This window comes from Rhinoraja longicauda, chromosome 36, assembly GCF_053455715.1.
Source record: "Rhinoraja longicauda isolate Sanriku21f chromosome 36, sRhiLon1.1, whole genome shotgun sequence".
NCBI classification, from domain to species: domain Eukaryota; kingdom Metazoa; phylum Chordata; class Chondrichthyes; order Rajiformes; family Arhynchobatidae; genus Rhinoraja; species Rhinoraja longicauda.
This window is the reverse complement of record NC_135988.1, coordinates 14804239-14876327: the sequence shown is the minus strand read 5'-3', so window position 1 is coordinate 14876327 and position 72089 is coordinate 14804239. Positions and strand designations below refer to the sequence as shown.

General features: G+C 48.2%; 2 protein-coding genes across 2 annotated transcripts in view; both read right to left on the bottom strand.

Moving 5' to 3' along the window:
• The window catches only part of LOC144610361 (deoxycytidine kinase 2-like), a 17845-nt gene extending 9518 nt beyond the window's left edge, over positions 1–8327 (bottom strand). Inside the window, exons 1-3 of the mRNA XM_078428985.1 lie at positions 7772–8327; positions 3629–3741; positions 1251–1441 (exon numbers count right to left, since the gene is read on the bottom strand). Coding sequence (XP_078285111.1) covers positions 1251–1441; positions 3629–3741; positions 7772–8081 — 614 coding nt within the window. The 5' untranslated portion in view covers positions 8082–8327. The remainder of the gene's footprint in view (positions 1–1250; positions 1442–3628; positions 3742–7771) is intronic.
• Positions 8328–15775: 7448 nt separating this feature from the next.
• Positions 15776–51890, bottom strand: LOC144610169 (AP-3 complex subunit mu-2). The gene is made up of 8 exons (XM_078428719.1): positions 51577–51890; positions 41059–41230; positions 38606–38743; positions 32334–32419; positions 30640–30773; positions 21382–21589; positions 19054–19198; positions 15776–16658 (listed from the first exon to the last, which is right to left on the bottom strand). The coding sequence occupies exons 1-8, from the start codon at positions 51847–51849 to the stop codon at positions 16558–16560; spliced, it is 1257 nt and encodes a 418-aa protein (XP_078284845.1). The 5' UTR covers positions 51850–51890; the 3' UTR covers positions 15776–16557.
• Positions 51891–72089: the final 20199 nt, after the last annotated feature.

Sequence of the window (72089 nt, the reverse complement as noted above, 5' to 3'; positions counted from 1 at the left end):
CTTACACCGTCGGGACCATTTCACAACTCACAGAAGCCAATTGACCTACAAACCTGCACGACTTTGGAGTGTGGGAGGAAACCGGAGATCCCGGAGAAATCTCACGCGGTCACGGGGAGAACGTACAAACTCCGTACTGACAGCACCCGCAGTCAGAATCGAACCCGGGTCACTGGCGCTGTGAGGCAGCAACTCTACCGTTGCGCCACCGTGCCGCCCTTATTAAACGAGGCAAGAAAATCAGGATCAAAATTGGTTTAGTTTAGTGTAGAGATACAGCGCGGAAACAGGCCCTTCGGCCCACCGGGTCCACGCCGACCAGTGATCCCCGCACATTAACACTATCCTACACACACTAGGGAAGATTTTTACATTTACCAAGCCATTTAACCTACATACCTGTACGTCTTTGGAGTGCGGGAGGAAACCGAAGATCTCGGAGTAAAACCCACGCAGGTCACGGGGAGAACGTACAAACTCCGTACAGACGGCGCCCGTAGTCGGGATCGAGGGAGTCCGCATCACAGAGGATCTGATGTGGGCAACGCACATTGCCGCACTGGTGGGTAAGGCAAAGCAGCGCCTTTACCACCTTAGACAGCTGAGGAAATTCAGAGTGTCTCTGAGGATCTTTCATTGCTTCTACTCTGGGGCTGTAGAGAGCATCCTGTCCGGCAACATTACAGTCTGGTTCGGGAACAGCTCTGCCCAGGACAGGATGGCCCTGCAGAGAGTAGTGCATTCGGCAGAACGCACCATGGGAACTACACTCGTCCCCCTGCAGGACCTATACATCAGGAGGTGCAGATCCAGAACAAGTAAGGATTATGAGGGACCCCTGCCACCCCAGTAACGGACTGTTCCAGCTGCTACGGTCAGGCAAACGCCTCCGCTGTCACGCTGTGAAAACGGAGAGGATGAGACGGAGTTTCTTCCCACAGGCCATCAGGATTGTTAACTTTTATAACTCCAGAGACAAAATTTTTGTCTTCTCTATATTAACTTTATTTATATGCTGTAACTGTAATTCTTTTTTTGTGCACAATCCGCAGGCGTAGCCACTTTCATTTCACTGCACATCGTGTATGTGCACGTGACAAATAAACTTGACTTGACTTGAACCCGGGTCTCCGGCGCTGCATTCGCTGTAAGGCAGCAATTCTACCGCTGTGCCACCGCAGTTGTGATTTACATTCCATCTTCTACCCTGGCGAATGCAGGAGGCATCAGCCACCAAGGCGGGACCTTACCTGTCACTATAGACTGATCGCTCGAATATCTGCACGGGCTCGTCAGCCTCCAGCAGCTTGGGTGACAGGGGAGCCAGGTGGGCCTTGATGCGGCTCATGCAGGAGTGAGACTGGAAGGTGTAGGACCAGCGGCGAGGATCCTCGTACAGCATCTGAAGCAGGTTGGCCATGCTCTGCTGTGTGGCCGGGTCCTGTGGGATAAGGAGCCGTGGTTATTATAGACAATAGACAACAGACAAAAGGTGCAGGAGGAGGCCATTCGGCCCTTCGACCCTGGTTCTGGACTCCCCCAACATTGGGAACATTTTTCCTGCATCTAGCTTGTCCAGTCCTTTTATCATTTTATACGTCTCGATAAGATTCCCTTCACATGTCACAGTGAAATTCTTTGTTTTGCGTTCCACACACAAAGTATGCAAAGAATTGGGCGCCATCAATCGGACGGATCGGCCATGATTAAATAGGTGTGACTCATCCTTGATTATGCTGCTGGCCTTGCCGAGGAAGTGTGGGGTATAAGTGGAGTCAATGGAAGGGAGGTTGGTTTGTGTGATGGTCTGGGCTATGTCCACAATTTGCTGCAATTTAGACAATAGACAATAGGTGCAGGAGGAGGCCATTCAGCCCTTCGAGCCAGCACCGCCATTCAATGTGATCATGGCTGATCATTCTCAATCAGTACCCCGTTCCTGCCTTCTCCCCCATACCCCCCTGACTCCGCTATCCTTAAGAGCTCTATCCAGCTCTCTCTTGAATGCATTCAGAGAATTGGCCTCCACTGCCTTCTGAGGCAGAGAATTCCACAGATTCACAACTCTCTGACTGAAAAAGTTTTTCCTCATCTCAGTTCTAAGTGGCCTGCCCCTTATTCTTAAACTGTGGCCCCTGGTTCTGGACTCCCCCAACATTGGGAACATGTTTCCTGCCTCTAACGTGTCCAACCCCTTAATAATCTTATACGTCTCGATAAGATCTCCTCTCATCCTTCTAAATTCCAGTGTATACAAGTCTAGTCGCTCCAGTCTTTCAACATATGACAGTCCCGCCATTCCGGGAATTAACCTAGTAAACCTACGCTGCATGCCCTCAATAGCAACAATATCCTTCCTCAAATTTGGAGACCAGAACTGCACATTGAAGTGGATCTACTGCACCCGTGGGGACTTGTTGCTCAGCTCGACAACTGCAGGCACGCAGCCTCTCCAGTGAAAGGCCGCCGACACTTTCTTAAGTTTAGAGATACACAGCGCGGAAACGGGCCCTTCGGCCCACTGAACCCGCGCCGACCAACGATGCCCGCACACTAATACTATCCCACACGCACCAGGGATAATTTGCATTTATACCAAGCCAACGTGCAACTCCGTACAGACAGAACCCATAGGCAGGATCGAACCCGGGTCTCTTGCGCTGTGACCCCCCCCCCCCCCACAACCCTTCCCCCCCAACACTCCCCCCCCAACACTCCCCCCCCAACACTCCTCCCCCCAACACTCCCCCCCCAACACTCCCCCCACAATCCAGCTTCTCCTGCTCCTAGTACAACCATTGGCACAGTGGCATAGCGGTAGAGTTTCTGCCTTGCAGCGCCAGAGACCTGGGTTCGATCCTGACTACGGGCGCTGTCTGTGCGGAGTTTGCACGTTCTCCCCATGACCTGCGTGGGTTTTCTCTGGGATCCCCGGTTTCCTCCCACACCACAAACACGTACAGGTTTGTAGGCTGATTAGCTCCGTATAATTGTAAATTGTCCCTAATGTGTGTCGGATGTCGTTAATGTGCGGGAAATGCTGGTCGACACGGACTCGGTGGGCCGAAGGGCCTGGTTCTGCACTGTATCTCCAAAACTAAAGAAATACAATCCCCAATTCTCAGGTCAATGCTTGTAACCGAAATGGCTCACCCCTGACTTCAGGTCTGCCCAGCACCCTCTCAAGGTCCCTCAAACGCTTAGATTTTGACCAATGCGCCCCGTGACATTTCTGTTATCAGGTCATAAGTGATAGGAGCAGAATTAGGCCATTCGGCCCAACAAGGCTACTCCGCCATTCAATCATGGCTGACCTATCTCTCCCTCCTAACCCCATTCTCCTGCCTTCTCCCCATAACCCCTGATACCTGCACTAATCAAAAATCTATTGAAATCTGCCTTAAAGATATCCACTGGCTTGGCCCCTGCAGCCTTCTATGGCAAAGAATTCCACACCCTCTGTCTAAAGAAGTTTCTCTTTGGCAAAGAATTCCACAGATTCACCACCCTCTGACTAAAGAAGTTTCTCCTCATCTCCTTCCTAAAAGAACGTCCTTTAATCCCGAGGCTGTGACCTCTAGTCCTAGACTCTCCCACGAGTTGAAGCATTGACTTTGATCAGACCCACCTTGCCGCTGCTCGTGGGGATAAAGCACCATTCGGCGATGGGTTCCGGAACCACCTCCCACTGACTGCCGCTCGGCTTCTGTAACAGCTTGGCAAAGGTGGATTTCCCAACTGCTAGATTGAGGCAGAAAACAGGATTCAAGTTTTTAAAGTCGCGCTCAAAATCACCTTAAGATTGACACGAAAAGCTGGAGTAGCTCAACAGTGGGTCAGGCAGCATCTCTGGAGAAAAGGAATGGGTGACAAGGAACCGGGTCATACAGTGTGGAAACAGGCCCTTCGGCCCAACTTGCCCGCACCGGCCAACATGTCCCGGCTACACCGGTCCCACCTGCCTCTGTTTGGGGTCGAGACCCTTCTTCAGACCGAGTCTGGAGAACCCATGCCAACCAACGATGCCCGCACACTAATACTATCCCACACGCACCAGGGACAATTTGCGTTCATACCAAGTTTAGAGATACACTAAGTGTGAGGGGAGAGGGAAACGAGAGATAGAGGCGGTGATATAGAGAGATATGGAACAAATGGAACAAATTAATGAAAGATACCTTTCTCCACACCAGCCAAGCAAGGTCGAACAACTTATTTAAGCTGAGTTTGTAGTTCCATATTGGGGGAAAGCACGCAAGACTTCCTCCAATCTCGACCCCAAACGTCACCCATTCCTTCTCTCCAGAGATGCTGCCCGTCCCGCTGAGTTACTCCAGCACTTTGTGTCTATCTTCGGTTGAAACCAGCACCTGCAGTTCCATCCTACAAACTGCCGTGATTGACACTAAGGACAAATCACTGGCTGTACAGTTGCACGTGTTACTATTTTGTTACCGTATATTCTCAATTTGTAACGAATCAGACTGAACAAACCGTGGAGTTTGAAGGACGATTAAACTCAGAGCGGGCCGATACAAAATGATAACAAAAATCGAAACATAAACACAGAGTGCTGGGAGATGTTTGAGGATGCCGCCAGAACCACAGGGCCTGAGCTATTTGTAGAGAGGGTGGGAAGGATAGGAACTTTACTCCTTGGACCAAGGCGTGAAGGAAAAAAAAATGCAGACGCTGGTTAAAATCGAAGGCAGACCACAAAAAGCTGGAGCAACTCAGGAGGTCAGGCAGCATCTTGGGAGAGAAGGAATGGGTGACGTTTTGGGTCGAGACCCTTCTTCAGACTGATCAACGTATGATCAGACAAAGGTGTGACCTTATAGAGGTGTATAAAAACCTGAAGGAAGTAAATTAAAGCAGACCAAAGCCAAATGACCTACAAACCTGTCGGTCTTTGGAGTGTGGGAGGAAACTGGAGCACCCGGAGAAAACCCACGCCGGTCACGGGGAGAACGTACAAACTCTCCCCATAACCCGACACCCATACTAATCAAGAACCAGTAAAATTCTCCGCCTTAAAAATATCCATTGACTTGGTCTCCACTGCCTTCTTTGGCAATGAATTCCACAGATTCAATAGACAATAGATGCAGGAGGGGGCCATTCGGCCCTTCGAGCCAGCACCGCCATTCAAAGTGATCATGGCTGATCATTCTCAATCAGTACCCCGTTCCTGCCTTCTCCCCATACCCCCTGACTCCGCTATCCTTAAGAGCTCTATCTAGCTCTCTCTTGAATGCATTCAGAGAATTGGCCTCCACTGCCTTCTGAGGCAGAGAATTCCACAGATTTACAACTCTCTGACTGAAAAAGTTTTTCCTCATCTCCGTTCTAAATGGCCTACCCCATATTCTTAAACTGTGGCCCCTGGTTCTGGACTGCCCCAACATTGGGAACGTGTTTCCTGCCTCTAACATGTCCAACCCCTTAATATCTTATGTTTCGATAAGATCCCCTCTCATCCTTCTAAATTCCAGCGTATACAAGCCTAGTCGATCCAGTCTTTCAACATATGACAGTCCCGCCATTCCAGGAATTAACCTAGTAAACCTACGCTGCATGCCCTCAATAGCAAGAATATCCTTCCTCAAATTTGGAGACCAAAACTGCACAGTACTCCAGGTGCGGTCTCACTAGGGCCCTGTACAAATGCAGAAGGACCTCTTTGCTCCTATACTCAACTCCTCTTGTTATGAAGGCCAACATTCCATTGGCTTTTTTCACTGCCTGCTGTACCTGCATGCTTCCTTTCAGTGACTGATGCACTAGGACACCAAGATCTCGTTGTATGTCCCCTTTTCCTAACTTGACACCATTCAAATAATAATCTGCCTTCCTATTCTTACCTCCAAAGTGGATAACCTCACACTTATCCACATTAAACTGCATCTGCCATGCATTCGCACAACCTATCCAAGTCACCCTACAACCTCATAGCATCTTCCTCACAGTTCACACTACCACCCAGCTTTGTATCATCTGCAAATTTGCTGATGGTACTTTTAATCCCTTCATCCAAGTCATTAATGTATATTGTAAATAGCTGCGGTCCCAGCACCGAGCCTTGCGGTACCCCACTAGTCACCGCCTGCCATTCTGAAAGGGACCCATTTATCCCCACTCTTTGCTTTCTTTTTTTTTTTATATATATATTTTTTGAAAAGCATATGTACAAATAGAAATAAAAAAAACACATTTGTTACAAAGTTCTTACATAGCTTCAATTTTTAAATTTTTGGAGAAAGTAAAAAAATTTAAAAAAACTATAAACTTGGGGAGAGAGAATAAGAGGGTTAAAAAAAGGATCTAACAATAAAAATTAAAGGGAGTAGATCCGGGAGACAATAACCACAGTTGTACATCCAACCCCTAACTCAAGTTTCAACTTTTAATTTAATTTTTTTATTTTAGTCCTGTGCCAAACCCATTTACTTTTCTAAAAATTCAATAAATGGAGACCATATTTTTAAAAATAACTCAGGTTTGTCGATTAAGGCAAACCTTATTTTTTCCAAATGCAGGGTCTCTGTCATTTCCGTAGTCCACATTTTAATTGTGGGGGTTATTGGTTTTTTCCAAAATTTAAGTATTAATTTTTTCGCAGTTATTAGACTCTTTGCTTTCTGTCTGCCAACCAATTTTCTATCCATGTCGAAGGTATTTATTCACAAAATGCTGGAGTAACTCAGCAGGTCAGGCAGCATCTCAGGAGGGAAGGAATGGGTGACGTTTCGGGTCGAGACCCTTCTTCAGACTGATATACATATCAGTACCCTACCCCCAATACCATGTGCTCTAATTTTGCCCACTAATCTCCTACGGAATTCACAAATCCTGAGCTCTAAGAATCTGCTCATGAAATTATCCACATTAAACAGCATCTGTGTACACAGATACACATCATGGAAACAGGCCTCTGGGACCAACCACCTTATTACTCCTCGAAGGTATTTATTCACAAAATGCTGGAGTAACTCAGCAGGTCAGGCAGCATCTCAGGATTTCCGATTTGTACCAGCATCTGCAGTTATTTTCTTATACTACTTAATTACCCCTGGCAATCACGTTGCAATTCTGCCCAGGCTGTGGAAGGAAGGAAATTAATGCAGAACGTAACTTATTTCCAACGCGCATTTCTCAAGGTGTGTGTCTTATTTGTGCCTGAAACCTCCCCACACACACACAACACACACACAAACACCCCAACACACACACACACACAAAACACACACGCACACAACACACGCACACAACACACACACACACAAACACACACACCACGCACACACACACACACCACACACACGCACACACAAACACCCCAACACACAACACACACACACACACACACACAAAACACACACACGCACACAACACACACACACACAAACACACACACCACGCACACACACCACGCACACACACACACACCACACAACACACACACGCACACAACCACAACACACACACACAAACACCCCAACACACACACACACACACAAAACACAGACGCACACAACACACAAACACGCACACACACACCACACACACGCACACAACACACACACACACACCACACACACGCACACAACACACACACACACACCACACACACGCACACAACACACACACACACACCACACACACGCACACAACACACACACAACACACACCTTCCCATTCATGGTCGCTCTCGTTAGTTATCGCTGCCGCTTGCCCGTGTTTGTTTGTTTGTTTGTTTGTTTGTTTGTACCGATATTTCCTTCCACGGAGATCCTGGTGACCTTCGGTCTGTGGGCGTCGGGCCCGGGCCTGGGCCTGGACCTCTTGGCTTCAGTGCCCATCATGGTGGTGGTGGTGGTGGTGGTGGTGGGTGTCTCGGTGTGGCGGCGCCGGCCTGGGACAGCAGCTGCTGGAGGGGAGCGGGACACCAGCGCCCCGGTACAAAGGGAGCGGCACAGGGACAGGGACAGACCACGCCAGCTACAGCCACGGGGCACAGTCACTGGGACAGGGGGCAGACACAGACACAGACACAGGCGAGCGGGCAGGGCTAAGGCCATGGGGGATTAGAGACTGTGCATGGCGCTCCGTCTCCCTATCTCTCTCTCTCTCTCTCTCTCTCCTCCCTCTCCCTCTCTCTCCCTTTCTCCCCCTCTCTTTCTCTCTCCTCCCTCTCCCTCTCTCTCTCTCCCTCTCACTCTCTTTTTCTCATCTATCTATCTATCTATCTATCTATCTATCTATCTATCTATCTATCTATCTATCTATCTACTCTCTCTCTCTCTCTCTCTCTCTCTCTATATATATATATATATATATATATATATATATCCCCCTCTCTCTCTCTCCCCCTTTCTCCCTCTCCCTCCCTCCCTCCTCTCTCTCTCTCTCTCTCTCTCTCTCTCTCTCTCTCTCTCTCTCTCTCTATATATATATATATATTATGTATATCCCCCTCTCTCTCTCTCCCCCTTTCTCCCTCTCCCTCCCTCCCTTCTCTCTCTCTCTCTCTCTCTCTCTCTCTCTCTCTCTCTCTCTATATATATATATATCCCCCTCTCTCTCCCCCTTTCTCTCTCTCCCTCTCTCTCCCTCCCTTCTCTCTCTGTCTCTCTCTCTCTCTCTGGCCCACTGCCCTATAGCACCGACGTGGTTCTTTCCAGCGAACCAGTTCCGGGTTGATTGCGTTCACATTCATGCAGCGACTCCATCATTTAAAGGTCCATTGCCCCCCCCCCCCCCCCCTCCCCCTTCCATCACTGAGAGTCAGGGCGAAGGGAACCGAGATACAGACACAGACGATGATGCACAACACAACACACGAACGAAAGATGTGCAAACACAATTAACGATGGCAAATGATGTGTAGGAAAGAACTGCAGATGCTGGTTTAAATCGAAGGTAGACACAAAGTGCTGGAGTAACTCAGCGGGTCAGGCAGCATCTGTGGAGAGAAGGAATGGGTGACGTTTTGGGTGGAGATCCTTCTTCAAACTGAAGATGATAAAGGAAAAAGGCCATTGTTCTCTGTGTGATTGCAGCTGACAACCCAGTGGTATGAATATTGATTTCTCCAACTTCAAGCAATTCTTGCATCACCCCCCTCTCTCTTCCCCTCTCTTCCCCTCTCTTCCCCTCTCTTCCCCTCTCTTCCTCTCTCTTCCCCTCTCTTCCCCTCTCTCTTCCTCTCTTTTCCCCTCTCTTCCTCTCTCTTCCTCTCTCTTCCTCCCTCTTCCTCTCTCTTCCCCTCTCTTCCCCTCTCTTCCTCCCTCTTCCCCTCTCTTCCCCTCTCTCTTCCTCTCTTTTCCCCTCTCTTCCTCTCTCTTCCTCTCTCTTCCTCTCTCTTCCCCTCTCTTCCTCTCTCTTCCTCTCTCTTCCTCTCTCTTCCTCCCTCTTCCTCTCTCTCTTCCTCTCTCTTCTCCCCTCCTTCCTCTCTCTCTCTCTCCATCCTTCCCCCACCCAAGTCGTACCAGCTTCAAATTCGTCTTGATGGGTCTCATTGCCTGCACTCGTTCTCATCCAAGCCCACAGCTAATTAACAAAGGCCTGTTTTCTTTTATCGTTGTTACTTTTTTTTGTTGCATATCTTTCATTCATTTGTTCTACATCTCTCTACATCAAAGTCTACATCTCTCCTTTCCCTTTCCCTTGACTCTCAGTTTGAAGAAGGGTCTCGACACGAAACGTCACCCATTCCTTCTCTCCAGAGATGCTGCCTGACCTGCTGAGTTACTCCAACGTTTTGTGTCTATATCCAGCATCTAGCAGTTCCTCCCTACAAAATAATCAAAGGATCGTTTACACCTCTTGGGGAGATGCAGACAAATTGCAGGGTTGTGGAGGTAGCGAAGTCCATTAAACACACACACCAGCCTCTCCCCGCCATCTCCACCTGATGCGGCCTTTGGAAAGCAGTCAACATAATCAAGGACCTCCCATTACCCCAGTTATTCTCCCCTCTCCCATGGGTCAGAAGATACAAAGGGTTGAAAGCACTTACCTCCACGGTCTTTTTCACACAGAGGGTGGTGGGTGTTTGGAAGTTGAGGCAGACAATAGACAATAGGTGCAGGAGGAGGCCATTCGGCCCTTCGAGCCAGCACCGCCATTCAATGTGATCATGGCTGATCATTCTCAATCAGTACCCCGTTCCTGCCTTCTCCCCGTACCCCCTGACTCCGCTATCCTTAAGAGCTCTATCTAACTCTCTCATGAATGCATTCAGAGAATTGGCCTCCACTGCCTTCTGAGGCAGAGAATTCCACAGATTCACAACTCTCTGACTGAAAAAGTTTTTCCTCATCTCTGTTCTAAATGGCCTACCCCTTATTCTTAAACTGTGGCCCCTGGTTCTGGACTCCCCCAACATTGGGAGCATGTTTCCTGCCTCTAACGTGTCCAACCCCTTAATAATCTTATACGTTTCGATAAGATCTCCTCTCATCCTTCTAAATTCCAGTGTATACAAGCCTAGTCGCTCCAGTCTTTCAACATATGACAGTCCCGCCATTCCGGGAAAGGCAGGTACTATAACGTTTAAAGGACTTTTTGGACAGGTGCGTGGGAGAGAAGGTTTAGAGGGATATGGGCCAAAGGCAAGGGGATGGGTTTGTGGAGGTGGGGTATCTTGGTCAGCAGGTACAAGTTGGGCAAAATGGCCTGATTCTGTGCCGTATGACTCTGCGAGACAGAAAAGCATCAGACTCGGGGACAGACTTCTTATAAACTAAGGGTGTTGTCTCAATCTCCCAACCCACCTCACTGTGGCCCTTGCACTTTTTAAAAATCTGCACTTTGTCCTCTGTCAATGTAACACCACAAGGCAGAGACACTACATTCTGAGCTCTGGTACATTCCTCTTTGCATGACTTGTTGTACTTTGATTGCAGTCAAAGTTGTTGTGAAGGCAGTAGCAGGAGAGAGACCAATTCTCGCTGAAGTAGAAAATATAACAATCGAGTTGGGTCAAAGACGAGGGCTGTGGGATCGTTCTACCATTTGATGGTTGATGGTGGGAAGCCATCCTTCGACATAAAGGTGTACAAGAAAATAACTGCAGATGCTGGTACAAATCGAAGGTATTTATTCACAAAATGCTGGAGTAACTCAGCAGGTCAGGCAGCATCTCGGGAGAGAAGGAATGGGTGACGTTTCGGGTCGGAACATAAAGGTAACCGTCTAGTTTAGTTCAGAGATACACGAGGAAACAGGCCCTTAAACCCAGAGTCCACGCCAACCAGCGATCCCCGCACACCAACACTATCACACACTCGGGACAATATACAATTTCACCAAGCCAATTAGCCTACAAACCTGTACGTCTTTGGAGTGTGGGAGGAAACCGGAGCACCCGGAGAAAACCCACGCAGGTCACGGGGAGAACGTACAAACTCCACACAGAGTGTCAGGATTGAACCCGGGTCTCTGGTGCTGTGAGGCAGCAGCTGTTGGCGGGGACCCAAGGCGCCACCCTGCAGCCTGTTCTCAGGCAGTGTTTCCTGTAGAAATCTTAGATGGTGGGGAGGTCAGTACCCATGATGAACCAGGCAATATCCACCATGCTCTGCAGCCTCCTTCAGTTTTGCATTTCCGAAGCAGGCAACGATGCACGAAGGATCCCGGCCCGAAATGTCACCCATCCTTTTTCTTCAGAGATGCTGCCTGACCACGCTGAGTTACTCCAGCACTTTGTGTCTATCTTAGGTATAAACCATCACCTGCAGTTCTGTTTCTGTACTTCACAATGCAACCAGCGGGTGTGTTTACCATGTATACCTGCTGATTCCTTTAACAAGAATGGTCCCAGGAATGATTGGATTAACATGTGAGCACTTGAAGACACTGGACCTGTACCTGCTGGAGTTTAGAAGGAGGGGGGACCTCATTGAAACTTCCCGAACAGTGAAAGGCTTAGAGTGGATGTGGAGAGGATGTTTCCACTTGTGGGAGAGTCTTGGACCAGAGGCCACAGCCTCAGAATAAAAGAGGAGATGAGGAGGAATTTCTTCAGTCAGAGGGTGGTGAATCTGTGGATTCATTGCCACAGACGGCTGTGGAGGCCAAGTCAATGGATATTTTTAAGGCAGAGTTTGACAGATTCTTGATTAGTATGGTTGTCAGGGGAAGGCAGGAGAATGGGGTTAGGTGGGAAAGATAGATCAGCCATGATTGAATGGAGAGAGTTGACTTGATGGGCCGAATGGCCTAATTCTGCTCCTATTCCTTATGAAGTTTGATCTGGAGTATTCACCGACATCCTTTTAAAGATTGCTCAAGCCAATACTCTCCCATTTCAGATTCTGATTTTACAGGAGCTGCTTATTCACAAAATGCTGGAGTAACTCAGCAGGTCAGGCAGCATCTCAGGAGAGAAGGAATGGGTGACGTTTCGGGTCGAGACCCTTCTTCAGACTGACCCTTCATCAGTCTGAAGGGTCTCGACCTGAAACGTCACCCATTCCTTCTCTCCTGAGATGCTGCCTGACCTGCTGAGTTACTCCAGCATTTTGTGAATAAATACCTTCGATTTGTACCAGCATCTGCAGTTATTTTCTTATATTACAGGAGCTGCTCTTTTACAAAACAGCCTAAAAACAAAATTAAAACCTGTGAACTTGTTCCTTTGGAAATAAAATAGTTCAGTTATGTCACAGCACCCTCTGGTGGAGTTTGATATTCTTATCATTTGGTAGGTTTGGGGGAACAGGGCAGTGATGAATTTGTGTAGGAAAATAACTGCAGATGCTGGTACAAATGGAAGGTATTTATTCACAAAATGCTGGAGTAACTCAGCAGGTCAGGCAGCATCTGTAGAGAGAAGGAATGGGTGACGTTTCGGGTCGAGACCCTTCTTCAGACTGATGTCGGGGGGCAGGACAAAGGAAGGATATAGGTGGAGACAGGAAGATAGAGGGAAGGAGGAGGGGAAGAGAGGGACTCTAGACCTGAAGAAGGGTCTCGACCCGAAACGCCACCCATTCCTTCTCTCCTGAGATGCTGCCTGACCCGCTGAGCATTACTCCAGCATTTTGTGATACCTTCAGTGATGAATTTGATCAGCACGGTTACGGGGAGAAGGCAGGAGATTGGGGCTGAGAAGGAAAGGTAGATCAGCCCAGCAGAGCGGACTCGATGGGCCGAATGGCCTAATTCGACTCTTACACATGGGAGGAACCGCTGAGAACAAAGAGGGACCGGGGGGGGGGGGGGGGGGGGATGAGACGCAAAGGCCAAAGAGGGGAGATTGGGGACCACATCGAACACCTTGTAACTTTGACAGCCCCCATCAGTGGCGACTCAGCATGCTTTGTGTACGGAATGCACAACCACAGAGTTTCACTGGGGCATGTCACATGTGATAATAAAGTATCTCTCAATGACTCCACAAGTTACAACAAAACACTGGGATTTTGTCATAACGTTTTATTTTATTTAATGCTAAACATTAATCGATGCACTTTCCAGGCCAACTTGCCTGCTTCACGATACGTTTGTACTCCATTAACTCTATCGAATAACAGTGCAAAGATATTCTTTTAAATACATCCAAAAAGATAATAATAAATTAAAACTCTGTACCATCTGCATGTATTGCACATACCAAAGAGTTCAGTTCCACCCCATTGTCGCCTTTTTAGGAAATCTAGGTGTTAAATTCAGGTTACCTCATGAATGCAATATCGTGGAGAAAAATCTGCTTTCTCTGGTCAGCGGTTTAAGATTGGGAGATATTTGCAGCTCTTCAGGTTCCTGTACTGTGCTGCCTAGAGTTGACCTCAGAATGCCAGACTTTGTAGAAACGTGGCACGTTATGTACCGGTTCCCAGGAGCAGATTCCAAAGCGTCATTCCTTTAGCGAAGCAACATGCAGAGAAAAACGAGCTCCTGCCTTTCTCTATGGTACAGTAAACAAATGGTTTTTTGGAGGGGGAAAGAGGTTGGATAATGAGATCAATACCGGATCTTTTGCATGATTGCAATCGAATCAGCGGTGCCCCATAATTATGATATTTGCCGCTTGGTCCATAAACGACACCTTAATTTCATGCCCTGGTTGAAGGTAAGAGTCTGAGCCTAAATAAGCACGTTCTTACATTATCCATGAGTAGCTTATTCAAAGAAAAGACTTGCAGTTTCAAGTTGAATTCCAAACTTCATTCATAAAGCCTTAATTGTGGTTTTTTTTGTTATCTCACATCAGTTTCTCCACACAGACACAGGTGGGCTATAGAATAACACATTATATTAGCATTAAATAAGAGTGTGTCTCAACGCAAACCTCCTACAACACCAAACCCGAACCAATGTAAGAGTTTCTGGGGAGTATAAGCAGTCAGGTTCCCATTACAGGTTTGTGTCAGAAGGAACTGCAGATGCTGGTTTATACCGAAGATTGACACAAAATGCTGGAGTAACTCAGCGGGTCAGGCAGCATCTCTGGAGAGAAGGAATAGATGACGTTTCGGGTCGAGACCCTTCTTCAGACTGAGAGTCGGGGGAAAGGGAAACGTGAGATATAGACAGTGATATACAGAACAAATGAATGAAAGATATCCAAAAAGTAACACTTTTCCTTGATTATTGTTACTTTTTGCATATCTTTCATTCATTGTTCTTTATCTCTCTACATCACCATCAATATCTCTCGTTTCCCTTTCTGCTGACTCTCAGTCTGAAGAAGGGTCTCGACCCAAAACGTCACCAATTCCTTTTTTCCTGAGATGCTGTCTGACCCGCTGAGTTACTCCAGCTTTTTGGTGTCCACCCCATTCGACGTCGGTCTGTTCCTCTGCTGACGTAATGGGGAGGGGAAAATTAGACTGGCCAAAGCAAAATTACATCTTGCTTCTGTGCAAGGAAAGAGGATCTTGATTTTTTGTTGTTTCCCCTCCCCCAGTGACAAGAGTTTGGCTGAAGGTTGGGGCTGATTGTGCATCAAAACAGACACACAGTTAGCGACACAAAGCTCTGCCACAGGTCTGGAAAGAGTTGGAAACCAAACAGAACGACATAATAACATAACCGCTTCATTCCAAAACAGACTGTGCCCGCATTCAGGAATGTACCAAGCAGTTGCTGACACTTCAATGTCAAAGCAGCATTGCCCGGAGAAGATTTGGAAGGTTGTGTCTGTCAGTTGAGCAACTCTGGCCGTTTGGCTTCACTGGGCAGTGAAACAATGATTATTGCCCCGTGAACAGCGTCTAGTCAGCAGCTGGGAAACCAGGACTTACACTGCAACACCAAACCCCCCCCCCCCCCCTAAAAATACCACAGATGCTGCACATTGTTATGAAAGCAGAAAAAGGCAGGAAATTCTCAGCAGGTAGGGCAGGGCGTGTGGAGAAACATCCAAGCTCAAGTTTCAGGCCCTTCAACAGAATGGAGGAAAACTCACTAGCCCCGAAACGTTGACTGTTCCTCTCCCCACCGGAGCTGCCTGACCCGCTGAGCATTTCCAGCATCGTCTGTTTCTATGTTAGTTACGCCGAAGAGGTCATGTGAAAATAGTGTCCCTGTGAGTGGCGGTAACCAGCATAAAACGGAACCAGCACCCGAGGAAAACAACCTTCTAACATATTGAACTAATGAAGGTATTTATTCACAAAATGCTGGAGTAACTCAGCAGGTCAGGCAGCATCTCGGGAGAGAAGGAATGGGCGACATTTCGGGTCGAGACCCTTCTTCAGTCTGAGAAGGAATGGGCGACATTTCGGGTCGAGACCCTTCTTCAGTCTGAAGAAGGGTCTCGACCCGAAACGTCGCCCATTCCTTCTCTCCCGAGATGCTGCCTGACCCGCTGAGTTACTCCAGCATTTTGTGAATAAATACCTTCGATTTGTACCAGCATCTGCAGTTATTTTCTTACTGAACTAATGACATTAAGTTACAGTGCCAATACTGAGCCCATACAGAAGGTGGGGGATAGGCCCGACAAAATGGGAGCCGGCTCCATAAATGCTTCTTTTGTATTCCTGTAATGTAATTGCGGTGCTGGTTCGAAGGGCCGAATGGCCTACTCCTGCACCCATTGTCTATTGTAATAATAGCACTACACAACACATTTTCAGCTCTTACATTACTTGCTCTAGACGCGACTGCTGTCTGCTAAGATTGTTGTGCGAGAGTGACTGACATTAAGTTTACCACAGGGCACACACATTTGGAAATTCCAGCCCCAGTCACCACGTTGTGTAGTTGTAGCTGCACACACACATACACACGCTACAGTTCAGGAATCCCACGAACGTCCACGGACCAGGTGCACAGGAGGGGAGAACGGCAGGTGCTGCAACGGAGAACGTTTGGTCACAGCAACCAGGGGTCAATAGCTCGGCCTTCAAGGCGAAACCGCTGGAGGTGCCGACCACAACGATGGTCAACTCCGTGCTGGAGTCTTCGTAAGTGCAGCGAAGATAAGGAAGACAAGAAGCGACAATAAAGAAAACGAGGGGGGGCGGGGGGGAGATTTCAAGCAGGAAGCTGGCTGGTGGAGGACGAATCTCGATCCGATGCTTGGAGCAAGTGCCTTCAGGGTTATGTGCGGACTTGAAACTTTCCAGCTTTCGTCATGTACTTGATGCCTTTGAATGGTTTGTATTTTTCTCCGTACATGTCCAGTCGGTTTACCTTCAGACCTGAGACAAGATGCAACACAGGATCAAGTCAGTAGGGCTTACCTCAGTTCAGATCACTCGGCCTCACACATTCAACAGTGATAGGAGCAGAATTAGGCCATTTGGCCCATCACGTCTACTCCGTCATTCAATCTTTCCCTTTCAACCACATTCTGTCTCATCTCCATATCCCCCGACATCCTTACAAATCAAGAATCTATCAATCTCCACCTTAAAAATATCCATTGAGGTCCTCCACAGCCGTCTGTGGCAATGAATTCCACAGATTCACCAGCTTCTGACTAAAGAAGTCCCTCCTCATCTCTGTTCTAAAGCTCCTTTTATTCTGAGGCTGTGTTCTCGGGTCCTAGACACTCTCACTGGTGGAAATATTCTCTCCGCATCCACTCGACCCAAGCCTTTCACTATTCGGTGAGTTTCAACGAGGTCCCATCTCATCCTTATAAAAACAATATATTGCAGGACACGGAAATGGAATCGTATTTTATGGACATGTACATATGATAATAGGCCGGCACAGTTCTGCAACAGGTAGGGCCACCCGACCTTATTGTTCGATCCTGACTGTGTGGAGTTTGCACGTTCTTCCTGTGACCACTTGTTTTCCCCCCAGGTGCCCTAGTGTCCTTCCACATCCCAAAGAAGTGTTTGGATCGGAAGGTTAAATGGCTTCTGTAAACTGCCCCCACTATTTCCTGGTGAGGGGTAGAATCTGAGTTGATGACAACATGGGGAGAATAAAATTTAGGATTGGTGTAGATAGATAGTTGATGGTCAGCACGGACTTGGTGGGACGAAGGGCCTGTTCGTGTGCTGTACGACTCAGACACTAAAGGACTGGTTTTTTTCCGGGTGCTCCGGTTTACCTCCTACATTCCAAGGACGTACAGATTTGTAGGTTAATTGGCTTCGATAAGTTGTTAGTAGCAGTCCCTGGTGTGTAGGATAGGCAATAGACAATAGGTGCAGGAGGAGGCCATTCGGCCCTTCGAGCCAGCACCGCCATTCAATGGCTGATCATTCTCAATCAGTACTCCGTTCCTGCCTTCTCCCCATACCCCCTGACTCCGCTATCCTTAAGAGCTCTATCTAGCTCTCTCTTGAATGCATTCAGATAGTGCTAGTGTGCAGGGCAATCGCTGGTCGGCACGGACTCCGTGAGCCAAGGGGCCTGTTTCCACACTCCATTTGTAAAGTCTAAAGACTGGGAGAAACAGGAGGGCAGATACAAATCTTCTCAGGGTATTTCAAAGCGGAGCAAACCTGAACAATCTCGACGCACTGCAGCTGAAATCAGAACTGGCAACTCCCTTACATTTGTAATGAGAGGTCATGATAGTAGTACGCGAGTAATGAAAATGTCATGGCGTGGCAGTTCAAGCACTGTTCCAAGATCGGAACTGCATCAAAGGGTCTAACTTTCGACAAAGCCAGACAGTAATTAATGCAGAACCAGTTCACTTAGAAAATAAATCAAAGAATCAATTGCAATTCATCAGTTAAGATTCATGTTAGGCATGCTACCATTGTTTGTACAAGAATCTTTCATTGTATGAAGTGGATTCAAATGAGAGCCAAGGCAACTAGCTTAGATGGGCATCTTGGGCGGCACGGTGGCGCAACGGTAGAGTTGCTGCCTTATAGCGAATGCAGCGCCGGAGACTCAGGTTCGATCCTGACTACGGGCGCCGTCTGTACTGAGTTTGTACGTTCTCCCCGTGACCTGCGTGGGTTTTCTCCGAGATCTTCGGTTTCCTCCCACACTCCAAAGACGTACAGGTATGTAGGTTAATTGGCTGGGTAAAATGTAAAAATTGTGTGTAGGATAGTGTTAGTGTGCGGGGATCGCTGGGCGGCGCGGACTCGGTGGGCCGAAGGGCCTGTTTCCGCGCTTAATCTCTAAATCTAAAAAATCTTGGTCGGCATGGATGAGTTGGGCCCCAAGGACCTATTTTCATGCTTGCTGTATGATTCGAAGTGCCCCGTCTGACCGTTCAAATTTTCCCAAAGAAAATGATATTGCCCAGTGGGAATAGCAAGCACTTGCTGGTCACCAGAGGAACTAAAAATAAATGAACACATCTGTAGAGTCTAAGTGCACAGAAACAAACCCATCAGCCAACCATGCCGACTATCGACTGTATCTCTAAACTAAACTAAATCTACACTCATGAAATCTGTGCACTAATCCCAAAGCTGTACTTCTGTCCCACCATTAACTACTTGCTTGTGGCTCTCCTACTTCCTATATTACAGCAGTGACTACACTATAACAAACCTCTGCTGGTTGCAGAGCATCTGGAATGGAAGTGAAAGGTGCCCGTTAAATACGTATCTTGCTCCTCTCCTTGAACATCTCACAAACCAAGATGACTCGATCCCTCGCGCGGCGTACCTGAAATGGCCAACTGTTGGATCTTGAACTGGACATTAATGTTCGGGTTCTCATCGGGTTTGGGAGTGCCTGCCTGCAAGCTCATGGAACCCTTCAGACAGGGCAGCTTCTGAGGATTGATCTTCCCAATATCCCACGTCAGGACCTGCAACACGTCCAGGGAAAAGGAAGGCCGGCGTTAGAGGCAAGAGCAACTCATATCAGTGACATTATCATAACGCTACCACCAAAATGGTTCAATTCAATCCCGGTTGAAGCAAGTGAGGAGAGTGTTGACAGGACTTATTCTTAAAGCCCAAGAATGAACGAGGCTACAGAATGTGGTAGACGTTGCCTGGGTCATCACGGATACAGACCCTCCCACCATCAAAAGGATCTTTCGGATGCACTGCCTCAAGAAGGCAGCTAATATCATCAAAGACCCTTACCGACCTGGCCACACACTCTTCTCATTGCTACAATCGGGATTGTACAGAAGCCACATTACCTCCAGGTTCAAAACCAGCTTCTTCTCTTCAATCGTCAGGCTCTTGAACTCCTGGACTGAGGTAATCGGGTCATTACCTCCATGCCTCCTGGTTCAGATGCAGGATCCTACACAACCCTGCCTCAGCACCGAACTAAATAGACATTGTATACACTGGAATCAGCCAATCATCCCTGTCCCGCCTGCAATTGGTCCAAAACGCCGCAGCGAGACTCCTGACGGGTACCCGTAAAAGGGACCACATCACCCCAATTCTGGCCTCTCTCCACTGGCTCCCAGTACGGTATAGAATCAACTTCAAGCTCCTCCTATTCACATACAAAGCCCTAAACGGGCTTGCCCCTCTATCAAAAATCTTCTAACCCACCACTCTATCTCCAGGTCCCTCAGGTCGGCCGACTTGGGGCTACTGACTATCCCGCGGTCTAGGCTTAAGCTCAGGGGTGACCGCGCTTTTGCGGTTGCAGCTCCTAGACTGTGGAACAGCATCCGTCTCCCCATCAGAACTGCCCCCTCCATCCACTCCTTTAATTCCAGGCTCAAAACCTATTTCTACTCCCTAGCGTTTGAGGCCCTCTGAGGGGGCGCTGTGAACTGTTTATGTATGTGCTGTTATGTTTGTGTGCCATTGTATGTTCGTTCTTAGTACCTGAACTGATGTACAGCACTTTGGTCAACGTGGGTAGTTTTTAAATGTGCTATACAAATAAAATTGACTTGACTTGTGTAGGTTCCATTAAGTACTTTGCTTTGCACTATTATGGTTGGTCACTGATGATTCATTTTATTATTGATTATTGCAAATTAATTTCTGACCTAATGTTCTGAATTATTGTATATTTACTTGTTGTGTTAATGTGTCTTCAAAGCTGCAGCAAGTAAGAATTTCATTGTACCTGTTCTCAGTACATACTGTATGACCATTACACACTCTTCACTCTCGATTCCCCAAACAAATTAATTACACAGCACTAGACATAAAATGCTGGAGTAACTCAGCGGCACAGGCAGCATCTCTGGACAGAAGGAATGGGCGATGTATCCAGTCGAAGCCCTTCTTCAGACTGAGAATCAGGGGGGGAAGAAACTAGAGGCGTGAAAAGGCTCAGAACAAATCAGTGCCGGCACCGATGACCAGGGAACGGTGGAGGCCATAATTGGAGAGGCTGCCTCACCCGCTGAGTTACTCCAGCTTTTTGTGTCTATCTTTGGTGTAAACCAACATCTGCAGTTTCTTCCTACAAATTAACTACACTCTACCCAACATGTTTACGGACTCCTGGTATGGACAATTCCTATACAGGTGCTCCTCAACCTACGTTCCGATAAACCCATCGCAAACCGAATAATATCGTGCGCCAAAATGCACCTAATATCCCCCTAATCACGTGGCCGAGAATGTCCACGATTCTCGATATATTGGAGTACAGGTGCTGCCCGACTAACGATGCTTCGACTTACGATATTTTGACTTGACTATGGTGCAAACGCTGGGCAACGGCAGCTCGCTTCCGGCCACGTGATCAGGTGTATTAAGGGTAAAGTCAAAATAGCGCAAGTCGAAGCATCGTTAGTCGGGCAGCACCTGTACTCCAATATATCGAGAATCGTGGACATTCTCGGCAAGCCAGGCAGCATATGTGGGGACGGAGATGAACGGGACGTTTCAGGTTGATGAATGGGGTGGGAGCTGCTTTAGGTCCTCGTGGTCCACCCTGGGCAGTTCTACGGAACTGGCAACATTTGCAGCAAAGCGTCAACTACGATACTCTGAAGCACCAATTGCCACTTTTGATTGTTGTAGTTGACGTACGAAAGGAGGTCGATGACTGCTCCGTTACCTTGGTGACTGGGTCAAAGGTGAAGTTCCCTTGCGTGGAGGTGAGATTCACGTTCAGCACCACCTTTGGCAGCTGGCTAGTCACGACAGTCCCCTCCAGCACTTTCCCCATCGTCTGCTTCGGCCCGATAGTGACCTCGAACCGCCCCGTCGAGCTGCCGTCCCGGAAGCTGATGTTGTGCTTGACGTAGATGGGAATGGCCACCAAACTGAAAGGCAGAACAAATGCAGTCAAGATTTCGTGCAGCAGAACCTCCGATGCCAGAACATGGCAGAATCAGCCATGGCTGAATGGTGGAATAGACCCGATGGGCCGAATGGCCGAATTCTGCTCCTATAACTTGTGAACCCCTGAACATGGTCAGCAGGTTGCATTTATCAATGCATGCGCGTAACTGTCAAAGCTAGTATTTCCCAAACAGCAGGGAAACAGGCCCTTCTGTCCAACATATCTCTGCTGACCGAGATGCCCCATCTACACTAGCCTCACCTGTCCACATATGGCCCATATATATATATATATCCCTCTAAAACTTACCCATCCACAAACCTGTCCAAATGTCGTCTAAGCGTTATTATCGCACCTACCTCAATTAGCTCCTCTATCAGAAACAGGTAACTGCAGATGCTGGTTTACAAAAGCATACACAAAGTGCTAGAGTAACTCAGGGGGTCAGACAGCATCTCTGGAGAACTTTCCTGACCCAAAGCGTCAGCTATCCTTGTTTTCCAGAGATGTCGCCTCACTGCAGACTTACTCCAGCACCGGTAGATCGGGTGGTCAAGAAGGCGTAGGAGAGTACTGCAGCTGCTGGTTTAAATCAAAGGTAGACAGGAGTAACTGGGCGGGTCGGGCAGCATCTCTGGAGAGAAGGAATGGGTGACGTTTAGAGTCAAGATGTCTGAAGAAGGGTCTCGACCCGAAACGTCACCCATTCCTTCTCTCCAGAGATGCTGCCTGACCCGCTGAGTTACTCCGGCATTTTGTGTCCAACTCTGTGGTCAAGAAGGCTTTCAGCACACAGGCCTTCATTAATCAGAGTGTCGAGTATAGAAGTATAAGAAAATAACTGCAGATGCTGGTACAAATCGATTTATTCACAAAATGCTGGAGTAACTCAGCAGGTCAGGCAGCATCTCGGGAGAGAAGGAATTGGGTGACGTTTTTTTCACAAAATAGAAGGGTCTCGACCCGAAACGTCACCCAATTCCTTCTCTCCCGAGATGCTGCCTGACCTGCTGAGTTACTCCAGCATTTTGTCAAGTATAGAAGTTGGGAGGTTATGTTATAGTTGGACATGAATTTGGTGAGGCCATGTTTGGAGTATTGTGTTCAGTTTTGGTCCCTGTTATAGGAAAGATGTTGTTAAGCTTGAAAATGTGCAGAGAAGATTTAAGAGGACGTTGCAAGGACTTTAGGCCCTGAGCTAGAGGCAGAGGTTGAGCAGGCTAGGAAATTATTCCTTGGAGTGCAGGAGGATGAGCGGTAATGTAATAGATGTGTAGGAAAAATAATAATAAATAATAATAATAAACAAATAAATAATATATATATATTTTTTTAAAGTAATAGATTTTTTTAGCGATACAACGCGGAAACAGGCCCTTCGGCCCACGCCGCCCAGCGATCCCCGCACATTAACACTATCCTACACACACTAGGGACAATTTTTACATTTAATTAACCCAGCCAATTAACCTACAAACCTGTACGTCTTTGGAGTGTGGGAGGAAACCGAAGATCTCGGAGAAAACCCACCCAGGTCACGGGGAGAACGTACAAACTCCCTACAGACGGTGCCCGTCGTCAGGATCGAACCCGGGTCTCCGGCGCTGCATTCGCTGTAAGGCAGCAACTCTACCGCTGCGCCACCGTATATAAGATCAGAGGAATAGATAAGGTAAATGCAGTCTTTTCCCCAGAGTAGAGGAATAAAGAACCAGGGGACGTAAATTTCAGGAGAGGAGGGAAAGATTTAACAAGGACCCGAAAGGATGTTTTTTTAAATATACACACAAAGTGTGGTCGATATATGGAACGAGATGCCAGAGGAAGTAGGTGAGGCAGGTGCTATCACAACATTGGACAGGTACAGGATAGGATAGTATAGGTCTGACAATAGACAACAAGTGCAGGAGTAGGCCATTCGGCCCTTCGAGCCAGCACCACCATTCAATGTGATCATGGCTGATCATTCTCAATCAGTACCCCGTCCCTGCCTTCTCCCCATACCCCCTGACTCCGTTATCCTTAAGAGCTCTATCTAGCTCTCTCTTGAATGCATTCAGAGAATTGGCCTCCACTGCCTTCTGAGGCAGAGAATTCCACAGATTTACAACTCTTTCTGACTGAAAAAGTTTTTCCTCATCTCAGTTCTAAATGGCCTACCCTTTATTCTTAAACTGTGGCCCCTTGTTCTGGAAGGGTGTGGGCCAAACATTCTGGGAAACTTCCTCTGGACACTCTCCAACGGCAGCACATCCTTCCTCAGATAAGGGGCCCTCACAATGCTCCAAACTTGGTCTGACCAGCCAGCGCCTTATAAAGTGGAAGGTGCCTCAGCTTGTTGAACAATCCCAGGGCATTATATGAGCTTTCTTATCATAAGTGGATACAACACCTTTGAATTTAATATCTCTAATCTGAACAGTTTTAAACAATGGATGCTTTATTTCTAGATTTGTGTCACGCTATTACTATAAATTACATTGAGGTCAAAAACCAAATGAACCAACAAGTAGTCAGGAGATTAAGTCAGTGGATAACTTAGAAAGAGAGATTTGGGCAGGGATAAGCTAATACAAATGTGAAACTTTGTTAAATACGTTTCAGATTTTGATATTCTGATGACGGGTCAGGGGAAAATGACAGAGTCAGAGAGTGATGCAGCGTGGAAACAGGCCCTTCGGCCCAACTTGCCCACACCGGCCAACATGTCCCAGCTACACTAGTCCCACCTGCCCGCGTTTGGCCCTCATTCCTCTAAACCTGTCCTCTCCATGTACCTGTGTAGGAAGGAACTGCAGATGCTGGTTTAAACCGAAGATAGACACAAAAAGCTGGGGTAACTCAGCGGGACAGGCAGCACCTCTGGGTAACGTTTCGGGTCGAGATCCTTCTTCAGTCTGAAGAAGGGTCTCGACCCAAAACGTCACCCATTCCTTCTCTTCAGAGATGCTGCCTGTCCCGCTGAGTTACTCCAGCTTTGTGTGTCTGTCTCCTATCCATTCACCTGTTTAACTGTTTCTTAAACATAATCTCTGCCTCAACTACCTCCTCCGGCAGCTCGTTCCATACACCCACCAACCTTTGTGTGAAAAAGTTACCCCTCAGATTCCTATTAAATCTTTTCCCCTTCACCTTAAACCTATGTCCTCTGGTCCTCGATTCGCATTCTGTGCACCTACCCAATCTATTCCTCTCATGATTATATATACATTATAATACGTATTAAAAGTTATTCTCCCGAGAAAGTTACAGCTTTATTGATCTCCCAGAAAGAACGTTGAAATGGGAAAAGTCAATTAGGAAGCCACGCATCATGTTTTAATCAACGTGTTTATGTTTAAAGGAAGATATATTCAAAAATGAACATTATAAATCCACAAAGACATTCGGCCTGAAAATTTCCCAATGACAATGAAATATCTCACTGCTTACAATGCAGTTGTAGCTAGTTCTCAAACAGTTCTGCTGTGATACTGAATAACGTGCTTAAGGGAATCAAGGAGATTGGGACTATGCAGGAAAGTGGTCAGAGAGTCATACAGTGGGGAAACAGGAGCCTTCAGCTCACCACATCCATGCTGACCATCAAAAAACTATGTTAGATAGAGCTCTTAAGGATAGCGGAGTCAGGGGGTATGGGGAGAAGGCAGGAACGGGGTACTGATTGAGAATGATCAGCCATGATCACATTGAATGGCGGTGCTGGCTCGAAGGGCCGAATGGCCTCCTCCTGCACCTATTGTCTATCTGTACTAATCTCATTACTAGCTATTTCCCCACAGCCTTCTATATCAGTGATTCAAGTGTTCGTCTATCTACTTGATAAGTATTGCAAGAGTCACCACCTCAACTACCATTTCAGTCAGTGCATTCCAATCACCGTCTGGGTAAAATAAATCTTCCTCAGATCTCCTCTAAACCCGATTAACATAAACTTATATCCTCCAGTTTAAGATGCCTCTGCTCTGGGAAAAGGTTTGCTACAATCTACCTCCTCTGTGCTCCTCCCGATTCTGTTTACCCCACTAGTGTCCCCACTCCAAGGACGTCAAACCCAGCCTGTCCAGTCTCTGCTTGCAACTGCAGCACTCCATCCCAGGCAACATCCCAGTCAATATAACAATATAACAATATAACAACTACAGCATGGAAACAGGCCTGTCCGGCCCTACCAGTCCACGCCGACCATTTTCCCTGACCTAGTCTCATCTACCTGCACTCAGACCATAACCCTCTAATCCCCTCTTATCCATATACCTATCCAATTTACTCTTAAATAATAAAATCGAGCCAGCCTCCACCACTTCCACCGGAAGCCCATTCCATACAGCCACAACCCTCTGAGTAAAGAAGTTCCCCCTCATGTTACCCCTAAACCTTTGTCCCTCAATTCTGAAGCTATGTCCCCTTGTTGGAATCTTCCCCACTCTCAAAGGGAAAAGCCTACCCACGTCAACTCTGTCCGTCCCTCTCAAAATTTTAAAAACCTCTATCAAGTCCCCCCTCAACCTTCTACGCTCCAAAGAATAAAGACCCAACCTGTTCAACCTCTCTCTGTAGCCTAAGTGCTGAAACCCAGGCAACATTCTAGTAAATCTCCTCTGTACCCTCTCCATTTTGTCGACATCCTTCCTATAATTTGGCGACCAGAACTGCACACCATACTCCAGATTCGGCCTCACCAATGCCCTGTACAATTTCAACATTACATCCCAACTTCTATACTCGATGCTCTGATTTATAAAGGCAAGCATACCAAACGCCTTCTTCACCACCCTATCCACATGAGATTCCACCTTCAGGGAACAATGCACAGTTATTCCCAGATCCCTCTGTTCCACTGCATTCCTCAATTCCCTACCATTTACCCTGTACGTCCTATTTTGATTTGTCCTACCAAAATGCAGCACCTCACACTTATCAGCATTAAACTCCATCTGCCATCTTTCAGCCCACTCTTCCAAAAGGCCCAAGTCTCTCTGTAGACTTTGAAAATCTACCTCACTATCAACTACTCCACCTATCTTAGTATCATCTGCATATTTACTAATCCAATTTGCCACACCATCATCCAGATCATTAATGTAAATGACAAACAACAGTGGACCCAACACAGATCCTTGGGGCACTCCACTAGACACTGGCCTCCAACCTGACATACAATTGTCAACCGTTACCCTCTGGTATCTCCCATTCAGCCATTGTTGAATCCATCTTGCAACCTCACTATTAATACCCAACGATTTAACCTTCTTAATCAACCTTCCATGTGGAACCTTGTCAAATGCCTTACTGAAGTCCATATAGACAACATCCACAGCCTTGCCCTTATCAATTTCCCTGGTAACCTCTTCAAAAAATTCAAGAAGATTAGTCAAACATGACCTTCCAGGCACAAATCCATGTTGACTGTTTCTAATCAGGCCTTGATTATCCAAATAATTATATATATTGTCCCTAAGTATCTTTTCCATTAATTTTCCCACCACAGACGTCAAACTAATAGGTCTATAATTGCTAGGTTTACTTTTAGAACCTTTTTTAAACAAAGGCACAACATGCGCAATGCGCCAATCTTCCGGCACCATCCCTGTTTCTAATGACGTTTGAAATATTTCCGTCATAGCCCCTGCTATTTCTGCACTAACTTCCCTCAATGTCCTAGGGAATATCCTATCAGGACCTGGAGACTTATCCACTTTTATATTCTTCAAAAGTGTCCGTACCTCCTCTTCTTTAATCCTCCTAATTTCCATCACTACTCTACTTGTTTCGCTTACCTCACATAATTCAATATCCTTCTCCTCGGTAAATACCGAAAAAAAGAAATTGTTTAATATCTCCCCCATTTCTTCCGGCTCAGCACATAGCTGTCCACTCTGACTCTCTAATGGACCAATTTTATCCCTCACTATCCTTTTGCTGTTGACATATCTGTAGAACCCCTTGGGGTTTACTTTTACATTACTTGCCAAAGCAGCCTCATATCTTTTTTTCGCTTTTCTAATTTCCTTTTTAAGATTCCTTTTACATTCTTTATATTCCTCAAGAACCTCATTTACTCCCTGCCGCTTATATTTATTGTATATCTCCCTCTTTTTCCGAACCAAGTGTCCAATTTCCCTGGAAAACCACGGCTCTTTCAAATTATTATTCTTTCCTTTCCACCGAACAGGGACATAAAGACTCTGTACTCTCAAAATTTCACCTTTAAATATCCTCCATTTCTCTATTATATCCTTTTCATAAAACAACAATTTCCATTTCACTCCTTTTAAATCCTTTCTCATCTCCTCAAAATTAGCCTTTCTCCAATCCAAAATCTCAACCCTTGGTCCAGATTTGACCTTCTCCATAATGATATTGAAACTAATGGCATTATGATCACTAGACCCAAAGTGCTCCTCAACACATACCTCCGTCACCTGACCCATCTCATTTCCTAACAGGAGGTCCAACACTGCCCCTTCTCTGGTAGGCACCTCTACGTATTGCTGCAAAAAACTATCCTGCACACATTTTACAAACTCCAAACCATCCAGCCCTTTAACAGAATGTGATTCCCAGTCTATATACGGAAAATTGAAATCACCCACAATCACCACTCTGTGCTTACTACTAATATCTGCTATCTCCTTACATATTTGCTCTTCCAATTCTCGTTCCCTATTTGGCGGTCTATAATACACCCCTATAAGTGTTGCTAAACCTTTCTCATTTCTGAGTTCCACCCAAACAGCCTCCTTAATCGAGCCTTCTAGTCTGTCCTGCCAAAGCACTGCTGTGATATCCTCCCTGACAAGCAATGCAACACCCCCACCTCTTGCCCCTCCGATTCTATCACATCTGAAACAATGAAATCCTGGAATATTTAATTGCCAATCGCAACCCTCCTGCAACCATGTTTCACTGATCGCCACAACATCATACTTCCAGATGTCAATCCAGGCTCTAAGCTCATCCACCTTTCTTACAATGCTCCTAGCATTAAAATATACACATTTAAGGGACCCATTATTTCTTATTCTCAGTTTATTTCTTTTCCCTTCTTTCTCTCCTTTCTCTCCTACATATTGGGTCTGAGTGTTTCCCTTTTCTGCCTCCTGCCTCACACACTGTCTATTAGCTATCTGAGTTTGAGTCCCTCCCCCCAACCGTACTAGTTTAAAGTCTCCGCAGTTATTTTAGCAAATCTCCCCGCCAGGATATTGGTTCCCCTCGGGTTCAGATGCAACCCGTCCTTTTTGTACAGGTCATACTTCCCCCAGAAGAGGTCCCAATGATCCAGAAACTTGAAACCCTGCTCCCTGCACCAGTTCCTCAGCCACGTATTTATCCTCCACCTCACTCCATTCCTATTCTCACTATCGCGTGGCACAGGCAGTAAGCCTGAGATTATTACTTTGGAAGTCCTTTTTTTTAACTCTCTTCCTAGCCCCCTGAATTCTCCTTTCAGGACCTCTTCCCTTATCCTACCTATATTGTTGGTACCTATATGTACCACGACCTCTGGCTCCTCTCCCTCCCCTTTCAGGATATCCTGGACACGCTCAGACACATCCCGGACACCGGCACCAGGGAGGCAAACCGCCATCCGGGTCTCCCGACTGCGTCCACAGAAACGCCTATCTGACCCCCTCACTATAGAGTCCCCTATTACTACTGCTCTCCTCTTCCTTTCCCTACCCTTCTGAGCAACAGGGCCGGACTCCTTGCCAGAGGCCCGGGCACCGTCGTTGCCCCCAGGTAGGCTGTCCCCCCCAACAGTACTTAAACAGGAGTACTTATTTCCAAGGGGTACAGCCACCGGGGTACTCCCTAGTCCCTGCCTCTGTTCCTTGCCCCCCCTAACAGTGACCCACTTGTCTACCTCCCGTGGTCTAGGAGTGACCATCTCTCTGTAACTCCTATCTATAACCTCCTCACTCTCCCTGATCAGACGGAGGTCATCAATCTGCCGCTCCAGGTTCCTAATACGGTCCCTTAGGAGCCCCATCTCGTCACACCTGGCGCAGATGTGGATGTCTGGAAGACTATCAGACTCCCAGATTCCCCACATCCGACACCCAGAACAAAAAACTGCCCTGGCAGTCATACTCTCCAAACAAAGCCCCGCGCTCGGTTACTAAACCTACCGCCCAGCCGCTACTCCAACCGCCCACCCAAAAGAACTGAGTGATCTCCTGGGAGAGGCGAAAAACCGGATAAAAAACCCAGGCCAATTTGGGAAAAAATCCGGGAAATTCCTCTCCGACCCCAAGCTAGGCGATCGAAACTAGTCCGGGAGATCACACAGGTCTTACTCCTTACTATCCCCACACAATCCCCACACTACTTCCCAAGCAACACAGCTTGGTGCTGCTTGCTACTGCTGCTGCTGCTGCTGCTGCTACTGCTACTGCTGATTATTGCTGCTGCTACTGCTGATTGCTGCTGCTACTGCTGATTGCTGCTGCTACTGCTGATTGCTGCTGCTACTGCTGATTGCTGCTGCTACTGCTGATTGCTGCTGCTACTGCTGATCTCCTCTGCAACCTCTGTCACGCCCTTCCTTACTGAGATAGCAGATCGGCCATGATCCTGTCGAGGCAAGAGGGGCTAAATGGCCCAGTCCAGGTTCTATTTTGATATAGAGCAGAAACAAGGAACTACAGATGCTGGTTTACAAAAAAGGGCACAAAGTGCTGGAGGAACTCAGCAGGTCAGGCAGCATCTTTGGAGAACATGGATGGGTAATGTTTTGGGTTGGGACCCTTCTTCACACTGATTCAGTCTGAAGAAGGATCTCGACCCAATATGTCACCTCTCCACATTCTCCAGAGATGTTACCTGACCCACTTAGTTGCTCCAACATTTTGTGTCCTTTTTGCTATATGGTTAAGTTCTCATGTGAACATCCATTAAAGCCACTGGTGTATTCCAGAACTCCTTCCAGGACTAAGGTGGGCAAGATCCCCAATTGCAAGAGGAATGCAACAGGGCACTAATGTTAGTCCGTCCATCCCTTCATGCCAGTCATGTGCCACTTACTTCTGGGAACTGACGTGATAGGACAGGAGACGGAAATTCCCATCCGGCGGAATGAAAGAAAGGATTCTCTCCGACTCCCAGCGCTTGAAACGGACACAGGGATGGAAGCTGACATCGTCCAGGAGTCGGGAATTCTGCAATTGTTACAAAATCAGAATTGTTACCGATCAGAATCTCATGGGAAGATAGACACAAATTGCTGGAGTATGTTAGCGAGTCAGGCAGCATCTCTGGAGAAAAGGAACGGGCGAGGTTTCGGGTGGAGACCCTTCCTCATTGTTACGCATGCCCCTATTCACACGAGAGTCAGTGCGCATTGTTGCAATCCAGTGTACCTCGCCATGGGAGAACGGATCAAGTGTACTATGTCCAAGTTTGCTGATGATAGCATCGGTTGTTGGTGTGTATTGCAAGGAGGATGCAAAGAAGCTTCAGGAGGATATAGACACGTGAAGTGAATGAGCAAGGACTTGACCGATGGAATATAATGTGCAAAAATCAGAGGTCATTCACTTAGGTAAAAAAAAAATGAAAAGGCAAGCACTGTATTTTTTTAGCAAGTTGGTGTCCAGAGGTACTCTAGTAACTTTTGTACACATACCACTAAGAGTTAACAGTTTGGCACACACCGGAAGGCAAACTGAATGATGGCCCTTACTGTAAACGGAATTTGAATTCAAGAGTACAATTGTCATACTGCAGTGATACAGATAGGGCCCAGGTAAGACCACATCTCAAACACCATTACAGGTCTGATCTCCCACCCAAAGAATTATTTACACAGCACCAAAGTGATTTGGGCGATGGGGAGGGGAGCATGTGTTTTGAGATGTTCAACAGATCGAGTTTTGCTGCAAAGTATAGACTCTAAGTGCTGGAGAAACTCAGTGGGTCAGGCACCATCTGTTAAGTGAATGGATGGGCTGTGTTTCAGGTCAGGACCCTTCAAGCATTCTCACCACAGATGCTGCCTGACCAGTTGAGTTCCTTGAGCTCTGATTACTGCATCCCACTCTCCTTAGTTAAAGATTAGGTAGTGGATGGGCATTAAAGGTTATCTGAAAATAACCAGTCTTAAGAAGGGTCCCGATCCAAAATGTGTTATTTTAACTTTTTGTTTTGTTTTAGAGATACCGCGCAAAAATAGGCCCTTTGGCCCACCAAGTCCACGTCGACTAGCGATCCCCCATACACTAGAACTATCCTGGGGACAATTTACAATTTTAACGGAAGCCAATTAACCTACAGACCTGTACATATATTGCGTGTTGGAGGAAACCATAGCACCCAGGGAAAACCCACGCGGTCCTGGGGAGAACACACAAACTCCACACAGACAGCACACGTTGTGGCCTGGGTTCAATCCTGTCTGCATGGAGTTAGTACATCCTCCCTGTGACTGCAAGGGGTTTCTCCGGTTTCCTCCCACACCCCAAAGACATACATGTTTGTAGGTTAATTGGCTTCGGTAAGTTGCAAAACTTTCCTTAGTGTGTAGGACAGTGCTAATGTGCAGGCTGATCGCTGGCCGGCATGGACTCAGTGGGCCGAAGGGCCTGTTTGCGTGCTGTATCTCCAAAGTCTAAACAAACAACTTTGCGAATATATGAACACCATCAACATGCCACAAATAGAATGAAACATTTTCTCAGCTCATAAATGAAACTGGTCTCCAGTGGCGCACGAATACGTACCATGAATGAGAGGGTGAGATCTGGCATTCCAGTCAGCTTCACACAGGCATCAATAACACCCTGTATCTCAGCAAATATTGTTGAACCTGTGGGGAGAGAGAAGCAGCTTTAGAACAGATGATTCCCAGTTACAGCTGCCCGACAGGAAAGGCATGGGACAAAAGTACTCGTCGAGATATCAGAGCAAGCTTCCCATTTAGAAAGCTACGCAAGATTTCCCGTGATACAAGGAACTGCAGATGCTGGTTTGCCAAAAAAGGACGCAAAGTGCTGGAGTAACTCAGCGGGTCAGGCAACATCTCTGGAGAACATACCCGAAGAAGAGTCCCAAACCGAAACGTCATCTATCCATGTTCTCCAGAGAAGCTGCCCAACCCGCTGAGTTACTCCAGCACTCTGTGTCTTTTTTTTAAGACTTTCCAAGTCTCACGCACTGGTTTTGGACACCAAATGCATGAACACCACTTCTGACTTAAATGAACTGCTGCCAAGTGGGGTTAGAGAGAAGGGGCGAGAAGAGAAAACTGATAGCAAGTGCAGAAAAAAGACACAATACATGAAACAACTGGCAGCTTTATCGCAAGGGAGATGTTACCGTGACCACAGACAACAGAAATGACTGGGGTGATAAAGAAGGCATTCGGCAAGCTTGCCTTCGTAGTTTGGGGCATGAAATGGTGAAATCACTTTTCTAACCCGGGACTCTGGAGCTGAGGCAGCAGCTCCACCAGCTGTGCCTCTATGACGAAGTTAGGAAAAGGGGAATACTGTGTGAGGTTATCCACTTTGGTGGTAAGAATAAGAAGGCAGATTATTATCTGAATGGTGTCAAGTTAGGAAAAGGGGACATACAACGAGATCTGGGTGTCCTGGTGCATCAGTCACTGAAAGGAAGCATGCAGGTACAGCAGGCAGTGAAGAAAGCCAATGGAATGTTGGCCTTCATAACAAGAAGAGTTGAGTACAGGAGCAAAGAGGTCCTTCTGCAGTTGTATAGGGCCCTAGTGAGACCGCACCTGGAATACTGTGTGCAGTTTTGGTCTCCAAATTTGAGGAAGGATATTCTTGCTATTGAGGGCGTGCAGCGTAGGTTTACTAGGTTAATTCCCGGAATGGCGGGACTGTCATATGTTGAAAGACTGGAGCGGCTAGGCCTGTATACATTTGAATTTAGAAGGATGAGAGGGGATCTTATCGAAACATATGAGATTATTAAGGGGTTGGACACGTTAGAGGCAGGAAACATGTTCCCAATGTTGGGGGAGTCCAGAACCAGGGACCACAGTTTAAGAATAAGGGGTAGGCCATTTAGAACGGAGATGAGGAAAAACTTTTTCAGTCAGAGAGTTGTAAATCTGTGGAATTCTCTGCCTCAGAAGGCAGTGGAGGCCAATTCTCTGAATGCATTCAAGAGAGAGCTAGATAGAGCTCTTAATGATAGCGGAGTCAGAGGGTATGGGGAGAAGGCAGGAACGGGGTACTGATTGAGAATGATCAGCCATGATCACATTGAATGGCAGTGCTGGCTCGAAGGGCCGAATGAACCTACTCCTGCACCTATTGTTTATTGTTCTGGCTACCACCATATAGGAAGGATGTGGAGGTAATGGAAAGGGTGCAGAAGAGGTGCACCAAGGTGTTCCCTGGATTGGAGAATACCAGTGCAAGGAGAAATCGGACAAGCTTGGATTGTTTTCACTGGAGCATTGGAGACTGAGGAGCAACCCAATAAAAGTATCTACATGTATGAGACGCATGGATAGGGTAGATGGTGTTTTTCTCAGAGTGCAAATTGCATATACTAGAGGTCATATATTTAGGCTGAGAGGGGGATGTTTAAAAGGAGATTTGCAAGGCAAGTTTTATTTTACATACAGAGTTATAGATGCTGGAGCTTGCTGACAAGGGAGGTGGTGGAAACAAAACAACTTTTAAGAGCATTTTAACAGGCCCACGAACAGAGCAGGAATGGAGGGACAGAGACCATGTGCTGGCAGATGGGATTAGTTAGATTGGCCCACTGTGTCCTTGCCAACTGTAATATCAAAGGGCCTGTTCCTGCACTGTTCTACGTACGTCACTATGTGCAGTTTAATTTAGAGATACCATGTGGAAACAAGAGGTGCACCCTTTATGGAGTCTTCACTCCTTATGGGGAGTTTAGTCAAGGATGGAAATAAAGACTATCAAGCAGGAAAGTTGATTTAAGGAAGAGGTTCACCCACATTAGGAACAGTAGCAGGCTAGAGGAGCCAAATGGCCTACTCCAGCATTCAGTTCTTTTGTTCAGTGTGGTTTTCCAGTATAGGTGATGATAAGACAGCCACATTGGAATAATGGCAAAGATAGACACAAAGTGCTGGAGTAACTCATCGGGTCAGGCAGCATCTCTGGACAAAATGGATGGGTGAAGTTTTGGGTCGAGACCCTTCATTAGACTGATTGCAGGTGGGGGAGGCGGGGAAACTGGAAGCATGAAACCACCACCAGGACAAACCGGGGCAGCAACAGATGAACTCAGGCTGCCTGTCGGCTAGGGAGGGTGTGATCCAAGAGAGATACAAGCATTGCAAACTGTGGAACTGGTTAACGGACTTTACCTTTGGTACAAACCAGCATATGCAGTTCCTTTTTATTACATTAGGAATAATGGTAAAGGTCTGGAAGCAATTTTCTTGTTAATCCTCAAGGAGAAGACTAATGCTGGAGTAACTCAGCAGGTCAGGCAGCATCTCGGGAGAGAAGGAATGGGTGACGTTTCGGGTCGAGACCCTTCTTCAGACTAATAGCTGGGATGTGTGTTGTATATATTCCCGTGCATAGCACTGGGAGTTATGGTTCCCTTCAGATTCTACCACTCATCTACGCGCCCAACACACACGGGAGGCTCAGCAATGGGAATGGTTTAGTTTAAAGATACAACGTGGAAACAGGCCCTTCGCCCCACAAAGTCTATGCCGACCATTAATCGCCCGTTCACACTAGTTCTATGTTATCCCACATTCTCATGCATTCCCTACACACTAGGGGGCAATTAACAGAAGCCAATTAACCTGCAAATCTGCACATCTTTGGGATGCGGGAGGAAACCCACGCGGTCACAGGGAGAACGTGCATGCTCCAACAGACAGAACCCGAGGTCTGGATCTAACCCGGGACTCTGGAGCTGAGGCAGCAGCTCCACCAGCTGTGCCTCTATGACGAAGTTAGGAAAAGGGGACGTACAACGTGATCTGGGTGTCTTAGTGCATCAGTCACTGAAAGGAAGCATGCAGGTACAGCAGGCAGTGAAGAAAGCCAATGGAATGTTGGCCTTCGTAACAAGAGGAGTTGAGTATAGGAGCAAAGAGGTCCTTCTACAGTTGTACCGGGCCCTGGTGAGACCGCACCTGGAGTACTGTGTGCAGTTTTGGTCTCCAAATTTGAGGAAGGATATTCTTGCTATGGAGGGCGTGCAGCGTAGGTTCACTAGGTTAATTCCCGGACTGGCGGGACTGTCATATGTTGAAAGACTGGAGCGACTAGGTTTGTATACACTGGAATTTAGAAGGATGAGAGGGGATCTTATCGAAACATATAAGATTATTAAAGGGTTGGACATGTTAGAGGCAGGAAACATGTTCCCAATGTTGGGGGAGTCCAGAACCAGGGGCCACAGTTTAAGAATAAGGGGTAGGCCATTTAGAACAGAGATGAGGAAAAACTTTTTTAGTCAGAGAGTTGTGAATCTGTGGAATTCTTTGCCTCAGAGGGCAGTGGAGGCCAATTCTCTGAATACATTCAAGAGAGAGCTAGATAGAGCTCTTAAGGATAACGGAGTCAGGGGATATGGGGAGAAAGCAGGAACGGGGTACTGATTGAGAATGATCAGCCATGATCACATTGAATGGCGGTGCTGGCTCGAAGGGCCGAATGGCCTACTCCTGCACCTATTGTCTATTGTCTATTGCCTTCAAAATCTGCAACATGGCAGCTCAAGTTCAGCTGTGGCATTGCTACCTGTGTGATAACAACCTCAGTATTTTATCCTTCAACAGGATTAGTGGGCGCAGCGGTAGAGTTGCTGCCTTACGGCGCCAGAGACCCGGGTTCGATCCCAACTATGGGTGCTTGTCTGTACTTTCTCCCCATGACCTGCATGGGTTTCCTCCGGTTTCCTCCCACACTCTAAAGACGTACAGGTTTGCAGGCTAATTGGCTTGGTAAAATTGTAAACTGTCTACACTAAAGACACGAGACATCGTCCAAGCAATTATCTTCCGGTTCAGCCTGTGAGCCATCTGGACAGCACTTGTATTCAGATCCATACGCTAATTGGGTTAACCCCACCCCCAACATGGAGAGTGAGAGAACGCAGATAAAAACAGTCGGCACAAAACGAACGTATCAGCAGATGGCCCCAGGCTCCAATTACAGAGTTCTGCAGGCTCACAGCCACACACACAAGGGTGTAATCAAAATCGAAGTGGGGAACAGCACATGACAGCGACATGTACCGAGTTACAGGCTCACATTACCCATACGCCGAGCTGGGAAAATTAAACAGAGAGGATGAAAAAGAATAAACTAGTCAATTTACAGACACACACAGCACGGAACAAGCCCTTTAGCCCACGCCAACCATTTATCATCTACCTGCAGATACTGGTACAAATCGAAGGTATCACAAAATGTTGGAGTAACTCAGCGGGTCAGGCAGCATCTGAGGAGAGAAGGAATGGGTGACGTTTCTCTCCTGAGATGCTGCCTGACCCGCTGAGTTACTCCAGCATCTTGCGGTACCTTCGAATTGTCATCTACCGCTCATTTCCACAGATGGGCGGCACAGTGGTGCTGCTGGTAGAGCTGCCGCCTCACAGCACCAGAGACACGGGTTTGAGCCTGACCTCAGCTACTGCTGGTGTGGAGTTAGCTTGTTCTGCCTGGGGCTTTCCATCCGTTGCTCCGGTATCCTCCCACATACCAAACGCCGCCTGTTTGTAGGTTTATTGTCCCTCTGTAAATCGTCCCAAATGTGTAAGGAGTGGATGCGAAAGTGGGCTGTTAGAGAACCAGTGTGAACAGGCGATCGATGGTCGGAGTGGGCCAGTTTCCATGCGGTATAAACCGAACTGGTCATGCCATTTCTTTCCCTCCCACATTCTCATCGACTCTCCTCAGACTGTACCACTCACTGACACAATTTACAGCAGTCATTTGCTTACTAACCCACATGCCTTTGGGATGTGGAGGGAAACCTTGGCTGGGGAGCATGCAACAAAAAAGCTTTTCACTGTACCTCAGTGCACGTGACAATAATGAACCAAACGATCAAACTAAACTGAACACCTAAAGGAAAGCCACATGGTCACATTGAGAACGGGGAAATTCCACGCAAACTGCACCAGAGGCCAGGATCGAACCCGGGTCTCTGGCACTGTGAGGCAGCGGCTCTACCAGCTGTCACGGGGAGAACGTACAAACTCCGTACAGGCAGCATCGGTAGTCAGGATCGAACCCGGGTCTCTGGCGCTGTGAGGCAGCTGCACCAATGGGCTGCCTAGACAAAGCTGGGTGCAGCAGCATCTGGAGGAAGCAAGTCGTAATGGCTCGAATATATCGCTGGTTATAGTAACGTGGTGGTAAAAGTTAATTAAAAAACTTTTGTGGTGATAAAAGTGGCAATCTTGGGCCCCATATCGAAGGATCTGCTGGCTCTGGAGATGGTCCAGAGGAGGTTTACAAGAATGATCCAGGAACGAGTGGGTTAGCGTATGATGAGCGCTTGACAGTGCTGGGCCTCTACTCGCTGGAGTTTAGAAGGTTGAGGGGGGAACCTCATTGAAAGTTACAGAACACTGAAAGGCATAGACAGAGTGGATGTGCAAAGGATGTTTCCACTGGTCTAGGACCAGAGGTCATAGCCTCAGAATTAAAGGGCGCTCTTTTAGAAAGGAGGTGAGGAGGAGCTTCTTTAGTCAGAGGGTAGTCAATCTGTGGAACTCATTGCCACAGAGGATATTCCCTCAGTGGATATTTTTAAGACAGAGATAGACAAATTCTTGATTAGAACGGGTGTCAAGGGTTATGTGGGAGAAGGCAGGAAAATGGGATTAGGAGGCAGAGATCAGCCATGATTGAATGGCGGAGTAGACTTGATGGGCCGAACGGCCTAATTCTACCCCTATAACTTGTGAAACGTATTCCCCACAACCACTGCCTACGTGTTTCGCTTCTCAAGCCACAAGCTCTGTTGGGTTTGCAGCGCCATGGATAACATCCCTCACCCGTACCTGATTTGTCAATGATGGCATCGATCTCTTCAACCACATCAAAGTAGGCTTCGTTGTTGGCGTATCTAACGCCGGTGCGTCGCCAAGGCACCACGGACAGCTGCCCCGTGGGAAGATGGTCCCCAACGTTCGTGCTGCCTACAGTCAAAACAGGGAGAGATCAAAGCAGGATGTTACAGAAGGGATTTCTCATTCAGGATCCCAGGAAAACACCACTGCACAAGAGTATTAATAATCAGTATACAATAAACCTCGTTATCGCAGACTACATGTGGGGGATTCCAGACATTCATCACCCTCGGAGACGAGAAACTTCTACTCATTTTGTACCTCCGTCTCCTTGTTCATGACTCTCCCACTGGTGAAAAAAAACCCTCCACGTCTACCCGGTCAAGACCAATTACATGCCTGAATGTCACCCCTCTGTTTCGTTTCCTTTGCTCCATTATTGGTCTGACTGGATAGCATGCAGAACAAAGCTGTTCACTGTACCTCGGTGCCAATGGTCGAGGCATTGACCTTGACGAATGATCACTCAAATGATCATTGGGTCATCAATTTGGGCAATGATCACCCAAACAAACGCAAACCACCCAGCCTCACAGGGCAGTAATTATCGCTGTAGGAATAAGTTCACAAGAACAAGGCAAAAGGGTGCCGGCCCCAGAAAATAATTAGACTGGGAGATTTAGTTTATTACTGGACCAAGTGGACCCGTTGGGCCCAAACTTCTCCTGCATTGGTGCAGCACCCTGTCCTCTCTCCTCAACCCCCCCTCCCCTCTCCCCCACCCCCCCCCTCCCCTCTCCCCCACCCCCCCCTCCCCTCTCCCCCACCCCCCCTCCCCTCTCCCCCACCCCCCCCCCCTCCCCTCTCTCCTCAACCCCCCCCTCCCCTCTCCCCCACCCCCCCTTCCCTCCCCTCCTTTTAAACTTTAAAATGTGAATAACTTTAAAAATATAATACCGATTTCAATGAAACTACTCGCATTATCACTAAAGTGACAATTGGCGCGCTATCGTGTACCATTTTGGCTGAAGTTCAGTCACAAACAAGATAACAAACGAGAGTTTGAAAAGCTTTTTGTTGCATGCCATCCAGTCAGCGGAAAGACTACAATCAAGCTGGCCACAGTGTACATGGACAAGAGAAAGGAAATACAGTAGAGGTTTTAAAAGTGTGGAGCAATTGTAATGAGTGATTGCACATCCACTGCTGGGTCCAGCATGCAGAGGGTCGCCTGGCTTGGGCGCCATCTTGTGAAGGCACTTCTGCTTCACTGGCCAAAAGAGCAGCAGGGAGGACGTCACAGCATGGTCGCCGTGGGTTTAAATGCGACTTTAACTTACAGCAAGACCGCACAACTGCAACCTGGGCTGCCCATTGCAATGTCTTTATACCACTAGAGTATCGTGAACCAGAATCAACACTGCCTCACTGATAAAGATCTGGCTTTTGACCTGCTCTGGGGCATGTGGGTTCAGTTTACTTTGCAGGCCGTCAAATGAGGTGTTGGCTACAATCCAAGCGCGACTGCGCAGGTCAACTGGTTTTACTGCATTTTAGAGGAGTGCCGGCTTTCCCTGCGACAGAGGCAGTATTGCAGAAATACATTCCACAGGCGATACAGCAACCTGTCACATCCAGGCAGTGACACATCCCAGCATGGGGGCCACTATGAATTTATGCATCAAAACACAATCACGGAGGAGGGCGGAAACAAACTGATACTCAAACAAGGCATAGTTCACTTTTAGAATGACAAACAGCTTTGGAGAAATAATTAATTATTTGGGTGGCACAACGGTAGAGTTACGGCGCCAGAGACCCGGGTTCGATCCTGACTGCGGGTGCTGTCTGTCTGAGGTTTATACGTCTCCCCTGTAACCGTGTGGGTTTTCTCCGGGTGCTCTGGTTTCCTCGCACACTCCAAAGATGTACAGCTTTGTACGTTAATTGGCTTCTGCAAATTGTAAATTGTCCCTAGTGTGTAGGATAGTGGTGATCGCTGGCCAGCGTGGACTCAATGGGCCGAAGGGCCTGTTTCTCAGCCGTATCTCTAAAGTCTAAAGTAAAGGGAGCTAATTTGCTAAGACTGACTATTTATTCACAAAATGCTGGAGTAACTCAGCAGGTCAGGCAGCATCTCAGGAGAGAAGGAATGGGTGACGTTTTGGGTCGAGATCCTTCAGTCTGAAGAAGGGTCTCGACCCAAAACGTCACCCATTCCTTCTCTCCTGAGATGCTGCCTGACCTGCTGAGTTACTCCAGCATTTTGTGAATAAATACCTTCGATTTGTACCAGCATCTGCAGTTATTTTCTTATGCTGAGACTGACTGTTCTCTCAGCATGCTGTCAAGTTGCAGAGACTGGTCGGCTGCCTGGCCCAGTCTCACAATGATGAAGGAGGTGTATCGCCAGGGTTACATCGGCAGCCACCGTACATACGTACCAGTGATGGTGTTTACAACAGTGCGAAGGATGGTGGGGGGTCTGATCAGCTCCTTGAGGATGTTGGACTCGGTCGCCAGGGGGAAGCCATTGTCCAGCATCTCCTCCAGCACCTCATACACAACCACGACATTGTCTTTGATAGCCACTTCCGAGCAGCTCCCAAAATAGTCCTGTGAAGAAAGATCAAGAAGTATAACTCACGCAATATGTGCTAAACAAATAAAAATGAAATAAAACTGCCAGACTCTTATGTTAAACCATGGCAATTTACCATTTTAATTTCCCCTACCATTCTCACACTGACCGTTCTGTTCTGGATCTCGCCCATTACCAGGGTGAGGCCAAACTCCGAATGGAGGACCTCATATTCTGCTTGGGTAGCATACAACCCAATGGGATGAACATTCGATTCCCCAAAGTTAGCTAACATCCCACCCCACACCGGGGGGCGCTACCAGCAGTAGCTGCCTCGCCAACAGTCTGTCTGTCCTCTCTTCTTTTTTGTTATTTTTAGTATGTGTTAAAAAATATGTTTTAGTGTTCCTTGGTTTGTTTTATGTAGAAGGGTGGAAACCTTTTTTTCAACCACTAACCTCGACAGAGATGCGTTTTTCCCCCCCGTATCATATCTCCGTCCGCACTGCGGCCTAACATCGTGGAGTTTGCAGCCTTTCCCGGAGACCGACCCAGCGCTCCAAGCCGCGGGAGTCTGTGGGACTTTAACATTGCGGAGCTCGCGATCACTTTGCCGGTGATCAACGCTCCAACCGCGGGGCCTGTGGACTTTAACGAGCTCCATGCCGCGGATATTTATTCACAAAATGCTGGAGTAACTCAGCAGGTCAGGCAGCATCTCGGGAGAGAAGGAATGGGTGACGTTTCGGGTCGAGACCCTTCAAGGGTCTCGACCCGAAACGTCACCCATTCCTTCTCTCCTGAGATGCTGCCTGACCTGCTGAGTTACTCCAGCATTTTGTGAATAAACACCTTCGATTTGTACCAGCATCTGCAGTTATCTTCTTATACTCTATGCCGCGGATAGTTTCAACTGCCCCGACGCGGGCGTTTCGATCACCCCGACGGGGGATTCGATCGTCGGCTGCGGGGACTTTGATCGCGGATGGTTTGACTGCCCCGACCGCAGGAGGACAAGAGGAAGAAGCTTGAACTTTATTGCCTTCCATCACAATGAGGAACGTGGAATCCAGTGTGGCGGATGTTTATGTTAACTTTTACGTGGTTGCGTGTGTGTCTTGTTGCTTTTCACTTAGCATGGCTGCATGATAACTCAAATTTCACTGTACCTAAATGGTACATGTGACAATAAACTGACCTTAAAACCCCATTAGTTTCTTCTTTTTCCCCGTCCTCCTCCTTCCTGACCCCATTCTCCTTCCTGACCCAATGGTTGTGCACCCATTCTCCCACCCCTCTTCTCCTCCCCACCATCCTGTCGCCTTCCACCTTCATTCCTCCTCGGGCTTTCACTATATTTCACTGCTCTTTCAACCCACTTCTCTACTGAGCAACACCCTTTTGTCTCCTATTCCCCTCTGGCCTTTGTCCACCCATTCGCCAATCAAACCCATCCCCACTCTCCCCTCACCTGTGTCCAACTATCACTGGGCAGGCCTTGTCCTGCCCCCACCTCTTTTCCAGCCTTTTCTGCTTCAAGACAATCAGTCTGCAGAAGGGTCCCGACCTGAAACGTTGCCTATCCATATTCTCCAGAGATGCTGCCACACCCTTGTATCCTCAATATTCATACAATGGTATGAGAGTTGTAAGCTACTCAAGTGGAATATGAGGAGCTATTCCTCCAGTTTACGTGTGACATCACACTGGCAATGGAAGAGGCACAGGACGGAAAGGACAGTACAGAAATGGGAAGTGGTGTTACTATGGTTAGCAACCGGGAGTGTTCGGCGAAACGGTCACTGAATCTTCGCCTGGTCTCGGCTTTACATCGGTGAGACCAAGCATAGTTTTGGCAACAGTTTTGCCGCCCTTGTGCTTGGTCCACCGAGGCTTATTAGGTCTCCCGGTTGCTAACCATTTTAACTGCTTTAAGGTATCACAAAAATGCTGGAGTAACTCAGCGGGTCAGGCAGCATCTCAGGAGAGAAGGAATGGGTGACGTTTTGGGTCGAGACCCTTCTTCAGACCCGAAATGTCACCCATTCCTTCTCTCCTGAAATGCTGCCTGACCCGCTGAGTTACTGCAGCATTTTGTGATGCCTTCAATTTGAACCAGCATCTGCAGTTATTTTCCTATTTTAACTGCTCTACTCATTTCCATGCTAACCTTTCTGTCTTGGGCTTTTCTTTCCCACCCCCACCACAATCAGTCTGAGGAAGGGTCCTGATCCGAAACATCACCTATCCATGTTCTCCAAACATGCTGCCTGACCCGCTGGCTTACTCCAGCACTTTGTCTCTTTTTGAAAGTCATCGTCTTCAGTTCCTCGTGTCGCCATTTACATAGGATTGCTTCATATAATAAATTTGAGTTTTCAGATTAAATCAATTGGCGTTGAGCAAAGGTTGATGCAACAGGAAATTCATTGCTCTGGTTTCTCAGGGAACAGCAATTGCTGTAGTCTTCACCTTGAACTCTCAGGATTCTGTCACCACACAGTAGAAACACAATCGGCTCTTGATATTAATATTTAAATAGCACGGATCAAGTTGTCTTTTACCAGCCCTCTCCAAGCTAATGTAATGCAAGAATCCATCCTTCTTAAAAATTTACTAACTGGATTTAGTTGAGTATAGAGATACAGTAAAGAAAGAGGCCCTTCAGCGCAGCCAGTCCATGCTGACCCTTGATCACCCACTCACACTAGTGTTATCCCACTTTCGCATCCACTCCCTACGTATTACAGGCATTTTTATTTTAAACAGAGGACAGTTAGTCTACATATAGAATAAGAAAATAACTGCAGATGCTGGTACAAATCGAAGGTATTTATTCACAAAATGCTGGAGTAACTCAGCAGGTCAGGCAGCATCTCAGGAGAGAAGGAATGGGTGACGTTTCGGGTCGAGACCCTTCTTCAGACCCTTCTTCAATTAGTCTACAAATCAGCACTTTTTTGGGATGTGGGGAGAACGAGGAGCACCCGGAGGAGACCCACGTGCAAACTCCACCCGAGCAGCACGGGAGGTTTATCTAGCGTTTAATTGCCCCTCTCAAATTTACTCTTGAACTAAGTGCTTTGCTGAATCAAGGCAGCGGATGGTGGAGAGACAGACATGTTACTGTGGGTCAGGTGTCACACGCTTACTGGAGCAGTTATCTGACTGGTGGCACAGTAGCACTCTGTACGGAGTTCGTACGTTCGCCCCATGACTGTGTGGGTTTCCTCCGGGTGCTCCGGTCTCCTCCCACACACACCAAAGGTGTACGGCTTTGTAGTTTAATTGGCTCCTGCAACTTGTAAATGGTCCCAAGTGTGTAGGGTAGTGCTAGTTTATGGGTGGTCGCTGGTCGGCATGGATTCGGTGGGCCCAAGGGCCTGTTTCCACGCTGTATGTCTAAAGTCTAAAGTCATTGAAACAAGCCTTTCACCCATACACCACATGACAGGTTGAGATTCTAAAAATATTGGCACATGCCAAATCAGCAGGGAAGGCCAATAAAGGGTTCTTATGTCGGCTGTGATGAAGCAAGTCAATGTCTGCATTGCGTCCAAATCACAAACCATATTAAATGCTTCACACTAATTAATGATCTCACGACTCCTATTTGCAGTCCCCTGAACCAAAAGCCACTGTCATTTAGTACACAAGAGCACACTATCTACCATTCCTAATTCTGCAGTGGCCATAATTTCCCCAGGACCGATTTCCTCTCCTTTACCATAGTTTAGAGATACATCGCAGAAACAGGCCCTTCGGCCCGCCGAGCCACACCAACCAGCGATCCCCGCATACAAACACTATCCCACACACCAGGGACAATTTACAATTTTACCAAGCCAATTTGCCTACAAACCTGTATGTCTTTCGAAGCGGAGATTCCGGATGAAACCCAGGCGGTCACGGAGAGAACGTACAAACTCCGTACAGACAGCGCCCGTAGTCAAGATCGAACCTGGGTCTCTGGCACTGGAAGGCAGTAACTCTACTGCTGCACCACCATGCCACCCTGAAAAACAACTTCTCTCTTGCTGTTAACTGTATAAAGAGCATTCCCTGGCAATCGCTCTCGGCAGTTGGTTACAGCCACATTCAAATATACTTGGGCCCTGAAGGATTCCCAGCACTTTCAACCAACGCCCATAATCTGATGTTCCAAACATGTGATATCTTCAGACAGGTCAATTGAAGACTTCAGGTAAGTTTACAATTAAGATAGACATAAAGTGCTGGAGTCATTTAGTGAGTCAGGCAGCATCTCTTCAGAAGGGTCCCGACCCCAAAAGTCAACCATCCTTTCTCTCCGGAGATGCTGCCTGACCTGCTGAGTTACTCCAGCACTAAGTGTCTATCTTGGGTATGAACCAGAATCTGCAGTTTTCTTGTTCCTACTGCTTGCAATTAAGTTATTTTAAGGACTCATGCCACAATCTAATTTGGAGAGTCGGAAACGGAAAAAAAATGGGACTGATGCAGGTATGAATGATCACCAAAAATCAGAGATGCTGATGCTTCAGCAATAGAGACAATAGTTGAACAGCACAGAAACGGCCCCTTTCCATCTCTGGAACTGGTGCGATACAATGCTGAGAACTATATCATGCACTCTGTATCTTTCCCCTTGACTTTAGACTTTGGAGATACACCCTGGAAACAAGCCCTTTGGCCCACTGAATCCATGCCGACCAGCGATCACCCCGTATACTAACTTCCTACACACTAGGGACAATTCTATAATTTACAGAACTCGATTAACCTATAAACCTGCACACCCGGAAAAAACCCACGCGGTCACAGGGTGAACGTACAAACTCCGTACAGGCAGCACCGGTAGTCAGGATCGAACCTGGGTCTCTGGCGCTGCAAGGCAGCAACTCTACTGCTGCACCACCGTGCCGCCCTTTGCTCTACCTAATGTACTTGAGTTTGGCTTGATTGCATGCATATATGTATAGTATTATCGGGTTTTTATTCACAAAATGCTGGAGTAACTCAGCAGGTCAGGCAGCATCTCGGGAGAGAAGGAATGGGCGACGTTTCGGGTCGAGACCCTTCTTTAGACATTTTCTCCAGCATTTTGTGGTCTGAAGAAAGGTCTCGACCCGAAACGTCGCCCATTCCTTCTCTCCCGAGATGCTGCCTGACCTGCTGAGTTACTCCAACATTTTATGAATAAATACCGTCGATTTGTACCAGCATCTGCAGTTATTTTCTTGTATTATCGGGTTTGGTTGGACAGCATACAAAACAAAGCTTTTGACTGTACCTCAGACACATGACAATAATAAACATAAATGTAAACCTAAACCAATGTCCATGCCAACCTCTGCACCCATCCCACCCAATCTGGGGCAGAAATCAGCTTTACTGTATCCAGGTTAAACACATATTCTTCAGTTAGTGCATCTACTCCAGCCGAAAGATACAGATGTGGGGGAAACACAAATTGACCGATGCCCATTTTTATAATATAGCATTTAAACATGGGTCTTATTCAGGGAGTGACTGTGGTTTCTACATTATCACAGTTTTACACTGGCCCTTCACAGAAAGCAAAGAAGAACAGAAAATGCTGGAAATAGGCATGTCCACAACTGGAAAGAGAAACCATTTTAATGTTTAATTATACCGTCAGAAGTAGAAATTACAAAGCAGACAGAAAGGAGTGCCACTGAACAACAAAAATACAATGTCGGTGGGTTTAATTTTCTGTCAAAATTTTAAAACTTGACGAGCAACATAATGTGCTGGAGAACATGACAACCATTTTCATCAAAGAATGAAGTCAATGATTGCAAGGTTGAAATGAGCAATGGACACATCTGATAAGCAGCAGGAAACAGAGTTATTGACTTATTACATTCAAATAAGTCCAGAACTATCCATTATTAAATATAGAAACAAAGAACCATAGATGCTGGTTGAAACCAAAGACAGACACAAAGTGCGGGAGTAAAGCAGCAGATCAATGTGAGGTTATCCACTTTGGTGGCAAGAACAGGAAAGCAGACTATTATCTGAATGGTGGCCGATTAGGAAAAGGGGAGATGCAACGAGACCTGGGTGTCGTGGTACACCAGTCATTGAAAGTAGGCATGCAGGTGCAGCAGGCAGTGAAGAAAGCGAATGGTATGTTGGCATTCATAGCGAGGGGATTTGAGTTTAGGAGCAGGGAGGTTCTGCTGCAGTTGTACAGGGCATTGGTGAGACCACACCTGGAGTATTGCGTACAGTTTTGGTCTCCTAATCTGAGGAAAGACATTCTTGCCATAGAGGGAGTACAGAGAAGGTTCACCAGATTGATTCCTGGGATGGCAGGACTTTCATATGAAGAAAGACTGGATAGACTCGGCTTGTACTCGCTGGAATTTAGAAGATTGAGGGGGGATCTTATAGAAACTTACAAAATTCCCAAACCGAAACGTCACCTGTCAATGTTCGCCAGAGATGCTGCCTGACCCGCTGAGTTACTCCGGCACTTTGACTCTATCTTTGGTGTAAACCAGCATCTGCAGTTTTTAAAAATTACACTTTGACTTGAAATTTTTTGAGTTGTTACATTTTGATGGATGTTGCAGAAAATTCAAAGCTAAATGATGGATTTCTGATCCTTTATTGCACACTGCACTACAGTGAGCATATCATCTCTTGGTATATTGGCATTCATAGCGAGGGGATTTGAGTATAGGAGCAGGGAGGTTCTGCTGCAGTTGTACAGGGCATTGGTGAGACCACACCTGGAGTATTGCGTACAGTTTTGGTCTCCTAATCTGAGGAAAGACATTCTTGCCATAGAGAAGGTTCACCAGATTGATTCCTGGGATGGCAGGACTTTCATATGAAGAAAGACTGGATAGACTCGGCTTGTACTCGCTGGAATTTAGAAGATTGAGGGGGGATCTTATAAAAACTTACAAAATTCTTAAGGGGTTGGACAGGCTAGATGCAGGAAGATTGTTCCCGATGATGGGGAAGTCCAGAACAAGGGGTCACAGTTTAAGGATAAGGGGGGAGTCTTTTAGGACCGAGATGAGAACGTTTTTTTTCACACACAGAGTGGTGAATCTGTGGAATTCTCTGCCACACAAGGTAGTTGAGGCCAGTTCATTGGCTATATTTAAGAGGGAGTTAGATGTGGCCCTTGTGGCTAAAGGGATCAGGGGGTATGGAGAGAAGGCAGGTACAGGATACTGAGTTGGATGATCAGCCATGATCATATTGAATGGCGGTGCAGGCTCGAAGGGCCGAATGGCCTACTCCTGCACCTATTTTCTATGTTTCTATCAGGCAGCATGTCTGGAGAAAAAGGATATGTGACAGGAGGCTCCTGACTCGAAACATCACCCATCCTTTTTTCTCCAGAGATGCTGCCTGATGCACTGAGTTACTCCAGCACTTTGCATCCATCCTTTGTTCATTACTAAATGGCAGGTTCATTACAGGGATAAGAATAAAAATGGTTATTTACTAGATGATGGCTCCAAAGAGACAATATCACACCAGAGTAGCAGGGACATACACATCTAATTATATAAAATCTATTAAAAGCTAGTGCTAGTAATGGTGATCATAAAAATCGCAAGGTCGTAAAAACCCATCTGGTTTACTCTGACAAAATCTGCTCCCTTATCTGGTCTGGTCTATTGAATCTCAATCTACATCAATGATGATTACCAGCCCTTTTGAAATGGCTTGCCATTGAATTGAGTGCCTTGGCAATTACTGTTAGCCACAATCCTTGAGGAAAGAAAGCGTACTCCACATTTGGGTCCCGACCCGAAACGTCGCCTATCCATTCTCTCCACAGATGCTGCCTGACCCACTGAGTTACTCCAGCATTTTTGTTTAGTTTAGAGACACAGGATGGAACCAGGCCCATTGTATCACCAAGCCCACACTGGATCACCCGTGCTCTACACGATCCCTCTTTCTCAACCATTTCTCACACACTGGCGGTAATTTAAACGGATCAATTAACCTACAAACCTACAAACTTGAGTCTGAAGAAGGGTCTCGACCCGAAACGTCGCCCATTCCTTCTCTCCCGAGATGCTGCCTGACCTGCTGAGTTACTCCAGCATTTTGTGAATAAATCGATTTGTACCAGCATCTGTAGTTATTTTCTTAACCTACAAACCCGCTCGTCTTTGGGATGTGGGAGGAAATCCGCTGCTGTAAAACTAATTCCAGAATGGGTGGTGGGGATGTGGGGAGAATAGTTGGCAGGGAGAAATAGTGGAGGAATGGGAGGGCTCTGTAAGCTGGTACAGAAGTAGCGGCTACTTCTGTGTGGCAAGGAAAGAGAGGCAAATAACACATGGAATGGCGGAGACACAAGAGACTGCAGATGATGGAATATTGAGCAAAGCAAGGAGAGCTGGGACGGATCGAACAGTATCTGGGGAGGGCAGGCAGCATCTCAGGAGAGAAGGAATGGGTGACGTTTCGGTCCGAGCACCCTTCTTCAGACTGAGTCGAGACCCTTCTCCAGAGCTGGGCGTTGTTACCAAAGAGGATAATTTGCACACTCTGGCACAACGTTGTGTAGTTTATTGGACTAAGGGACTGGACACTCTAGAGGCAGGAAACATGTTCCCAATGTTGGGGGAGTCCAGAACCAGGGGCCACACAGTTTAAGAATAAGGGGTGGGCCATTTAGAACGGAGGATGAGGAAAAACTTTTTCAGTCAGAGAGTTGCGAAGCTGTGGAACTCTCTGCCTCAGAAGGCAGTGGAGGCCAATTCCCTGGATGCTTTCAAGAGAGTTAGGGCGGCACGATCTGGTCTACCTGCTTACGAAAGGACGTGCTTGCAATAGAAGTCTGAAGAAGGGTCTCGACTCGAAACGTCACCCATTCCTTCTCTCCTGAGATGCTGCCTGACCTGCTGAGTTACTCCAGCATTTTGTGAATAAATACCTTCGATTTGTACCAGCATCTGCAGTTATTTTCTTAGAGTATCTGGGGAGGGAATGGACATGCAACCTTTCGGGTCGGGGCCCGTCTTCAGTCTGGAATGGCCGCCTGCCATGCGTTCACCCACGTTCTTCAAGTGGATGGTCAAGGATCAGTGCGAAGTTTGGTCTGAATGACTGCACAGTATTCGGTCAGCATGGTAACGAAGCATCAGCCTTGACCCTGTCTGAAGCAGAGCACCATGCCAGAGATGGGGCAAGAGCAGAAAATTCACAGCACCGCTACAAACTCAGCAGGAACTGCAGTTGCATCATCCAGATCCTGCCTGCTCAAAGCATCCAAAATTAAAAAAAGTGGAATTTCATTTCTGATCTCTCAAAAAGAGGAAGAGAATAGTCTGGCAGTATTCACTGGGAGGTTTCAATTCATCTGCAGCACAGATGGGTGAATGTAGGCGCACTAATTAATGACCAGAGAATAGGGAAACGAGGAACTACAGACGTTGGTTTACAAAAAAAGTCACAAAGCGCTGGAGTAACCTAGCGGGTCAGGCAGCATCTCTGGAGAACCTGGACAGGTGATGTTTCAAATTAGTCTGAAGAAGGGTCCCGACCCAAAACGTCACCCATCCATGTTCTCCAGAATTGCTGTCCAACCTGCTGAGTTACTCCAGCAGGCTGTCTTAGTAAAGATCCCTCACTCTGGTACCCACTGTGGGGCAGATCGCTCTTGGCGTGGCCCACTGTGGGTTGAACCCAGGGCATGTCGCACTGGGGAGCAGATCCCTTAGGATGAGACCCACTGGAGGTCGATCCCCAAAGGGGACCCACTGTGGGGCAGATCCCTCAGGGTGGGATTCCTTGTGGGTCGATCCCAGGACGGGTCCCACCATGGATCGCCTAGGATGGGATCTGCTGAGGGACAGATCCCTCAAGCTCCTCACAGTGGGACCTACTGTAAGTCGATCCCTGGGTGAGATCCAATGTGGGGCAGATCGCTCAGGCTGAGGTCCACCGTGGGGGCAGATCGCTCAGTGTGGAAACCACTGTAGGTTGATCCTCCAATGTGGGGCACGCTCCTCGGGGTGGGACGGGGCGGGGCTGGGCCCACGTAGGGGGACGAATCCTCAGGATGGGAGGCACATCCACCTTTCTTCAGACATCAGACATCCAATCTTTGCGAGGATTTGACAGGAGGCACCCAAGGGTGGGAGCCACCCAAGGGTGGGAGGCGTCAGATCCTCGCCTGGATCAGACATCCAATCTTTGCGAGGATTTGACAGGAGGCACCCAAGGGTGGGAGCCACCCAAGGGTGGGAGCCACCCAAGGGTGAGAGGCGTCAGATCCTCGCCTGGATCAGACATCCAATCTTTGCAAGGATTTGACAGGAGGCACCCAAGGGTGGTGAGGCACCCAAGGGTGGGGGGGGCACCAAGCTCCGGGGCGGCTGCAGCCACTGACCTGCAGCGTGTCCACCACCCGGTGCAGGAACTCGATGACGAAGAGCGGCGGCACCTCGCTCTGAATGACGGCCACGAAGAAGATGCGGTGCCGGTAGACGCTGATGAGGAAGTGGTGCGGGGTGGGGATGACCGGCGCCACGTTCTCCGCCTCGCTCGCCCGCTCCTGCGCCTCGAAGAAGTAGTCGCAGACCGAGCGGCTCACTGCGCTCTTCCAGTGCTTCTCCAGGAAGATGTCGCCCGCCGCGTTGATCAGGAACAGGCTGTGGATCATGGTGGCGCCTCAGTCCCTCCCCCTCACTCCCTCTCTCCTCAGTCCCCCCCTCACACTCTCTCCTCAAATCTCCCCTCACACACTCCAACTCTCTCCCCTCACTCTCCTCTCTATCTCACACTCTCCCTCTCCCCTTCACACTCCCTCTCACACACTCTCACACTCTCTCCCCTCTCTCTCCCCTCTCTCTCCCCCTCTCACTCTCTCCCCTCACACTCTCTCCCCTTCACTCTCACACTCTCTCTCCCCAATCTCTCTCTCTCACACTCTCACTCTCCCCTTCACACTCTCTCCCTCTCTCTCTTTCCCTCTCTCACACTCTCTCTCCCTTCACTCTCCTCTCTCTCTCTCTCTTACACTCTCTCACCCTTCTCACTCTCCCTCCTCCCTCTCTCCCTCCTCTCCCCCCCTCTCTCTCTCTCTCCCTCACACTCTTCCCCTTCACACACACTCTCTCCCTCCCTCTCCCTCTCTCTCTCCCTCTCTCTCTCACACTCTCTCCCTCTCTCTCTCTCCCTCTCTCTCTCCCTTTCTCTCTCTCCCACTCTCTCTCTCACACTCTCTCCCTTTCTCTCTCTCCCACTCTCTCTCTCACACTCTCTCCCTCTCTCTCTCTCCCTCTCTCTCTCTCTCTCTCCCTCCCTCTCCCTCTCTCTCTCCCTCTCTCACCCTCTCTCTCTCACACTCTCTCTCTCTCTCTCTCTCTCTCCCTTTCTCTCTCTCCCTCTCTCTCTCTCTCTCTCTCTCTCTCTCTCTCTCCCTCTCCCTCTCCCTCTCCCTCTCTCTCTCTCCTTCTCTCTCTCTCTCCCTCTCTCTCCCTCTCTCTCTCTCCCTCTCTCTCTCTCCCTCTCTCTCTCCCTTTCTCTCTCTCCCACTCTCTCTCTCTCCCACACTCTCTCTCTCTCTCTCTCTCCCTCTCACACACTCTCTCTCTCACACTCTCTCTCTCTCTCTCTCTCTCTCTCTCTCTCTCCCACACTCCCTCACTCTCCCACCGGCCGCCTCCCAGCAGCAGCCCTGCGCGTCCAGGCCTCTGTCCCGCCCCCCCGGCGCGCCTCCTATTGGGCGCGCTGACGCCACCGGTCCCGCCCCCTCCCCAACACCAGTCTCCCATTGGCTGCCCGTGGTGCCGGTCACCCCCGCCTTCAACTCCCATTGGCGGCGATTACCTTAGTCCCGCCTCGCCCCGCCCACCGGAACCAGACTCCTATTGGTGTACTAACCTGCCGGTCAACCCACACACAGCGTCTATTGGTGGATTCCCACGCCACTCATCCGCCCCCCCCCCCCCCTGGCTCCAGATCCCATTGCAATTGTGATTGACAATTTAATTTGTAATTCATGTATTAGCCAAGTGTGTAAACACAACACTCCCTGGTCCACTCGTCCCTTCCTACCCAAACCACTCCATCCCCGGGCACTTTCCCCTGCAACCGCACGAGATGCAACACCTGTCCCTTTACCTCCCCCCTCAACTCCATCCAAGGACCCAAACAGTCTTTCCAGGTGAGACAAAGGTTCACCTGCACCTCCTCCAACCTCATCTATTGCATTCGCTGCTCCAGATGTCAACTTATTTACATCAGCGAAAACAAACGCAGGCTCGGCATTCGCTTCGTTCAACACCTGCGCTCGGTCCGCGTTGACCAATCTGATCTCCCGGTGGCTGAGCACTTCAACTCCCCCACCCATTCCCAGTCTGACCTTTCTGTCATGGGCCTCCTCCAGTGCCATAGTGAGGCCCACCGGAAATTGGAGGAACAGCACCTCATATTTCGCCTGGGCAGTTTGCAGCCCAGTGGTATGAACATCGACTTCTCCAACTTTAGATAGTTCCTCTGTCCCTCTCTTCCCCTCCTCCTTCCCAGATCTCCCTCTATCTTCCTGTCTCCACCTGTATCCTTCCTTTGTCCCGCCCCCCCTGACATCAGTCTGAAGAAGGGTCTCGACCCGAAACCTCACCCATTCCTTCTCTCCTGAGATGCTGCCTGACCCGCTGAGTTACTCCAGCATTTTGTGAATAAATACCTTCGATTTGTACCAGCATCTGCAGTTATTTTCTTAAACACATACGAGGAGTTTGGTTTTCCATACAGTCATACCAAAAAAAGCAACAAGACGCACAACTACATAAAAATCAACATTAAACATCCACCACAGCGCACTGCGATGGAAGGCAATTACATATTACCTTCTTCCCTCCTTTTCCCCCACAATAGACAATAGGTGCAGGAGGAGGCCATTCGGCCCTTCGAGCCAGCACCACCATTCAATGTGATCATGGCTGATCATTCTCAATCAGTACCCCGTTCCTGCCTTCTCCCCATACCCCCTGACTCTGCTATCCTTAAGAGCTCTATCTAGCTCTCTCTTGAATGCATTCAGAGAATTGGCCTCCACTGCCTTCTGAGGCAGTGAGTTCCACAATGTTCCCGATGTTGGGGGGAGTTCAGAACCAGGGGGGTCACAGTTTAAGAATAAGGGGTAGGCCATTTAGGACTGAGATGATGAAAAACTTTTTCACCCTGAGGGTTGTGAACCTGTGGAATTCTCTGCCACAGAAGGCAGTGGAGGCCAACTCACTGGATGTTTTCAAGAGAGAGTTAGATTCAGCTCTTAGAGCTAATGGAATCAAGAGATATGGGGAAAAAACAGGAACGGGGATGCAGATTTTGGATGATCAGCCATGATCATATTGACTGGCAGTGCTGGCTCGAAGGGCCGAATGGCCTACTCCTGCACCTATTTTCAATGTTCTATGTTTCAATGTGTCCACACCGGGCAAGCAAGGAGCTACTGAGACCAATCCCCCTCTTCAGCTCTCAGCCCGTGGCCTGTAAGTTATCGTGGCTGGTCAATAATGTAGCTTATAAACCTGTTGAGGTTTTCTCTGTCCACCAACAAATCAGGTTGTTGATTTAATTCCCCACCACAATCTATGAAACATAAAACATTCTCTCAACTTCTGGTTTAGAGAAACAACTCAGTGGAAACATGTCCTTTGCCCCACCGAGTCCGGGCCGACCAACGAGCACATGTACACTAGTTCTATCCTACACACAAGGCCATTTAGAACGGTGGTGAGGAAAAACTTTTTCACTCAGAGAGTTGTGAAGCTGTGGAACTCTCTGCCTCAGAAGGCAGTGGAGGCCAATTCCCTGGATGCTTTCAAGAGAGAGTTAGGTAGAGTTCTTAATGATAGCGGAGTCAAGGGATTATGGGGAGAAGGCAGGAACAGGGGACTGATTGTGGATGATCAGCCATGATCACAGTGAATGGTGGTACTGGCTCGAAGGGCCGAATGGCCTACTCCTGCACCAATTGTCTATTGTCTATTGTCTATTGTCTATTCACAATTTATAGAAGCCAATTAACCAACAAACCCGCAGTGTGGGAGGAAACTGGAGAACCCGGAGAAATCCCATGATCCTGACTTTAGGTGCTGTCTGTACAGAGTTCGTACATTCTCCCTGTGACCTGAGTGGGTTTTCTCCAGGTGCTCCGGTTTCCTCCCACATGCCAAAGACGTACAAATTTGGTAAAAATTGTAAATTGTCCCTAGTGTGTGCAGGATATTGTTAGTGTTTACACACATCTTAGATGTAAACCAGCATCTGTAGTTCGGCTTTAATTCTTATTCAGACTTTGCCTTGCATTAAATGTTATTCCCTTATCATGATTTCTTGATGAGTATGGGTGTCAGGGGTTACAGGGGGAAGGCAGAAGAATGGGGTGAGGAGAGAGAGATAGATCAGCCATGATTGAATGGCGGGGTAAACCTGATGGGCTGAATGGCTGAATTCTGCTTCTATCATTTATGACCTTATTTATGTATCCGTACACTGTGAATGGCTCGATTGTGTGTATGGTCTTTCCGCTGACTGGTTAGCACAACGTTAGCAAGTTGACGGATTGACTTGGAGAAGGACTGAAATGGAAGCCGCGACCACTTAAGGTTTAGTTTAGTTTAGTTTAGAGATACAGCAGGGAAACAGGCCCTTCGGCCCACCGAGTCCGCGCCGACCAAAAGTCAAAAGTCAAAAGTCCTTGAAAAGGTATTTCTAAATTAACTACTGCCTTACCTACACCAAAATACTCCCTATACTCCCTATACACTGGGATCAGCCAATCATCCCTGTCCCGCCTGCAATTGGTCCAAAACGCCACAGCGAGACTCCTGACGGGTTACCCGTAAAAGGGGCCACATCACCCCGATTCTGGCCTCTCTCCACTGGCTCCCAGTACAGTACAGAATCAACTTCAAGCTCCTCCTATTCACATACAAAGCCCTAAATGGGCTTGCCCCCCCCCCCCCCCATATCAAAAATCTTCTAACCCACCACTCTATCTCCAGGTCCCTCAGGTCGGCTGACTAGGGGCTACTGACTATCCCGCGGTCTAGGCTTAAGCTCAGGGGTGACCGCGCTTTTGCGGTTGCAGCTCCTAGACTGTGGAACAGCATTCCTCTCCCCATCAGAACTGCCCCCTCCATCCACTCCTTTAAGTCCGGGCTCAAAACCTATTTCTACTCCCTAGCGTTTGAGGCCCTCTGAGGGGGCGCTGTGAACTGTTTATGTATGTGCTGTTATGTTTGTGTGCCATTGTATGTTCGTTTCTTAGTACCTGAACTGATGTGCAGCACTTTGGTCAACGTGGGTTGTTTTTAAATGTGCTATACAAATAAAATTGACTTGACTTGACTTGACCAGCGATCCCCGCACATTAACACTATCCTACACCCACTAGGGACAATTTTTACATTTACCAAGCCAATTTGCCTCCATACCTGCACGTCTTTGGAGTGTGGGAGGAAACCGAAGATCTCGGAGAAAACCCAGGCAGGTCACGGGGAGAACGTACAAACTCCGTACAGACAGCGCCCGTGGTTGGGATTGAGCCCGGGTCTACGACGCTGCAAGCGCACTAAGGCAGCAACTCTACCGCTGCGCCACCGTGCCACCCTTCTTCCGACACTTCTTCATATATAGACCCGTCTGAAGAAGGGTCTCGACCCGAAACCTCACCCATTCCTTCTCTCCCGAGATGCTGCCTGACCTGCTGAATCACTCCAGCATTTTGTGAATAAATACCTTCGATTTGTACCAGCATCTGCAGTTATCTTCTTATACTATATATATATGATCTCTATATATGTGCAGGAAAAAACTGCAGATGCTGGTTTAAATCGAAGCTAGACACAAAAAGCTAGAGTAACTCAGCGGGACAGGCAGCATCTCTGGAGAGAAGGAATGGGTGACGTTTTGGGTCGAGACCCTTCTTATATATATATGTGTATTTGTGAGCATGTGTGTATATACACGCACTGAACTTGTTTTTCTCTCTCGTTTATTATATTGTTTACAGTGCACTATGTTTACATATTCTGTTGTGCTACTGCAGGTAAGAATTTCATTGTTCTATCTGGGACATGTGACAATAAAACGCCCTTTTACAGTGCATTGGTGAGACCACACCTGGAGTATTGCGTACAGTTTTGGTCTCCTAATCTGAGGAAAGACATTCTTGCCATAGAGGGAGTACAGAGAAGGTTCACCAGATTGATTCCTGGGTTGGCAGGACTTTCAAATGAAGAAAGACTGGATAGACTCGGCTTGTACTCGCTGGAATTTAGAAGATTGAGGGGGGATCTTATAGAAACATACAAAATTCTTAAGGGGTTGGACAGGCTAGATGCAGGAAGATTGTTCCCGATGTTGGGGAAGTCCAGAACAAGGGGTCACAGTTTAAGGATAAGGGGGAAGTCTTTTAGGACCGAGATGAGAAAGTTTTTTTTCACACAGAGAGTGGTGAATCTGTGGAATTCTCCGCCACAGAAGGTAGTTGATGCCAGTTCATTGGCTATATTTAAGAGGGAGTTAGATGTGGCCCTTGTGGCTAAAGGGATCAGGGGGTATGGAGAGAAGGCAGGTACAGGATACTGAGTTGGATGATCAGCCATGATCATATTGAATGGCGGTGCAGGCTCGATGGGCCGAATGGCCTACTCCTGCACCTATTTTCTATGTTTCTATGTTTCTATGTTGGGACCACATCACCCCGATTCTGGCCTCTTTCCACTGGCTCCCTGTACGGTACAGAATCAACTTCAAGCTCCTCCTATTCACATATAAAGCCCTAAATGGACATTCCCCCCACTACATCAAAAATCTTCTAACCCACCTCTCCAACTCCAGGTCCCTCAGGTCGGCCGACTTGGGGCTTCTGACTATCCCGCGGTCTAGGCTTAAGCTCAGGGGTGACCGCGCTTTTGCGGTTGCAGCTCCTAGACTGTGGAACAGCATCCCTCTCCCCATCAGAACTGCCCCCTCCATCGACTCCTTTAAGTCCAGGCTCAAAACCTATTTCTACTCCCTAGCGTTTGAGGCTCATTGAGGAGGCGCTGTGAACTGTTTTGTATGTGCTGTTATGTTTGCGTGCTACTGTAAGTTTCATTTTTTTCCTTAGTACCTAATCAGATGTACAGCACTTTGGTCAACGTGGGTTGTTTTTAAATGTGCTATACAAATAAAATTGACTTGACTATGTTGACTCTTTGGCTGTGGGCTGGGAACAGGGGGGGGGCCGAGGCAGAGGGTGGAGACGGCCACTGGAGGGAGACATTGCTCCACTCTGCTCCTCCAGAGAGAAAACCCTGGATGCAGGGAGACGAACGCTTGCCTGAAGTCGGGTCGCCAACTGTCCCGTATTAGCCGGGACATCCCGTATTTTGGGCTAAATTAGTTTGTCCCGTACGGGGCCCGCCCTTGTCCTGTCTTAGTTGGGTTGCCAACTTCCTCACTCCCAAATAAGGGACAATGGGTGATGTCACCGCCCCCACGTGACCTCACCCAGCCAGCGGCCACGTGCTCCCGCTCCACCAATGGCGGCCGCCATTGGTGGAGCGGGAGCACTTGGCCGCTGGCTGGGTGAGGTCACGTGGGGTGCAGGGCGGTGACGTCACCTTGTTCCGTATTTGGGAGTGAGGAAGTTGGCAACCCTAAAATGAAGGTAAGTCAATCATCCTGGAATAGCCAGCAAAACACTTGCAAATTAGTTTAAGAATATATATAGTATAAGAAAATAACTGCAGATGCCGGTACAAATCGAAGATATTTATTCACAAAATGCTGGAGTAACTCAGCGGGTCAGGCAGCATCTCGGGAGAGAAGGAATGGGTGACGTTTCGGGTCGAGACCCTTCTTCAGTCTGATGTCAGGGCGGGGGGCAGGACAAAGGAAGGATATAGGTGGAGACGGGAAGATAGAGGGAGAACTGGGAAGGAGGAGGGGAAGAGAGGGACAGAGGAACTATCTAAAGTTGGAGAAGTCAATGTTCATACCACTGGGCTGCAAGCTGCCCAGGCGAAATATGAGGTGCTGTTCCTCCAATTTCCGGTGGGACTCACTATGGCACTGGAGGAGGCCCATGACAGAAAGGTCAGACTGGGAGTGGGAGGGGGAGTTAAAGTGCTCAGCCACTGGGAGATCAGATTGGTTAATGCGGACCGAGCGCAGGTGTTGAGCGAAGCGATCGCCGAGCCTGCGTTTGGTTTCGCCGATGTAAATAAGTTGACATCTGGTGCAACTTGCAAATTAGTTAGTTAGTTTGGTTTATTGCCAAGTGTACCGAGGTACAGTGAGAAACTCGTAGTTTAGCTATGTTTCAAGATACAGCGCGGAAACAGGCCCCATCGGCCCACCGAGTCTGCGCCGACCAGCGATCCCCACACGATAACACTACCCACACACACACACACTAGGGACAAGTTATAATTTTACCAAAGCCAATTGACCTACAAACCTGTCAGTCTTTGGAGTGTGGGAGGAAACTGGAGCACCCGGAGAAAACCCACGCCGGTCACGGGGAGAACGTACAAACTCTCCCCATAACCCCTGACACCCATACTAATCAAGAACCAGTAAAATTCTCTGCCTTAAAAATATCCATTGACTTGGTCTCCACTGCCTTCTTTGGCAATGAATTCCACAATTTCAATAGACAATGGGTGCAGGAGTAGGCCATTCGGCCCTTCGAGCCTGTACCACCATTCAATGTGATCATGGCTGATCATTCTCAATCAGTACCCCTGTTCCTGCCTTCTCCCCATACCCCCTGACTCCGCTATCCTTAAGAGCTCTATCTAGCTCTCTCTTGAATGCATTCAGAGAACTGGCCTCCACTGCCTTCTGAGGCAGAGAATTCCACAGATTTACAGCTCTCTGACTGAAAAAGTTTTTCCTCATCTCCGTTCTAAATGGCCTACCCCTTATTCTTAAACTGTGGCCCCTGGTTCTGGACTCCCCCAACATTGGGAACATGTTTCCTGCCTCTAACGTGTCCAACCCCTTAATAATCTTATATGTTTCAATAAGATCCCCTCTCATCCTTCTAAATTCCAGTGTGTACAAGCCTAGTTAATAATGAAGTAGATTTTCAAAGTCTACAGAGAGACTTGGGCCTTTTGGAAGGGTGGGCTGAAAGATGGCAGATGGAGTTTAATGCTGATAAGTGTGAGGTGCTGCATTTTGGTAGGACAAATCAAAATAGGACGTCCAGGGTAAATGGTAGGGAATTGAGGAATGCAGTGGAACAGAGGGATCTGGGAATAACTGTGCATTGTTCCCTGAAGGTGGAATCTCATGTGGATAGGGTGGTGAAGAAGGCGTTTGGTATGCTTGCCTTTATAAATCAGAGCATCGAGTATAGAAGTTGGGATGTAATGTTGAAATTGTACAGGGCATTGGTGAGGCCGAATCTGGAGTATGGTGTGCAGTTCTGGTCGCCAAATTATAGGAAGGATGTCGACAAAATGGAGAGGGTACAGAGGAGATTTACTAGAATGTTGCCTGGGTTTCAGCACTTAAGCTACAGAGAGAGGTTGAACAGGTTGGGTCTTTATTCTTTGGAGCGTAGAAGGTTGAGGGGGGACTTGATAGAGATTTTTTAAATTTTAAGAGGGATGGACAGAGTTGACGTGGGTAGGCTTTTCCCTTTGAGAGTGGGGAAGATTCCAACAAGGGGACATAGCTTCAGAATTAAGGGACAAATGTTTAGGGGTAACATGAGGGGTAACTTCTTTACTCAGAGGGTGGTGGCTGTATGGAATGAGCTTCCGGTGGAAGTGGTGGAGGCAGGCTTGATTTTATTATTTAAGAGTAAATTGGATAGGTATATGGATGGGAGGGGATTGGAGGGTTATGGTCTGAGAGCAGGTAGATGGGACTAGGTCAGAGAAAGTTGTCGGCGTGGACTGGTAGGGCCGAACGGGCCTGTTTCCGTGCTGTAATTGTTATATGGTTATATGGTTATAGTCGCTCCAGTCTTTCAACATACGACAGACCCGCCATTCCGGGAATTAACCTAGTGAACCTACGCTGCACGCCCTCAATAGCAACCCTCTGACTAAAGAAATTCCTCCTCATCTCCTTTTTAAGGGTACGTCCTTTTATTCTGAGGCTGTGACCTCCGGTCCTAGACTCTCCCACTAGTGGAAATGTCCTCTCCACATCCACTCTATCCAGTCATTTCACTATTTGGTAAGTTTCAAAGAGGTTCCCCCTCATTCTTCTAAACTCAATTTTATCGCAGGACACAGAAATGGAATCGCACGTTTCAAGTTGGGACCCTGCATCTGCAGTTCCTTGTGTCGATGAGGGAAATAAATGCCATTTTTTCCCATGGCCAATGGCATTCATAATCCCAAGAAAATCAATGAGTTAGACAACTATCTGCCTGCACAGGCCCTGTTAATGAGCGTGCAGCGTAGGTTTACTAGGTTAATTCCCGGAATGGCGGGACTGTCGTATGTTGAAAGACTGGAGCGACCAGGCTTGTATACACTGGAATTTTGAAGGATGAGAGGAGATCTTATCGAAACGTATAAGATTATTAAGGGGTTGGACACGTTAGAAGCAGGAAACATGTTCCCAATGTTGGGGGAGTCCAGAGCAAGGGGCCACAGTTTAAGAATAAGGGGTCGGCCATTTAGAACTGAGATGAGGAAAAACATTTTTCAGTCAGAGAGTTGTGAATCTGTGGAATTCTCCGCCTCAGAAGGCAGTGGAGGCCAATTCTCTGAATGCATTCAAGAGAGAGCTGGATAGAGCTCTTAAGGATAGCGGAGTCAGGGGGTATGGGGAGAAGGCAGGAACGGGGTACTGATTGAGAGTGATCAGCCATGATCGCATTGAATGGCGGTGCTGGCTCGAAGGGCCGAATGGCCTCCTCCTGCACCTATTGTCTGTTGTCTATTGTCTATAATGGGAGTGGGAGGCAGTTGAAAGGGGACGCAACACAGAAACAGGCCCTTCGGCCCACTCTGCCCATACTGACCATCAAGCACGCCTTTTTCTTCACTAACTCCACCCCCAATCCATTTTATTCCACTCACAGTCCCTTGGCGGTGAAAGCCACCATGTTGTGGAATCCACAGAGAGAAATAGAATCCAGCTCTGAACATGTAGGAAGGAACTGCAGATGCTGGTTCAAACCGATGATATAGACAAAAAAAACCTGGAGTAACTCAGCGGGACAGGCAGCACCTCTGGAGAGAAGGAATGGGTGACCCTTCTTCAGACTTGACTGGGCTTGACCAGACTTGACCAGTCTGAAGAAGGGTCTCGACCCGAAACGTCACCCATTCCTTCTCTCCAGAGATGCTGCCCGTCCCACTGAGTTACTCCAGCTTTTCAAGATTCAAGATTCAAGATAGCTTTATTTATCATCCAATATTGGACGAAATTCAGTCACCCACAGTCCAACAGTAAAAGCATTAAATAGGCATTAAAATTACACAACCCCAAAAACACACAAAAAAAAGAAACATCCATCAAAGAAACATCCATCACAGTGAGTCTCCTCCAGTCCTCTCCTCACTGTGATGGAAGGCCACAATGTCTTTCCCTTCTCCTGCCGTCTTCTCCCGCAGTCAGGTTGTTGTGGTTGCAGGCCACGCCGGACGGTCCGCAGCGGCCGGAGCCTAAGGCGAGTCCCAGCCGCTCCCGCAGCCTCCGAAGACGGCCGGCTCCGCCGATGATAAGTCCGATCCGGGGCGGGCGAACACGGTTTGGTGTCAACCTTCGGTTTAAACCAGCATCCGCAGTTCATAGAAACCTAGAAACGTAGAAAATAGGTGCAGGAGGAGAGGAGGCCATTTGGCCCTTCGAGCCAGCACCGCAGTTCATTAAGATCATGGCCGATCCCGCTGAGTTACTCCAGCTTTTTTGTGCCTATCCCTGGTCTAAACACCTGCCTTCCATGCCGACTGCAATATCAAAGAGGAGATTGATGGCTTGGGAGCTCACGCTGTGTTAACTGTCAGGGAGGCTTCATGATACAATTTGTCTCGTTCTCTGAGAGCTTTTTTGAACGAGTCCAGGTGTTCCAGGACGGAAAGATAACACCCATCCAACGCGTGGGATTAATGGTTCTCACAGCTTGCTGTCACTATTAACTCAGTGAGAACAACCAGTTCCCATCTCCCCATCACCTGCTCGCACCCCTCCACTTTAATCCACCCTCTCCAACACGGTGGAGAGGGCATGAACGGGGCACTGATTGTGGATGGTCAGCCATGATCACAGTCAATGGACCAAGAAGCCCTTCTTGCTTAAGCCCACACTCCGCCACCTCCAGTTTAAATTCCATTTGGAATATTTTGGAGGACCAAGAACCAAGAATGGCGGTGCAGGCTCGAAGGGCCGAATGGCCTACTCCTGCACCTATTTTCTATGTTTCTATGTTTCTATGTTGGGACCACATCACCCCGATTCTGGCCTCTTTCTACTGGCTCCCTGTACGGTACAGAATCAACTTCAAGCTCCTCCTATTCACATATAAAGCCCTAAATGGACATTCCCCCCACTACATCAAAAATCACCTATTGTCTATTGTCTATTAACTGCTGGCGAAGGCCAAAAGCAACTATTATCTTCCATGGACCATGTCCTTGGTGCTCTACAGACTTGACTACGGACTGCACAAGGCATTGGTGAGGCCACATTTAGAGAGTTTGTGGTGCAATGAACTCCAGATAGACACATCTCTCAGCAGAATTGCAGATGCTGCTTCACACCGAAGATGGACACAAAATTTCCCCGGAGTGGGACAAATAAAAGAAAATATTATTATTATTATTATTATTATTAAAATGCTGGAGTAACTCATCGGGTCAGGCAGCATCTCTGGAGAAAAGGAATCAATCGGTGATGTTTCGGGTCGAGACCCTTCTTCAGACTCATTCAATCACAGTCTGAAGAAGGGTCTCGATCTGAAACGTCACCTATTCCTTTTCTCCAGAGATGCTGCCCGACCCGCTGAGTTACTCCAGCTTTTTGTGTCTCTCATATAAGTGATGTATACATTCCAATCTGAGGAAGAATCAAGAGAAAATGTCATAGAGTCACAGAGTGATACAGCTTGGAAACAGGCCTTTCGGCCCAACTTGCCCACACCGGCCAACATGTCCCAGCTACACTAGTCCCACCTGCCTGCGTTTGGCCCATATCCCTCCCAACCTGCCCTATCCATGTACCTGTCTAACTGTTTCTTAAACGTTGGGATAGTCCCAGCATTCAACTACCACCTCTGGCAGCTTGTTCCATACACCCACCACCCTTTGTGTAGAAAAGTTACCCCTCAGATTCCTATTAAATCTTTTCCCCTTCACCTTAAACCTATGACCTCTGTTCAGTTTTGGTCAGTTTAGTTTATTGTCACGTGTACCGAGGTACAGGGAAAAGCTTTCGCTGCGTGCTAACCAGGCAGCAGAGAGACAATACATGATTGCAACCGAGCCATTTACAGCGTATAGATATATGATAAGAGAATAACATTTAGTGCAAGGTAAAGCCAGCAAAGTGCGATCAAGGATTGTCCGAGGGTCACCAATGAGGAATGAGGTAGATGGTAGTTCAGGCCTGCTCTGTGGGTGTGGTGAGATGATCCGCCTACTCTGGGCAAGAGACTCTGTACATCTACCTGAGCTATTCCTCTCATGGTTTTGAGAGGTGTTTAGGTACACCAGAGTTGCCAACTGTCCCGTATTAGCCGGGACATCCCGTATTTTGGGCTAAATTGGTTTGTCCCGTATGAGACCGCCCTTGTCCTGCATTAGGCCCAGGGGGCACTGTAGGCCCAGACAATGTAGGCCCGGACACTGTAAGTCCGGACAGTGTAGGTCCAGACAGTGTAGGTCCGGACAGTGTAGGTCCGGACAGTGTAGGTCCGGACAGTGTAGGCCCGGATGCTGTAGGTCCAGACAGTGTAGGCCCGGGCAGTGTCGGCCCGGACAGTGTAGGTCCGGACAGTGTAGGTCCGGACAGTGTAGGTCCAGACAGTGTAGGCCCGGATGCTGTAGGTCCAGACTGTGTAGGTCCGGACAGTGTAGGTCCAGACAGTGTAGGTCCAGACAGTGTAGGCCCGGACGCTGTAGGTCCAGACAGTGTAGGTCCAGACAGTGTAGGTCTAGACAGTGTAGGCCTGGACAGTGTAGGTCCGGACAGTGTAGGCCCGGACAATGTAGGCACGGGCAGTGTAGGTTCAGACAGTGTAGGTCCAGACAGTGTAGGCCCCGGACAGTGTAGGTCCAGACAGTGTAGGCCTGGACAGTGTAGGTCCAGACAGTGTAGGTCCAGGCAGTGTAGGCCTGGATGCTGTAGGTCCAGACATTGTAGGTCCGGACAGTGTAGGTCCAGGCAGTGTAGGCCCAGACAGTGTAGGTCCAGACAGTGTAGGCCTGGAGGCCCGGGCGTTGCCTAATGGAGGTTGCATAGCAACCCACCTCCCGGCCCAGGCTGCCGCCATTGGTGGAGCGGGAGCACGTGGCCGCTGGCTGGGTGAGGTCAGGTGGGGCGTGGGGCAGTGGCGTCACCTTTTGCCCCTTATTTGGGAGTGAGATAGTTGGCAACCCCCTAAGGTATACCTCTGTAAGATCATATGCAAGCTCATATCATTGCCACGTGCGTGAGTGAGCAAGGGAGGAGGGGAACGTCACCAGGCTCCATCTAATTAGCCTGGAAATGACTGTTAGTGATGCTAATAGACGAACACTTAACGAGTTTGTTTCCCTTCTCTGCTTTTCCAGTGGAAATTTTAACCCGTTAAAGTAAACAAGTTAAACCCTTGTGTTAATGCAGCCAAATAAATAAATGAAGGCATGTAGGTGGCTCTGATCGTGTAAACAGAGTGCAATATCTGCTCTCTGATAATTACGCTGCTTACGTTAATAAATATAAGATGTGAAAACACTGCAAGATGCTGAGAAGGCAGGGATTCTGCTGTCGTGGTGTCTTTCGACACTGAGGTCACTAACAGTGCAGTCGGGAGAAGAGAAAGATGTATTATTTTGGGCAATGTTTTATCTGGAGAGTAACTGATCCTTGAAGGAGGTAAATTAGATCCTTGTGAATCGCATGCAAGTCTATTTATTGCACTGCACAAGTGTATACACATCTGCAGACTGATTAAGTGGAAGTGGATTCGATCAGCCTGTGTGAAGGGGTCTGAGGAATAGTCTGTTGATTTCCAGAGCTGGGTATTTATTCACAAAACGCTGGAGTAACTCAGCAGGACAGGCAGCATCTCGGGAGAGAAGGAATGGGTGACGTTTCGGTCCGAGCACCCTTCTTCAGACTGAGTCGAGACCCTTCTCCAGAGCTGGGTGTTGTTACCAAAGAGGATAATTTGCACACTCTGGCACAACGCTGTGTGTTTATTGGACACTCTAGAGGCAGGAAACATGTTCCCAATGTTGGGGGAGTCCAGAACCAGGGGCCACACAGTTTAAGAATAAGGGGTGGGCCATTTAGAACGGAGATGAGGAAAAACTTTTTCACTCAGAGTTGCGAATCTGTGGAGCTCTCTGCCTCAGAAGGCAGTGGAGGACAATTCCCTGGATGCTTTCAAGAGAGAGTTAGGGCGCCACGGTGGCGCGGCGGTAGAGTTGCTGCCTTACAGCGAATGCAGCGCCGGAGACTCAGGTTCGATCCCGACTACGGGCGCCGTCTGTACGGAGTTTGCACGTTCTCCCCGTGACCTGCGTGGGTTTTCTCCGAGATCTTCGGTTTCCTCCCACACTCCAAAGACGTGCAGGTATGTAGGTTAATTGGCTGGGCAAATGTAAAAATGATCCCCAGTGGGTGTAGGATAGTGTTAGTGTCCAGGGATCGCTTGGCGGCGCGGACCCGGTGGGCCGAAGGGCCTGTTTCCGCGCTGTATCTCTAAATCTAAAAAAAAATAATTAAATCTAGATGAAGCTCTTAAAGATAGCGGAGTCAGGGGATATGGGGAGAGGGCAGGAACGGGGTACTGATTGAGAATGATCAGCCATGATCACATTGAATGGCGGTGCTAGCTCGAAGGGCCGAATGACCTACTCCTGCACCTATTGTCTATTGTCTAGTTTAGTTTTAAAACGACTCAGATAGGGCTGGAATAACTCAGAGGGTCAGGCAGCGTCTGTGGAGAAGATGGATAAGGTGACGTTTCGGCTCGGGACCTTTTTTCAGTATGTTTACATATTCGTGTGAGAAGGAACTGCAGATGCTGGTTTAAACCAAAGATAGACACAAAATGCTGGAGTAACTCAGCAGGGACAGACAGCATCTCTGGAGAAAAGGAATAGGTGACGTTTCGTGTCTGAAGAAGGGTCTCGACCCGAAACGTCACCTACTCCTTTTCTCCAGAGACGTTGCCTGACCCACTGAGTTACTGCAGTGTTTCATTTTTACATACAGTGTCGTGCTGCTGTAAGTAAGAATTTCATCGATCTGTGTGGGACATATTACAATAAAACAGTCTTGACCCTTCAGACTCGAAGGTATCACAAAATGCTGGAGTAACTCAGCAGGTCAGGCAGCATCTATGCGAGAGGGAATGGGTGACGTTTCGGGTCGAGACCTTTCTTCAGACCTGCTGAGTTACTCCAGCATTTCGTGATACCTTCGATTTGTTCCAGCATCTACAGTTATTTTCCTACACTACTCGACTCTTCAGACTGATCGGTCCCGACCCGAAACGTGTTTCGGTACAGCAGGTACAGCAGGCAGTGAAGAAAGCCAATGGAATGTTGGCCTTCATAACAAGAGGAGTTGAGTATAGGAGCAAAGAGATCCTTCTGCAGTTGTACAGGGCCCTAGTGAGACTGCACCTGGAGTACTGTGTGCAGTTTTGGTCTCCAAATTTGAGGAAGGATATTCTTGCTATTGAGGGCGTGCAGCGCAGGTTTACTAGGTTAATTCCCGGAATGGCGGGACTGTCATATGTTGAAAGACTGGAGCGACTAGACTTGTATACACTGGAATTTAGAAGGATGAGAGGGGATCTTATCGAAACGTATAGGATTATTAAGGGGTTGGACACGTTAGAGGCAGGAAACATGTTCCCAACGTTGGGGGAGTCCAGAACAAGGGGCCACAGTTTAAGAATAAGGGGTAGGCCATTTAGAACGGAGATGAGGAAAAACCTTTTCAGTCAGAGAGTTGTGAACCTGTGGAATTCTCTGCCTCAGAAGGCAGTGGAGGCCAATTCTCTGAATGCATTCAAGAGAGAGCTAGATAGAGCTCTTAAGGATAGCGGAGTCAGGGGGTATGGGGAGAAGGCAGGAACGGGGTACTGATTGAGAATGATCAGCCATGATCACATTGAATGGCGGTGCTGGCTCGAAGGGCCGAATGGCCTCCTCCAGCACCTATTGTCTATTGTGTTCTCCAGGGATGCTGCCTGTCCCACTGAGTTACCACAACACTCTGTGTCTTTTTTTTGGTGTGAATTGGCATCTGTCGTTCCTTGCGTCTTCATTCTGTGGTTTAATTTAGTTTTGTTTTCGAGGTACAGCGTGGAAACAGACGCTTTGGCCCGCCAATAATCACCTGCACACTAATTCTCCGTCCCACACACTGGTCAATCAACCTGCAAACCTGCATGTGGAAGGAGCACCCGGAGATGGTTTAAATCAGCACCTGCATTTCCTTCCTACACGAACATGCCAACATACCGAAGAAAGGGTCCCCTTCTATCCAAACATCACCTGTCCATCCATGGTATTTATTCACAAATTGCTGGAGTAACTCAGCAGGTCAGGCAGCATCTCAGGAGGGAAGGAATGGGTGACGTTTCGGGTCTCGATCTGATCTACCTGCTTACGAAAGGACGTGTTTGCAATAGAAGTCTGAAGAAGGGTCTCGATACGAAACGTCGCCCATTCCTTCTCTCCCGAGATGCTGCCTGACCCGCTGAGTTACTCCAGCCCCTTTGATATGCTCACAAAGTCAATGATTGTTGGGGAGCAATTTTAGAACCCCCGCCCCCCCCCGCTCCCTCTGTCCCTGCCTCAATAGACAATAGACAATAGACAAGGGCCATTCAGCCCTTTGAGCCAGCACCGCCATTCAATGCGATCATGGCTGATCACTCTCAATCAGTACCCCGTTCAGTACCCCGTTCCTGCCTTCTCCCCATACCCCCTCACTCCGCTATCCTTAAGAGCTCTATCCAGCTCTCTCTTGAAAGCATCCAACGAACTGGCCTCCACTGCCTTCTGAGGCAGAGAATTCCGCACCTTCACCACTCTCTGACTGAAAAAGTTCTTCCTCATCTCCGTTCTAAATGGCCTACCCCTTATTCTTAAACTGTGGCCCCTTGTTCTGGACTCCCCCAACATTGGGAACATGTTTCCTGCCTCTAATGTGTCCAATCCCCTAATTATCTTATATGTTTCAATAAGATCCCCCCTCATCCTTCTAAATTCCAGTGTATACAAGCCCAATCGCTCCAGCCTTTCAACATACGACAGTCCCGCCATTCCGGGAATTAACCTAGTGAACCTACGCTGCACGCCCTCCATAGCAAGAATATCCTTCCTCAAATTTGGAGACCAAAACTGCACACAGTACTCCAGGTGCGGTCTCACCAGGGCCCTGTACAACTGCACACAGTACTCCAGGTGCGGTCTCACTAGGGCCCTGTACAACTGCACACAGTACTCCAGGTGCGGTCTCACTAGGGCCGTGTACAACTGCACACAGTACTCCAGGTGCGGTCTCACTAGGGCCGTGTACAACTGCACACAGTACTCCAGGTGCGGTCTCACCAGGGCCCTGTACAACTGCACACAGTACTCCAGGTGCGGTCTCACTGGGGCCCTGTACAACTGCACACAGTACTCCAGGTGCGGTCTCACTAGGGCCCTGTACAACTGCACACAGTACTCCAGGTGCGGTCTCACTAGGGCCGTGTACAACTGCACACAGTACTCCAGGTGCGGTCTCACCAGGGCCCTGTACAACTGCACACAGTACTCCAGGTGCGGTCTCACCAGGGCCCTGTACAACTGCACACAGTACTCCAGGTGCGGTCTCACTAGGGCCCTGTACAACTGCACACAGTACTCCAGGTGCGGTCTCACTAGGGCCGTGTACAACTGCACACAGTACTCCAGGTGCGGTCTCACTAGGGCCGTGTACAACTGCACACAGTACTCCAGGTGCGGTCTCACCAGGGCCCTGTACAACTGCACACAGTACTCCAGGTGCGGTCTCACTGGGGCCCTGTACAACTGCACACAGTACTCCAGGTGCGGTCTCACTAGGGCCCTGTACAACTGCACACAGTACTCCAGGTGCGGTCTCACTAGGGCCGTGTACAACTGCACACAGTACTCCAGGTGCGGTCTCACCAGGGCCCTGTACAACTGCACACAGTACTCCAGGTGCGGTCTCACCAGGGCCGTGTACAACTGCACACAGTACTCCAGGTGCGGTCTCACTAGGGCCCTGTACAACTGCACACAGTACTCCAGGTGCGGTCTCTCCCCACCCTCACCATTGCCCCCCTCTGCAGGTTTCCGTTAGATAATGAAGCTCACCATTTCACCGTCTCCCAGACAGTGACCTCCCACCTACCCCCGCCTTGCTGCGGCTCTTGCCAAGGTGGGTGACTAAAGGCCGGGTAATAGATTGTAACGTCCTTTTCTTTATAGTGCAGTTTTAATAGTTGTTGACCTTCTGCTGAGTGGGGTGGCTTTAAAAAGATTTGTACATCAGCAGGCAAGCATGATTAATAGGAAGCTGACTGAAGAGTATGGAGTTCATCTGAGCTGGCCCGTCCGTGAATGACGTGAACGTACACGGCTCTCCTTCCTCACCATTTAGCAAGGGCGCATCAGTATTCTCCTCAGCTCCCAGTTAGTTAACCTTGAATTCAGTACAATTTCATGCCAGCGGAGTCCTGGAGTGGAAGCAGCATCACTCCCGACCAATAACTGGATTCTCATTAACTGCAAAATAAGCAGCGTGGTTTCCCTGTGCATGCACCAGCTTTTAGGGGGGAAATGCAGAAACATTGCTGCTGCATCGTGCACAGGGCAGCGATAACCTTGAGGACAGTGCGTTTGCCTCTAGTCCTGGACATTTGTCAAATAATGGTGTAATCTCACTCACTCACTCTCTCTCTCTCTCTCTCTCTCTCTCTCTCTCTCTCTCTCTCTCTCTCTCTCTCTCTCTCTCTCTCTCTCTCTCTCTCTCTCTCTCTCTCTCTCTCTCTCTCACTCTCTCTCTTGCTCACTGACACACACACGCGCACAAACCTTGCACACACCCCTCACACACACAACTCTCTTACACATAAACACCTCTCTCCCTTTAACACCTGCACAACACAAAACTCCTCTCTTTCACACTCACACCTCCCTCACCCACACACATACACACACACATACACACACACACACACACACACGTATATAACCCCACATGCTCCTGCGCTCTAAAGTATAAAGTTCTAATGGGCCAAGTAAATTTGAAGGGAGGGATTTGAAGTTCATAGAGAAAGTGATAAAGTTGGCAAGTTCCACGCCAGTGCAGGAGGCGGCACCAGTGCAGGAGGCAGCACCAGTGCAGGAGGCAGCACCAGTGCAGGAGGCAGCACCAGTGCAGGAGGCAGCACCAGTGCAGGAGGCAGCACTAATGCAAGAAGCAGCACCAGTGCAAGAAGCAGCACCAGTGCAGGAGACAGTGCCAGTGCAAGAGACGGCACCAGTGCAGGAGACAGTACTAATGCAGGAGGCAGCACCAGTGCAAGAAGCAGCACCAGTGCAAGAAGCAGCACCAGTGCAGGAGACAGCACTAATGCAAGAAGCAGCACCAGTGCAGGAGACAGTGCCAGTGCAGGAGGCAGCACCAGTGCAAGAAGCAGCACCAGTGCAAGAGACGGCACCAGTGCAGGAGGCGGCACCAGTGCAGGAG

Bases quoted from the DNA above. Each gene is read 5' to 3' on its own strand.
- LOC144610169 (XM_078428719.1), bottom strand. From the start codon at position 51,849: ATGATCCACAGCCTGTTCCTGATCAACGCGGCGGGCGACATCTTCCTG. The intron at 38,744-41,058 runs GTACGTATGTAC...TTTTGACTGTAG, and splicing joins TGTTGTAAACACCATCACTG to GCAGCACGAACGTTGGGGAC. The intron at 16,659-19,053 runs GTACGCCGCGCG...ATCTTGTCTCAG, and splicing joins CCAACAGTTGGCCATTTCAG to GTCTGAAGGTAAACCGACTG.